Source organism: Onychomys torridus, chromosome 8 (genome assembly GCF_903995425.1).
Source record: "Onychomys torridus chromosome 8, mOncTor1.1, whole genome shotgun sequence".
Lineage (NCBI taxonomy): Eukaryota > Metazoa > Chordata > Mammalia > Rodentia > Cricetidae > Onychomys > Onychomys torridus.
In genome coordinates, this window is record NC_050450.1 from 10,236,881 (window position 1) to 10,308,969 (window position 72,089).

At 40.5% G+C, this 72,089-nt stretch overlaps 2 protein-coding genes across 2 annotated transcripts; both read right to left on the reverse strand.

Annotated features, from left to right (window-relative positions):
- Positions 1-263: 263 nt before the first annotated feature.
- On the reverse strand, positions 264-34,289 carry Atf7ip2 (activating transcription factor 7 interacting protein 2). Its single transcript, XM_036197782.1, has 10 exons — positions 34,136-34,289; positions 30,759-30,877; positions 28,085-28,219; positions 24,481-24,579; positions 20,659-20,819; positions 9,564-9,637; positions 8,183-8,244; positions 7,551-7,617; positions 1,938-2,023; positions 264-1,047 (listed from the first exon to the last, which is right to left on the reverse strand). The coding sequence occupies exons 1-10, from the start codon at positions 34,278-34,280 to the stop codon at positions 637-639; spliced, it is 1,359 nt and encodes a 452-aa protein (XP_036053675.1). The 5' UTR covers positions 34,281-34,289; the 3' UTR covers positions 264-636.
- Positions 34,290-58,574: 24,285 nt separating this feature from the next.
- On the reverse strand, positions 58,575-62,441 carry LOC118588358 (60S ribosomal protein L39-like). Its single transcript, XM_036194624.1, has 2 exons — positions 62,399-62,441; positions 58,575-58,785 (listed from the first exon to the last, which is right to left on the reverse strand). The coding sequence occupies exon 2, from the start codon at positions 58,754-58,756 to the stop codon at positions 58,601-58,603; it is 156 nt and encodes a 51-aa protein (XP_036050517.1). The 5' UTR covers positions 58,757-58,785; positions 62,399-62,441; the 3' UTR covers positions 58,575-58,600.
- Positions 62,442-72,089: the final 9,648 nt, after the last annotated feature.

A 72,089-nucleotide genomic window follows, 5' to 3' on the forward strand; every position in this document is an offset into this window, starting at 1 on the left:
GAAAACAGCCTGTTAAATAGCTCTGGCTAGACTGGAACTTTTATGTAGACCAGTCTGGCTTGAACTAAGAGATCAGCCTGCCTTGAATTCCCTAGTGCTGGGATTAGAGGCTTGTCTCACAATGCCCGAATGACTGACCCAACTAATTTTGGCGTTTAAGCAAAACCTCCAAGTTGTTTCTCTCAAATGACTGCTAGCCAAACAAAAACAAAGAAAGGGGCACAGATCAATAGTTTGCTTTAGAATAAAAACAAAAGGAAGGAATTTCTGTGTACAAGATCATGGCAGGGATACATCCCAGAATTATAGCTGATTGTCAAGAATGGAGAAAGTGGCTGCTTGTACAAGAGGGCTTCTGACATAGCTGCAACTCCATTGCCACCATAGGAACACACAGTGGCAACATGGGTCCATAATAGGGTATTGTGTGAGAACACAGATCACAGAAGTACATACTGAATACAAATTAGAAATACACAAAATTCCAAGACACAATAAATACAGGACTGTCCCCATACAAAGGGTTCACAAACTGAACTGTGCAATGTTACAATGTATAGTGTTAGAGAAATACTGTAAACAAACATTCAAATATGAAAACATGACATGTACACAACATATAATTACTGAGGACCTTTAGGTAAGGTTTTCAGAAAACCCAAGAATAGATTTTATATTACAAAATGGTCCATATCGCCCAAAAATGTCTTTTGACTGAACAGTAAAATAGTATTTGTTGGAAGCTAAAAACTGAGATAAAGTGCAGGCCATTGGGAGTGGCAAAGCTTTAATTTCTGCAATTTTCTTCCAAGTCAAATGATTTGAGTTCTCATAGCACAGGAAGAGGTGGTAGCTATCCACAGGAGCGCACTTGGGGTTGACCTTGGGGATGTTCCAAGTCAGGGCAATGCCTGGCGGCTTCAACACCCACTTCACTCTCAGCTCAGGCTTTTGGGGAGGAAGAGTGTCTTGGATTTTGTCTGCCATCTCAGGGAGTGGTGGTGGTGGCTCTGGGAGAGGTGGCAGGTGTTCAAATGAATCAAAACCCTATAAACACATTTGCAAGAAAGTTCATCGAGATCATTTGGTGAGTACAGACAAAAGTGGTCAAGCTCAGGTGTACAAATCTACTTTTCATTCTTCAATCCTTCATCAAAGCAATAAAAGGTTATTTCAAGAAAAATGAAGCTAGATTGATGTTTTATGTGTATGTGCTAGTGAATCTGTCAGTGTATATATACATGTGGGGAAGTCAAGAGGACAACCTCACATGCTATCCATATTTCTCACTGCATTAGGCTAGTCTGTCTGGACAGCAAACTGCAGGGATCCATTTGTTTCTGCCTTCCTAGCTTGATTTAATTTTTACATGTTGGTTATTGGACCAAACTCAAGTCTTCATGTGTGCAGTGCGCTTTAATGGCTGCGCCATCTCCTGGCCTCTAGATCCAATCTTTTCAAAACAGAAGGTTCGTTGGAGCTTAGATTTGTTTTGAATGATCCTAGAAACTGGACCTAGCACTGTGCACATGCCAGGTAAATGTTCTACCTCTGAGCCACATTCCAAGCTGTCAGAATAATAATTACTTCACTGTGAAGTATTACTAATCCATAATGAAGGAGGTCTCAGGCCTTCAGGAGAGCAAACAATCTCATTTCAACATTGTGCTTCCAAACATCACAGTAGTTTCTCCAATAACCTCATCAACAATGGTTATTAATCATAAAATAAATGAGAAACTGTTTCCATTTCTATAGCTTCTAAAAATTGCTAACTAAATTCTTTTTATTATGTAAGTGGATTCACAAGAGAACTTTATGAAAATTCATTAAGGTGTTTCCTAAGCTGAAATGTGGCTCAGATGTTTCCAGAGTAAAACGGATAAATCCCACTCTGCTGGAATGAACATCTTTTACACAGCATTTCAGATTAGTACCTCAGCTCCATTTTCTGCCACTGGGATTATTTCATTTGATCTTAAAACAGCTTTCGAAGATGACTTCAGGGTGAATGCTGGGCTTTCTGTGAACAAGACAGTATAATTTAGAGCTAAGGGTGTATCTCAGTGATAAAGCACTTGTCTACCATAAGTGAGAAGGCTCCAGCACTACAAGAAAATGAAAATAAGTAAGTAAAATTCACCTGGAACAAATTCCACAGTGTTTAAGCACTTGTACACCTTGGGTAATAAATACAGTTACAAGCTCCAAATTCACATGAAGATATCATTAAGGTGACAAAAATTCCCTCTAAAAGTAAATCCTTTATTATTGCAACTAGGAATTTGGTATTTATACATGGGAGAGGGAGCCAAGAGAACAAAGAGGTAGACTTTTCAGTTAGATCAATAAGGATGCCTACAAACACTAAGTTACTTATAAACACACATGAATATGTAACATACACAAGCTTTGGAATTCAAACAAAAGTCCCATAAGCTAGGAGCACTCTCTCCTGAGGTATGTATTCACATGGAGGGAATTAAAGATATTGGTCATGGGACAGGGGAGAAGAGAAGGGAAGACACAGTAAGAGGAAGAAAAAAGGAGGTGGGGAGGGTGGAGCAGCAGTGGATGGACAGAAGGAAAGGTGAAGAAAGGTTTGTGAATGGTTTTAAACAGCTAGGTGGAGAACACATAGAGAAGATTAAAATGGGTGGATAACACTGGAAAGTATGAGGGCTAGATCAGTAAGCACCATTTGTATTGTTCTTTTGGTATATAAAGATTATTAAGATTTTAGATTTTTTCTTAGTTTATTCTTACAGTTCTTTTTTTTCTGTGTGTGTGTGTGTGTGTGTGTGTATTTGAGAAAAAGTCTCACTATATAGCTCTAGCTGCCTTAGAATGCAGAGATCCACCTGCCTCTGCCTCCTAAGTAATGGGATTAAATGTGCATGCCATCATGGCCAACTATTTTACAGGTATTAAGAAACCTTAGAAGAGGTAATAAATTTTAGGTTTTAATTTTGAGAATCTGTATAGGCTTTTAATCATGCTTTAATTAATCAAAGCTAAGACTGCTAAAATCAAAGTCTTCAGACTAATCATCATATAAAATGATAAACTAGCCTTTAAATTTTCAAGTAAATAATTTAATACAAAGAAAAATCCTAAGAAACGTAATTCCCCAGAAGTAACACTTCAAAGTAATAATCAACAAGTCCTTGCCAAAGTAACATAGGCCCAGAGAGACCCAACTTTGTGGTGGTAAGAGACATGACTTCTGCCAACTGGTGTTGGTATGTGTTATCACTAGTAATGCCAATGTCTTAGCTTTTATCCTTATCTATATATATATAAAAGAGTAACAGTGGTGTTACTGTTTTGTGTTCCCAAAGCAACAGTAGCCAGAACCATGTTATTTTAAGATTCTCATTAAACAGGTGAAAACTGTGGCCCCTAGTTTCTACTTAACCTTTTAATGTTATAGTTTGGAAATGACCTACACAGAGATGCATTTTATACCCAAAAAGATACACCCTTTCTAAGTTTTAACATATACTTTTGAAACCTGAAAACATTACCAAAATAAGATACAAAAAATATTATCACCCCTAAGCTTTCTCTTGTCTGTGCTTGTTCTTTGAGATAAGGTGTCACATAGCCCAGGCTGGCCTTGAATTCCTGATCTTCTCGCTCTACTTCCTGGAATTACAGGCATGCACCATTATGGCCAGTTTATCCACAGAAGTTCTTTAGTATTCTTTTTCAATCAACCAATCTCACTTGAAATCAATTGTTTGTTGTCACTAATGACTATAGATAGGCAGGGCAGTGGTGGCACACACCTTTAATCCCAGCACTTGGGAGACAGACACAGAAGGATCTCTGAGTTAGAGGCCAGCAGTTCTAGGAGAGCCAGGGCTAGAGAAACCTTCTCTCAATAAACCAAAAAGGTTATATTTAGATGAGCTGTATCAGCATGGCCAAGGGATTAATATCTAGCATTGAAAAAGGACTTGCCTTTTCTAGAATCTCACACATATTGAATCATACAAACCCAAGATTATTTTGCCATCATGTGCATTGATACATTGATTGCATGTATAAACATTTTGTTTCTTGTTGTTAAGGTATATAGATAAGTAATCTATATATTCATCAGCTGGTAGGCTTTTAAATAAAGATATTATGAGAAATTACGTTTTTATTGTGTGTAGCTGAATGTGGTGTATACACACCTACAATCCCAGCATTTGGGAAACAGAGGTAAAGCTGCAAGTTAAGGGGCAGATTAGCTACTTAATGAGATCCTGTCAAATTAAGTCTGTATGGATGTGGGTTTTCTTTTCTCGGAGAAATATATGGAAAAGACCGGTCTATTCATACAACAAGACTATAAGTAATATTTTTAAAAACTGTCAAATTAAGTTGTTTAGTCATTTTACATTATTAGTAACAAAGAATCCCAAGTTGATACATGCCCTCAGCAACATATCACACCTTCAGTTCACTTTGGTTATTCTATTGGATATGTTTTAAATCTCATTATGGCTTTACATTCCCTAATGAGAACATTACTTAGGACATGGCTTTACATTCCCTAATGAGAACATTACTTAGGACATCGCTTTTGCTCACTTCTTACTTTCTTATTTATAGCAAAGTAATGGTCTTCCTGCTTTGGCTTTGGCTTTGTTTTGTTGTGGAGTCTCTTGGATGAGTATCTTGAAAACTCCATTTTATTGCCACAACTGGTTTATTCTTCTTCTACTTGAAATATTTATTACCATGTCCATCCTTACTGTACCACAAATAGGTTAACACTTTTTAATATGGACCCATTTTTCAGTTGATATCTTATTTCCTTTAATAAACTTCCTTTACGGTTGGGGAGATGATTCTGTGGCTAACAAGTTTGCTATGCAAGCATGAAGACCAGTATCTGGATCCGCAGCACTGACATGAAAGCTGGGCACAAGTGTCTATAATCCCAGCACAGGGGATATGGAGACAGGTAGATCCACAGGGCTTGCTGGACAGTCAGTCCAGCTGAAATGGAGAGCCCCAGATTTAGTGAGACTGTCTGAAAACTCCTGACATAAATTCCTGGCCTCCATAATATTCAGAGGTGTGCATGTACACACATACCCACACATACAACTTCCTTTAGTTCTGATAGTGGTTAGCTGGCAATAAATTTTACTTACCTGAAAAGGTCTTAATCTTATTTCTATTTTTGTTTTTGAGACAGGGTCTCATGCTATGCCCAGATTGGCATTAACTCCCAATCTTCCTGTCCTCAACTCTCAAGTGCTGGAATCACAGGTGTGCACCATTACTATTTCATTTTTGAAAGAAATATCTACTTGATTAAGAATTCAAGGTTGATAATTTTTTCCCTTGATATTTCTATACTGAACTAATCTTTCCTATGACAGGGAAAAGTTTCTTCCATCTCGTCTCATTTGGAGCCATCTTTGATTTAGCATGAAACTGATCCCTCCTTTTCTAGTCCCACCATGAAAAGCCCTGTGGGAAAGTGTCAAATCCTGTTCTAGAAACTCATGGTTGAAATGCCCCAGATAACGGCATGTGTTTTTTTGGCTTCTGTTAAACTGCTTGCTTGTTCTACCCCACAACTGCTATCTAGGATATAAATTTTTCTATGTTCTTTGCTTAAGTCTGTTCTGTGAGAATTGTTTTTCTCTAGGCAGTCCTGGTCAGCTTAATACAGATGCTCAGTTCAGATGGTTGGTCTTAGGGTCTCTACCCCACAACATTCTCCTTAGACATCGTGCCACCACAGCAGATCAAGTCACCAAAAAATATTTGCTCATCTTGCTTTTTGCAGCAGTGTTGGCCTTTGTAGCGACACCCAACTCCCTTTCATTCTGATCTTACATTCCTTTTGCAGTTTTCTTCAGGTCTCTTTTTGCTTATCTAGGCCATGTCTTCAAAACACCATGAAAATTGGTGTTGGGTTTTTCTTTGCATAATCCAAAGAATCATGAGTTCTGAATCCAAATAAATACAAATATCTGGTGGCTTTGTATATTTTAGCTGCTTTCCCTGAATTTCTGTGTTCAGTCTAGTTGTCTTCCCAGGGTGAAGGACATTTGTTTGCTCTGAAGTAGATGGTTGGTCATGAACTTCCTGGTCCAGATACTCTCATTCATGATGGTGGTGATCTTCCTCCTCCACCTCCAGCCTTAAATGATGTGATTCATTTTCTTTTGGCTTAAATGGTTCTAGCTGAGAATTCTGTGAAACCTTTGTTCTTTCTACTTTTCCTGCATTTTCTTTTTTTAGGTATGGAAACTTCATATATCTGCATACTATCCTTGTACAGAGACCATGCTAATAATCTTTGTATTGATTCAATGCTAACATATGCAATTTTTTCAGTTGTTTTCAAGAAAATGAATTTTATGTATTGATAAGGTATTCTTGGTTTTGATTCTGCTTGAAATTGATTGACTTTCTTGGCTGTGTGTGTAGCATGAACTGTTAGAAAGACTTATTAATAAAATCAAACCTGGAGCCAGGAACTGGGGTGAATGCTGGAAGATCAGAGAAGCAGAACAAGCCACAGCTTCCTCAACTGGCCAGTTCCTCAGCTGATCCTCTTTCCTCAGACTGGAAGCCTCTCAGTCTTCATCCAGAATGAATCTCAGCTGAACTGTGCTGCTCAAACCCTAAAAGCTTAACCAGCCAAATGCTTCTAGTTTCTGGTCTTCATGCCTTATATATCTTTCTGCTTTCTGCCATCACTTCCTGGGATTAAAGGCTCGAGTCACCATGCTTGGCTGTATCCTTGAACACACAGAGATCCAGGTAGATCTCTGCCTCTGGAATACTAGGATTAAAGGCGTGTGCTACCACTGCCTATCCTTTATGTTTAATATTGTGGCTGTTCTGTTCTCTGACCCCAGGTAAGTTTATTAGCATGCACAATATTTTGGGGAACACAATACACCACATGTGGGGATTATACTTCTCAGTCCTCAGAATGAGACTATATGATTGACCTCCAATCCCAGGAAATTATAAATCTTTTGGCTCAGATTGAAGAAATAGGAAACTGGTGCCACTATTCATCATTTTCACATCATGTATGAATAACATTCCTCTATTCCTGATTCTACGTACTTCCTCTCAGGCATTGTTGTTATGGTTAAGAAAAATGTGTGCCACAAGGAGACGAGAGATTCAGAGCAGTCCCAACAATCCAAACGTCCTTCAAAGGGTGAATAGATAAAGAGATTATGATACATCCATACCTAAGCTATTACTTGACCACAAAAAGCAATACATTATTATACAAAACATTAATAACCTGCTAAAGAGCCACATTGAAAGAAGTGAATCTCAGAAAGATGGATATTTATTGCACAATCATACTACAATTACCTAATTACAGAGAATAAAGCATATTAATGGTTGCCACAGCTTAAGGACTGGGGTAGATGGTATGTGTGCCTTTAAAGGGTAGCACAAGGCAGGCTTGCAATGACTAAACAATTCCGTGATTCTGTAATCTTTGGTCCAGTTACACACACCCACATCTATTTTCTTAGAAAGGAAGATGTAAAAGTATCCTTTACCTCTGTTGTAGTTGGGCAGGCCTTCTTTTGTCAAGTCAATAACAAAATCAAGTTTCTTCTCTACAGCCTAAAAAGTTTTGTTAAAAAATTTAAATTTAATAGCAGAAAATGTTTTTAAAATATAAAAGTACATTGTTACTTTTCAGTGCTGAGGACTGAACCTTACCTTGTTCACATTCATGCTTACAAGTATGTCTATCACCCATGAGCTAGCCCCAGCCCCACCTAAAGTTAGATGCTAGCGACTCAACATTCTCTAAACAACTTAGGGTTTAAATTGGCTCTATTATAAGAGACACTCATAAGCTGTTGCAGTGTCTGAAAATAAGGTTAAGAATCTCAGTGAATCGGTAAGTGTCATTCTGAAATGTATGTAGCTGCCTGGTTTTCAGTGTGCAAGTTGGACTAGAATCAAGATATGCAAACTACTCCTCTATTTGTTTGTTACCCCCCTCCAATCCCCAATGGAGGAGGGGCAGTGAAGGGACAATTCACTGGAGACTTTCAGTGTACCTAGACAAAGAATGAATGATAAAACTCATTCCTCACAAAATGCTGTAATGCTGTATGTAGGTGCTATTGCATAAACATTCAGATGAAATAAATATTCAGAGACAACAACTGTTACCTACCCCAACTTCAATTATGGTATTAGGTGAGTTGCTAAATTTCCTTGATGTGCTTTTTCCAATTTCTGGAAGAAAGGGAATAAAAAACATGAATACTTCCAATTAAATTTATTGAACTATTAAACATGGTCTTTGCAATACAAGATACTGAAACACAAATAATGATAGGGATACTAATACACTACATAATAAAAGTAGCTAAATTTATATATCCCTAAAGCCGATAAGCTAGTTTAAAATTTTGATTTGGGATTAAAACATATTTGCTTTCAGTAGCTTTGCAACTATATTAGTAGCTCCTGTTTTTTAAAGTCTGAAACTACTTGAGCATCTGCACTTGTAACATTTTGAGGAGCACTTTCCTGGAATGTAGAGACCCCTACTTCTTTGGGACTCTTTATCACACAAACTGTTGAGATAAATATTCTTGTATGCAGGGTGGGAGGAGTGCAAAGCCTTCTGATGCTAAGATATAAACATTTCAACACAGCAAAACATGACACAAACAAAGGGAATTCTGGGTAATTGTGGGCAAGCAATAGGGCCATTTTTAAATTAGAAAAAAAGTTTTCTACAAAACCAGGTGTCTACATGCTTGTAATGCCAGGAAGAAGGCAGGAAGATCAGAAATTCAAGGTCTTCCTTACCTATACTGAGTTCATATCCTGTAAATAAGATGTCACATTCACAAAAAACAGATACATTTTATGCTGAGCTCTACAAAAACAACCTATCTCATTGAAAAAATTGTTTTTTTTTTAAACAAAGCATTAGACACAAACTTTAAAAGTGAAAGGAATTTAAAAAAATTTAAAAACAGTTAATCAAGAAGAAACTTTAAATCTAAAGTAGGTTATTAACTAACAGACACAAAGACAAATTATCACTGCCACTAACAAAAGATCAGGTCAAACAAAACAGAAATACATGATTTAAGTTGTAAATCACTAGATCAACACATTAAAGAAAAAGCAAAAGGCCTCAAACTGATAAAGATTAAAAGGAATGTCAATTTTATTAATCAATCATCGATTTTAATTAGGTATTAACAATTTGTAACCCTAGATATAAACTAGAAGATTAAGTAAACAATGTTGTACCTTATTAAAAGATAATGGGGCTGGAGAGATGGGTCAGGGGTTAAGGCTACTTCCTGTTCTTCCAGAGGTCCTGAGTTCAGTTCCTAGCACTCACACCAGGGGGCTCACAACTGCCTGCAACTCCAGCTCTAGGGAGATCAATGTCCTCTCTTGCCTCTTTGAGCATTCCCACACAAACACATATTCACATAAATGAAAATAAAAATCTTTTAAAAAGACATCGCTCATTCTTTATTTTAAAGCTTTCTAATTTGATAGAACATATTCTAAACATGTTAAGATACCTGTTGGAGCTGATGTAACTGGAGTTGTCAAATTAGGTTTTTCCACAGAAATTAACATAACATCATCAGTGTTACTAAAATGATAAAAAAAAAAGAAGGAAAAAATTGCAGTTAACAGTCAGAATTCCTCTAATTTATTATTATTTAATAATGCTATTTATCAGAGGACAACTTGGGAGAGTCAGTTTTCTCTTTCTATCATGTGGATCTGGGACACAAACTCAGGCTGGGCAACAAGCACTTTTAGTTGCTGAATTGTACAGCCAGCCCTCATTACATATTTTAGCTGAACAACTATGAGGAAAGAGGAGATAAAATCAAATATTTAACAAAGCCCATGTACTATCAATTCATCTATATGATTCACAAGCACAGGTAGGGCTGGGCAAGATGGCTCAGCAGGTTAAGGCAATCTCTGCAACTCATCTGGTGGAAAGAGAGAACTAACTCCCGGGTGCTGTTCTCTGACCTCCACAAGTAACATAGCACACATCAATACCCACAAAATAAATGGTTTCTTTTTTTTTAAGTGCAGGGAAATCCATTAATTGACAAATAAAACTTAGTAGGGATATAGTCACAATAGTTACAATATAATATACAAATATACCAAATACATAAGCAAATGAAATATACAAATATCACTTTAATGCATATAGTTCTGTTCATTAAAAAAATTATAACTGAAAAAAAGAAATTAAGACCCATAAGAACACTGATTCTTAGGCCGGGCGGTGGTGGCGCACGCTTTTAATCCCAGCACTCGGGAGGCAGAGGCAGGCAGATCTCTGTGAGTTCGAGGCCAGCCTGGGCTACAGAGTGAGTTCCAGCATTGACTCTTAAAAGATACATGACTCTGAGGCTGGGCATGATGTCACAAACCTGTGATCACAACACTCAGGAGGCCAGACTGAAAATAACAAATAATATTAAAAACACAGCTGCCACTATTTTACCACTAATGCTAAGCTCAAAGATCATGTTTGCTGCCATTTCAACCCTCATCATACTTTAATGACCTAGACTTTTTTTTTCTTTTTTGGTTTTTCAAGACAGGATTTCTCTGTGTAGCTTTGCGCTTTTCCTGGAACTCACTCTGTAGCCCAGGCTGGCCTCAAACTCACAGAGATCCGCCTGCCTCTGCCCCCCCTGAGTGCTGGGATTAAAGGTGTGGGCCACCATCGCCCGGCTTTTGACCTAGACTTTTTAATAAGAATTCTGCTAAGAAAATGCACAATCAGAGAGTACAGCCAAACACCACTTTCCACCTCCAGTTATTCCACACGTTTTTTTTAAAAGAAAATTTTTTTCTCTATAAATTATCCTGGCATTTTTCTTACATACCAAGGGACTCCAGAGGTACATGTTAGCTTGCACATTGACCTATACACTCTCCTCTACTGTCCTAATTACTACAGCACTAGCAGGTTCTGAATATAGAAAGTGAGTCTACCAACCTTGTTTCTGTGTTGTAATATCATTACTTATTATTTAGGTCTTTTTATTTTCACAAATTTAAATCAGCTTGCTACTTTCTACAAAGTATATGCCATAGAGTCTTAAGATTACATTAAACATATGTAACCATGAGTGTAAATCAACATCTTAATAATCAGCTTTCCAAGTCATGAATGTGACATCATTTATTTAGGTCTCCTATAATTTGTGGCCTAATTAGGGTTTAGACATATTTTGGTCTACCCCTTGGTACTTTAACAGTATTGTTACAAATTGCAATAGGTTTTTTTTCAGACCAGACATGGTGGTGCTTACTTTTTTTTTTTGGTTTTTCGAGACAGGGTTTCTCTGTGTAGCTTTGTGCCTTTCCTAGATCTCACTCTGTAGTCCAGGCTGGCCTCAAACTCACAAAGGCAGCACTGGGTCTGCCTCCCGAGTGCTGGGATTAAAGGCGTGCTTGACTACCACCACCACCTGGCAGGGCATACTTTTAATCCCAGCACTCGGGCAGAGGCAGCCTGGTCTATATAACAAGTTCCAGCACAGCCAGGGCTATACAGTGAGACTTGTCTAAAAGACCTTGTCCTATCTGCATTATATATAAAACCAAAAATATATTTACCCACACGTGTCTAATTCTGGAAGTCTGTTCTGTTCTACATATATCCATTTCCCCAACCTGCAACCAACCCATATTCTTGTGGACTAAATGGATTAATCATTGTCTATTGGTACAAAGATATAATTCAACAGCAAGAATGGACAAAACATTGCAGCTAAGTAACAGCATCCATGGATTTCGCACCACAAAAGCATCAAAAGACAAATCATTCCTTGAGTACGATCCAACGTGTACAAATTAAAGAACCATGCGAAAGCAGTTCATGGTGCCAGAACACCACCAGTGGTTGTGATCGGCACACAAGGCTTAAGGCAGGTAAGACACCACTATGGTGATAGTTTGTTTGTGCTCTAAATAAATAAAGCTTACCTAGAGATCAGAGTGGGGAGCTAGCCACTAGTTAACCATAGAGGGCCAGCAGTGGTGGCACACTCCTTTAATCCTAGAATTTGGGAGGAGGAAGAAGAACAAGAGTTCAAGGCCACCCTGGACTACACGAGATTGAAGTTTAAAAGAGAAACAGCCAGGTGGTGGTAGCTCACACATTTACTTCCCAGCAATAGGGAGGTAGAGACAGGAAGTGATATGGCTGGGTGGAGACAGGAGCTCAGCCCACTTTTTAGACTAAGGAGTTAGTGAGGTAAGAAGTGGCTATGGCTTGCTCCTTTGTCTTTCTGATCTTTCAGCATTTACTTATATATTTAACTCTGGATTTTTATTATTAAGACCAAATAAAATTCTCACTACACAACACTGACAGATGAAGTAGCCCAGGCTGGCTTGGAGTTACTATGTAGCTATGATTCCTCCTTCCTGCATCCATTTCCTGACTGCAGGCATGTACCATGCCAAGCAACCCCTGGTATTTCTAAACGGTTTACTTTGTGAAAATTCAAAATTCTTGTTAATTTTGCTGGAATTCACTTAATGGGACAGTGAGATGATCAGCAGAGAAAAGCACTTGTCACCAGGCTTAATGACTTTATATCTCCTGGGACACACATGATGGAAGAATAAAACTAATTCCTCAAAGTTGTCCTCTCTGGTGGTTTGAAAGAAAGTGCTCCCCAAAGGGAGTGGCACTAATAGGAGGTGTGGCCTTGTTGGAGCAGGTGTGGTTTTGTTGGAGGAAGTGTGTCACTGTGGAGGCTGGCTTTGAGGTCTCATATATGCTCAACCCACACCAAATGTCTCAGACAACTTCCTGTAACCTATGAGTCAAGATGTAGGGCTCTCAGCTACTTTTCCAGCACCATTTCTGGCTGAATGCTACCATGTCACACCATTATGATAAAGGACTAAACTCTGAAAATGTAAGCCACACCAATCAAATGTTTTCCCTTATACGAGTTCCACAGTCATAGTGTCTCTTCACAGCAATAAAAACCCTAAAACATCTCTGTGTGTGTGTGTTGTGTGTGTCAACCAGCATGACCATCAAATTTAAACTAATTTATACCATTAATACATGCCTTTCCATTTAATGAGATATAACTTGCCAAAAGGGAACCTCCCCAAAGTTAGTCTTGGGGAAAGGTTTTTGTTTTTGACTTTTAGGAGAATGAAGGCTAAGGAATCTGAAATACACTGGACAAATGAGACAACTGAAGAAAAAGGAAAATCATCTAAAAAAAAAAAAAAAAGTACCAAGAAAAAGAGTAACATGGCCTATTGGTATATCATCTATAAAATTTCATAAGTCTTCCTAAATGTTTGTTTCTGCTCTTCTCTAAAGACATTTAACACTATTGGTCTTCTTGTAGTCTCAGTTCACATAAAATTTAAAGCTGGCTTTGGAGTTCGAGAATGGCTCTCTCCTTTAAACCCAAGCATGTTGTTAAAAGGAAAATGGAAACTCCCTGTATCATGCCAGAAGAAAAGGCATCTTCTGATATGGGACAGGAAAAACAAAACAACAACAAAAATTTAATCTCAATTCTTTGATTCTATTCTGATTATTTAAACTTTTGTTAAACTATGAACTTTATACAAAAATTGATAAGACATATATATATATATATATATATATATATATATATATATATAAAACTTTGTTAAGATATTAATGGTCATATAGAGTACTAACTACTTCTAGAAAAAAGGCTTCAATTAGCTGCCTATACATATCTTTGTGTTCCAGTCTCTATCAGTTTTCTGCAGGAAATCATGGCCAGGCCTAATATCAATTTGAAGCCTCCAGGAAGAAGATGGTGCTCCACAACAACAATTCCATGTGGACAATAATAATATCATTAAGCTGACAAACATCACCTACAGATCAGCTGTAGACTACAGACGGCTCAGAGCAATTTTGAGAGGGCTAGCTGAGATGATCCAGTTTCACAGGCTACTTGAATAAGGACTTGAAATAAGCCCTGAACTTTGGCATTATGCACAGACTGGGCAACAAAGTATATAGCTACCTTTCCAAGAAGTTGACAATTGACCAAAAATTTTTCTTTTCAGAATAAAGATACCTTCACCAATGTCCGGCAGGAAGCAATTTTAAGAACACAACACCCACATTCCCAAAGAGGTGGTATGGGACAGGTGGTTTTTTGGTCTTTTAATGGGTTTTGGGTCTGGGATGATTTTCATTGTTTAGGAGGATTGGTTACAAGTTGTTGTTAAGGGTTAGAAAAAGGGCTAAGCAAAGAAAATTAGACTTAGGTTTCTTGTTTAAAAATAAATTAATTAATTAAAAAATTACAAAATTATAGAATAGAGGGTAGATTATTGAATCTACTTGGAAAAATAGAAGATATAGATACAATATGGATAAAAAGATAGATTATTGAATCTACTTTTAAAAGACAATTACTAGTTTTAAATATTTTACAGTAGATTGGATTTTTTTTTTTTTTTTTTGGTTTTTCGAGACAGGGTTTCTCTGTGTAGCTTTGCGCCTTTCCTGGATCTTGCTCTGTAGACCAAGCTGGCCTCAAACTCACAAAGATCCGCCTGGGTCTGCCTCCCAAGTGCTGGGACTAAAGGCATTTGCCACCACTGCCCAGCTTGGATTTTTATAAATTGTATACAAATTATATATATTGAGATTGATATTGTTAGAAAATGCCATACATATATTTCTAATCTTGTTCAAGATATTGTACTTATACCATTCATTTAACAATGTGCTACAATTTGCTGATTCTTGAATGTTATTATTACCAACTATTAGGATATTAAGATATAAAAGTTAGTAGTTAGACATTATAATCAAACTTATAGTCATATTAGGTATGTTTGCAAGATCGAGCAGATATATTTCAGATAGACAGGTCATCTTCAAACCCTTCAGAGATCTACAGAACATGACATTTAAAATGTTTAATAACTGACAAATTTTTTTCTTTTTTTTTTTTCTTTTCTTTTTTTATGACAATGAGACATGTCGGCTCCTGGCAGTACTAATCTACTTCAGAGAAAATATGGGCATTGAAGAGACTGCACATGGAGTTAACTTACATTGTGGCGAAAGTTAGCCACTGGACAACAAAGTATCCTCTAATCGACTGCTGAGAAACAAGACAAAATGGACAGACAAGACACGAAAGAAAGGACTACCAAGACACGAAAGAAAGGACTACCGATTTTTGCCAAGACAAGTGTGGTTGTGGCTTTAACAAAAGGCATCTTCTGAGGCCAGGACAATATGGCACCATCCCTGAAGTGGCCTATGCAATACAGAAAAGGTACAGTGCCTTTCTCTTCGAAGGCAGCTGAACAGGCAGTGGAACAATGGCTTCTTATGTGCAGAACAGCAACTCAAACAGTTATTCTTGAAAGAGTAACTAAGCTGACAGAGTCTAACCTCTCAAGGGTAGACTGGCATTTAATAAAAGAGTTGAAGACACCCACAGGCTGAGAAGAAAGGGATGCGGAGAAGAAGGGGATGCCGAGATGAAGCCACACACACAAGCCAAGAAGAATGGACAGCTGAATTTAAAAAACATCAACAATTTCCAGAATTTAAAATCCTGAATCATGACAGCACACTAGTGGAATTCAGGTGTTTCTCATACATAGACTGCTCTCACCAAATGTGAGGTCGAACTGTTGACCTTGTATACATCCTAGTTCACAAATGAGTCTGTCAGATACGCTAAGCCTATAGGCTGAAGATGATGCCCCAATGTGCAGAGAAACCTCAGGTGACTGTCCAGGCAGCTGGCTGTTTCTGTCAACTCACATTTTTTTTGGAAAGTCACTTGTTTACACTTCTTGTTTTATTAGGTAATATTATTTCCTTCTTGGGTCTCTGAGGGAGTTTTTCTTGTTAAGAATTTCAGAAAAGAAACACTAAAGAGGTGTAAGTGTATTAATTTGAAAGACATTATAAGTTAGTTCTGTTAGTAATATAAGTTAGGATAGAAAATGAATCAGGTACATTTTGGACTTACTAAAATAGGATAGTTAATGGAATTATTTTCTCTGAATTTGTCAACTGCAAATGGACTAGACATTGTTTAGGTATTTATTGCTTGTATATCTTGTATATAGTTATTGTACTTATTATATATAGTTTTTCTAATATTAGTTATAACTTTTTTCTTTTTATTAGAATAGAAAGGGGAAACATGGTAATATTTTATTTGTGCTGAAATGTGATTTTATTTGTATGTTAATAAATAAAGTTGCCTGGGGGTCTGAGCTAATAGCAAGCCATTTAGCAGAAGTCTGGCAGTGGTAGCACACATCCTTAATCCGATCACATGGCAGACAGAATCTCTGTGTGTTCAATGACACAGCCAGCATGGAGACACACACCTTTAATCTCAGTACCAACTATAGAGACCTGGAGGTCTGTATAGACAGGCAGTGATGAGAAGTATGTGGTTGGGTTTACAGCCAATGAGAAGGCAGAACAGAAAGGCAATACAAAATACACACAGGAAGTAGGTCTCTTTCTGAGGTGAACGGCGCCAGCAACTGGTAAGCTAAAGGCTATTCGCTAGTGCTCTGTCCTGTTGGGCTTTTAACTCTTTATTTGGCTCTGCATTTCTTATTTAGTAAGATCGTTTAGAATTACATCGACAGGCCTTAGTTGGAGGGAAACAGTGTAATTCGATGGTTTTCATGGTAGTATGAATGTGTTGAATGTTTTCTATCTACATTTTACCATAGAGAAAAAAAATGGTGTATAAAATTAATAATTTCTCCAGGAACTGTTATTATATGGTAGATAAGAACATCAGTTCTAGAGACTAAATGTCTGGATCTCAATCTTAACTTGCCATTTACTAGTGTACTTTTGTTTCCGTGTCTGTAAAACAGGCACAGATTTTATAGAGATTAAATAAGGGCTGTAGCTGTAGCTAGGTGGTAGGATACTTGGCTAGCATACTTTAGGTCCTTGGTTCCAACCCTTGCAAGATGGGAGGAAGGGAAAGGATGGAGAGAAAGAGAACTGAGTTTAAAATAGTGTTTTTTTTAAGCTCTATAATTAAAAAATTTTTTTTTTTTAGTGTTTGTGTGTTTTGCCTGCATGTATGTGAATGACAGAAGAGTGTGCTGGACCCCCTAAAATTGGATTTATAGATGGTTGTAAGATGTCATGTGTGTTTTAGGATATTTGTTTAACTATGCAAAGATGTGTTGCACTTTTGTTTAATTATGTAAAGATGTGTTGGATTTGTTTTATTATGTAAAGATGTGTTGCTGTTTTACCTTGTCTGACTAAGGCACCGGATTGGTCTAATAAAAAGTGGAACTTGTAGGCAGAGAGAAAGGAAGGGGAGAAATTTAGGCTCAAGAAGAAAAAAAAAGGAGAGAACAGGGAGACACCAGGGGCTAGACAGACAGACATGGAAGAAGCAGGAAAGTAGGAGGTATAGAATGAAAGAAAGGTAAAAAGCCCGGAGGCAAAACACAGATTAATAGAAACAAGTTAAATTAAGTTAAAAGAGCTAGTGGGATAAGCCTAAGCTAAGGCCAAGCATTCATAATTAATAAGTCTCTGTGTCGTTATCTGGGAGGTGGTTGATGGCCCAAAGAAAAATCTTAACTACACATGTGGGTGCTGAAAACTGAATTCAGGTTCTCTGAAAGAATGGCAAATGCTCTTACCTGTTGAACCACTTTTCTAGCCCTAAGCTTTATTATTATTATTCTGTGAGTGTGTGTGTATGCATGTGACTGCCACAGTGTGCATATAGGTCAGAGGGCCAACTCTGTAAAATGGGATCTTTCCTTCTGCCTTTAAGGGGGCTCCAAAAATGAAACTCAGATCATCAGGCTTTAAGGCGAGCCTGTTTTTACTTAAGGAGCCACCACGGACCCCTAAATGTGTACCATTTTGTTTTGTTTTAGAGATAGGATCTCTGTAGCCCTGGCTGGGGTTAAAAGGCAAGTGCCACCACACCTGGCCCTCCAATCCTGTCAATTTTCACAGAAATGTCTGCACATGCATTGTAATCCAAGATTTGCTTCTTTGAGCAACATTAACATTTTGTTAATCAAAAGTAGTAAGGTGCTTTAATATAAAAAAAGAGAGTAATTTGGTCTTGTTTGGGGTTGCCTTAGACCTTTATGATTAATTTTTACCCTAGACATTTGTTATAAATGAATTTATTTATTTTTTCTTTTTTGTTGTTTTGTTTTTTGAGACAGGGTTTCTCTGTATAGTCCTGGCTGTCCTGGAACTTGCTATGTAGACCAGGCTGGCCTTGAATTCACAGAGATCCACCTGCCTCTGCCTCCCGAGTGCGGGGATTATAAAGGTGTGCTCCACCACTGCCCAACCCAAATTTCTTAAAAGTATACACACTTTGATCTATAAGCCTTCTCTGTGAGCTTCTTTAGCTCAGTTATTATTACATTTCCTAGTTTCTTCACATTCTAAACATAAAATGCTTAAAGCTAAATCTAACCATTAAGAGGTATAGAAAAATAGTAACAGAACTAATTTCTCCAATTCTGGATCATCAGAAACAAAAACAATTAGAAACCTCTGGCTTTCTCTAGTGGCAGCATAATACTACGGGACACACATTTCCTTCTGTTTATCTTTAAAAGATAATCTCTTAAATATTTTAAGGAATAAATTGTATTTATACAAAACTAAATATAAATTGGTATGAAGAGTAGCTTATGGTGGGACCTTCATTCAAACAATTAAAAATGCTATATTTAAAAACACTTCAGGCTGGGTGGTGGTGGTGGTGGCGCAGAGCCAGGTGGATCTCTGTGAGTTCAAGGCTAGCCTGGGCTACAGAGTGAGTTCTAGGAAAGGTGAAAAGCTACAGAGAAACCCTGTCTGTTATAAGGACTATAGATAAACTTCTTTCTGCTAAATTTCTGATGCTTGAGTGTTGTATTACTCATCTAATTATCTAAGGCTATATAACAATTTATCTAAGACCAGAATGACCTTTAAACAAAACAAAACAAAAAACATATCCTTATTTCTGTGGGTACAGAAGTAAAGAGTATTATAGTTGAGGGATCCTGGCTCAGGGTCTCTCATTAGAAGGTTAACTCAAGTTGTACTGAACCAAAGGTTTAGCCAGTACTAAGATACAATCAACTTTTACAGACTGTCCTATTTGACCTATTAGAACTTTTTTAAAGATACATGAGTCTATTTTGTGAGTAATTTTTCATATTTACAATATTTTAATATTGATTTTTAGCATTAAATTTCATTTCTCATAAAATGAATTTAATAAGCTTCTTTTTTTTCATACTCTGATAAGAGTTTATTTAATGTTTGTATTATTTCTTCCTTAAATGTTTTATAAAACTCATCTTCTCACATGCCTTTAATCCTAGTACTCCACAGGCAGAGGCAAGAGGTTCTCTGATTTTGAAGCTAGCTCAATTTACATAGCAAGTTCCAGGCTAGCCAGCCTATAGAGCTGTCTCAAAAAACAAACGAAACATAAAAACCATTACGGCCAAGTTGCATGTTTGTTACACTATCTGCACATTTTGGAAAGGATGCTTAACTGCCAGAAACAGCCCCATAAACCACAGGTTGTCTCCGTATATAAAGCGAGTGTCTGCATGAGACAGGATCCACTAGCAAGAGGACACGGTTGCCTATGAGGTGAGGGCACTCAAGCCGGGGCTCCTTGACTTGCGTCATCACCACTTGCTTCCCTCGCTTGTCACTTCAGCGATTTCAGAACAAAGCTGTCAACAGTGGTAGCAGCACACTCACTGACTGAGGACTCCGCCTTCATCAACTAATGCCTTCTTAACAGATTCCCACTTGACACCAAAATGCAGGCCTCTCTACATAATTAGGAATAATAAAAATGCATCTTAAAAACAGGGGCTGGAGAATGGCTCTGAAATGAAGAACACTTGTTATTCTTGCAAAGAACCTGAGTTCAGTTCCTAACACCCATGTTGGATAGCTCACAACTACTTAGAACTCCAGCTCAGACGAGATCTGACACTCTCAGCAGAGCTGCATTTCTGTGCACATAATTACACACAGATACACAAACATACACATGAAAATGCAGGGCTAAACAGCATTGGTTACTAGGGTAGCTCCTCAAGAGTCCAAACTGTATATTAAGTCCCAAATACCCAAACGAGCAAGGGTAACACAGATCCTGTCTCAAAGTCATAAAAACAAAAAGACTTTATCAGTATTTTCCACTACATCCTTTGAAACAGCCAAGCATGCTTCTTTGCTTCTAAAAATACTCTTCCTAACCAAACCCAATCTTTCCAGGCTACAGACCAGTGCTTTATGAAACAATTAGACAAGTAAGTTCATCCCAGGTCAATGTTATCAAGGTAACACTTTCAAAATGGAGGGCACCAAAAGTGATCCACCAATCACTATGACAAAGGTGGGAAGTAGCTCAACAAAACCTGATCACCTGACAATTTAAAACCTGGGTGCTGTTCAACAACAATAGAAGCTCGGAGATCCAATGGAATTCCTTCAGACTGCTGATGTGAAGATGAAGTTTTAAGCTACTTTATGTTTAACTAATAAAAGTATAAACATATATTTAGATAAGTAAATTTATGCATTTTTATAGAAGTGCCTACCTTTCAGAAACAAACTCAACACAAGCTGATGACAAATTAACCCTTCTACTTGCTTTTTCTGAAGAGTTAAAACGATCAGGGTTCACAGAAGGCATTCTTTTACTTCGGCTTTTAACTAACTCTTGGGTCACACTCAAATTCATTGCCTCTGAATCTATAACCTGTTAAATGGATGAGGAAAAGGAAAATGAGTGGAAGGTAAAATTTCACATGGAAGAGTCTTATATATGTAAGTTAAAATATTAAATTGCTGAGAGCTGCTGGTAGCAATGGCTTTACCAGAGGCCACAAGAATATACACCAGATGGCAATGGATAGTTCAGGTATCAACCCAACAGACGAGTAATTCTCTAATGGAGGAACATCATTCAAACAAGGCTTACAGGACCACAGACTCTGAAAACTGGTTGCTTCTGTCTGTAATTTTCTCATGTGCCACTACATTTTTCCCCTAAAAACAGCTGTGGAGTTCTTCCCACAGCCCATTGGTGGGGTTTTGTACTTTTGGGGCACATATATCTGTGGATGGTCAGAAAGATGATTTCTTCTTAAGCTGTATAATTTTGATGAACAGAAATATACTAGAATATGCTTCATAATTAGCTCCACAAGGACTGTTGTGGTGGTATTGTGTTCCCCAAAATATTGTGCACCCTAATAAACTTATCTGGGGTCAGAGAATGGAGCAGCCACTAGATACAGAGGCCAGAAAATAGTGGCACCCACACCTTTAATCCTAGCATTCCAGAAGCAGAAATCCCTCTGGATCTCTGTGAGTTCAAGGCCACACTGGAAACAGCCAAGCATGGTGACACATGCCTTTAATCCCAAGAAGTGAGTCTTTAATCCCAAGGAGTGATGGCAGAAAGCAGAAAGGTATATAAGGCGTGAGGACCAGAAACAAGAAGATTTTGGCAATTAAGCTTTGAGCAGCAGTTCAGCTGAGAGGCATCCAATCTGAGGAAACAGGATCATTTGAGGAACTGGCAAGGTGAGGAAGCTGTGGCTTGTTCTGCTTCTCTGATCTTCCAGCATTCACCCCAATAACTGGCCTTAGGCTTGATTTTATTAATAAGACTCTAAGATTCATGCTACAGACTGTAAAACACTTAAGCCTGTTTTATATCATTAACTCAGCCTGACATAAAGAAGACAGCAATTTCTTCTCAGTTCTAAAACAAGTTACATACAATTAGCTGATTTTAGGTCTCAGAGCAAACTCAAACTCTGTTTCTGTGAATGGCGTTAAGTTAGACCTTTACAGATAATACACAAGGACAAATTCCCAGGTGTCTGACCTGTTCAATCTAGGTTATTAGACACAAAGCAATCTAATTACGATGCCCTGCAAAAATTCCTCAGCAGCGTGTCTCAATGGGCGCTGTCCCCTGGCCTCAGGTTACAGCCTGAAACTTGCAGCTGAGCATTGTCATGGTTATTCACTCCCCTCAGATGTAACTTTTTATTGGTTTCCACAGAATGTATGAAGGGGAAGGAAGAAGAGGAAAGTGAGAAGTGTGAGAAAATAAAGAAAACTATCTATCAGTATGTGTGTGAGTCTTAGTCCCTCAGATAAATAAGAACTATTCCTAATTCCTGCTACTCTGAAGACATTCTCTTTACAACCCTAGAACAGTTCTGGGAGTTGGTCTCTCAGACTGCAATATTAAATGTTTTGTAGTTCAATGACTGATGACCAAAAAGGTGATTTCTATGCCAAAATGAGTCAAAGGAAATTAACATTACAAACCTAGACTGTGAAAACAGGACAAACAAATACTGAGATACTTAGACATCATATATTTTCTAGTAATCTAAGTTTTAAAAACTAAAATAAAAAAAGTGATTTCTAACTTCAAGTTGTTAATTTATTTAAACCTTGGACTCCATGCCTCAATTGAGAATGAACATGGCATTTTGTAAGGGGCAGCATGAAAAATAAGGTAGACACACTAAGGCAGAACTCTGAAGTGCTATTATACTAAGTAAATTGATTTTATATGTGAATACAATCACGCACCCTTAGAAAGCAAAGAGGAACAGTCCATTCACTTACAGGACAAGGTAACATAGATTCACTTTCTCCCTCTCCACTCTTATCTACAACATTATAGGCATGTAAATAATAATTCAATGGGTAATCATAAAGCAACTGAAAAAATATTTTCGTTGTTTTTTGTTTTTAGAGACAGGGTTTTTCTGTAGCTCTTGGAGCCTATCCTGGAATAGCACTGTAGACCAGGCTATCCTCAAACTCACAGAGATCCACCTGCCTCTGCCTCCCGAGTGCTAGGATTACAGGTGTGCGCCACCTGGCACAACTGAAAATTTTAATGACGGGAGACTGGCTACAGACTTCATGACCACAGTGAGCATATGCTATACATTATACTAGATTATAAGGACAACAGACATCTCTCCATCAGTCATTCCAAATATGTAGTAGTGGTTGGTGGTGATTCAATCCCAATACTAGAAGAATCAAAGGTTCCATTTCATAAAACACAGTAGCAGCTGGGTGAACACTGGGGGCAAAGTAAGTCTAAATGGCTGCAGCAACAATAGGAAGCAAAGCCTAACCAAGGACCAATCCCCAGAACCCCATCCCAGAAAAGCAGCCAGCCAAATCTACTTCAAGGCTATATTGCCCTCTTCCCACATGCAAGCCAGCAGCAGGGCATAGACTAGCAACAGTACTCAGCTCTACACCAGAGAGAACCAGCAGTCTCAAAGCACTCTGTGACTAAGAGCATAGATCAACAGCAGTGGGGATATAGTCGGTACCTGCAGGAACCAACAGATAACCAAGAGGAGCCCAAAGAATGAAGCCAAGCAAAAGAGCACACAAAAGCCATGAAAGTAAATTGTTATTGAAACTACAGCTCTGAAGAAGCCAGGTTGTACATACTAAGCCTAAGTAGAGTACCCATAAAGGGAGTAATGGGGCAAATACTCTGACTTTTTGGTCCTTCCAAAGGTGGTAGCTGTATGTATCCTTGTACCCCAGAGCTGTTTTTCTGACCATGAACCTAATTTCTTTTCTTTTTTTTTTTTTTTGGTTTTTCAAGACAGGGTTTCTCTGTGTAGATTTGAGCCTTTCCTGGAACTCGCTTTGTGGACCAGGCTGGCCTCGAACTCACAGAAATCCGCCTGCCTCTGCCTCCCGAGTGCTGGGATTAAAGGTGTGCTCCACCACCGCCTGGCTTTTTATTTATGCATTTTGTTTGTTTGTTTGTTTTTGTTTTTCAAGACAGGGTTTCTCTGTAGCTTTGGAGCCTGTCCTGGACTAGCTCTGAAGACCAGGCTGGCCTCAAACTCACAGAGATCGACCTATCTCTGCCTCCAGAGTGCTGGGATTACAGACGTGCGCCGCCACCGCCGCCCGGCTCCATGAACCAAATTTTAGAGCTGTATTCTGGATATGCGGAGAATTTCAAGTCCTGGTACCTGTTCGTAACAATCCCTCCTTCAGTGTCACTTCTCTGCTTTTCACATTTAACTCTAAAAAACAAGAACCTGGGCAGGAGAGATGGCTCAGAGGTTAAGAGCACTGACTGTTCTTCCAGAGGTCCTGAGTTCAATTCCCAGCAACCACATGGTGGCTCACAACCACCTGTCATGAGATCTGGTGCCCTCTTCTGGCCTGCAGTCATACATACTGCATACATAATAAACAAACAAACAAACAAACAGTCTATCTTAAACAAACAAACAAACAAAACAAGAACCCAACATTGTTATCTAAGTTTTCTGTCCTTGTTTAGAAGTATATTCACACCCAACAAGCCAAGCAGATTAAAGCTTCTGTGTATTTATACGAACCTCACAGACTGTATTATTGGGTACTGTGTTTGGTTTCAAACAATTTCCTTGGGATGATAACACTGTTTTAATACGTCTTTGAAGTCTTCTGATTTTTATCTGGAAGAAAGAACACTTAGGTGTCAATCATACCAGGGTACTAAATACAAAAGAAGAATGAAAATGATTTTACCAAGTAGTCTTGTGAAATGTAGGCATCTACTCAAATAAATGAAAAGATCTTCTTTCCTTTATTTCTTTTTCATCATAATTCCAGGCCCCAATGACTCCCAGAAGGGAATACCTTCTATTCTTTCCCTTAGCTAGCATCTTTACTTTTTAAATTTACTTATTTATTTATACACGTGGTCTGATATATTTCAAGCTGGCCTTGAACCCCTATGTAGCTAAGGATGTCCTTGAATTTGTAGCTGTCCTGCCTCTATCTCTGGGTAGTGGAGCTGTACATGCTGCATGAAGATGGGCTCAAAATAGCTAGGTCATCTACCCCAGTGAAAAACTGCTGGTGGCCGTGTCAGAGGGGCAGCAGGCGGCAATTGAAGTTCAAGGTGCCAGCCCACCAGGAGGAAACTCCCTGATGGGTCAATCTCGGACAGGCAAGGCCCCGAGACCACAGACTCTGGAATGTCTTTTGCTTCTGCTGTGCCTTTACGTGTTTGCTGATGCTGCCTTTCTCTGGTATCTGGCATGGTGTGATTGGGTGTGGGGACTTCCTCACTGCCTGTAAAGTAGTGTGTTTATCTCATGGAAACACATCGTTCTACTGGGCACTTTGATCTGTGGATTGTTATAAAGATGATCCCTCCCTAAGCTGTACTGTCTAATTGATAACAATAATAGCTTATACAGAGTTTTGATGAATAAAAATTACAAACAAGGAAATGTCAGACAGCTAGGGCCTACAAGTTTTACCTAAGAAGCTGCATAGATTGCAGTTCAGGTTAATGATTTAGGAAAACAATTGAGTCCTCAGGAGCCAGGCTGGCTCTACTTCTCTTACTGCTGAATGATGCAGACACAGTTTTCAATATGCATCCTTAGCTAAAACGAAACCTTAAAATAACTTCAGGTTAGATCAGATGAAAACAATCTTAAGTTCACAAGGATACATAGCTGAGTTATAGATTCATTAGGTTAAGGTAAAAAATACAAAGCAGCCCAATTGTCACCAGCTAATGTATTTTCCTTGCTAGGTTTGGTTGGTGATCAAAGGTGATGATTAATTCCTTGTGTGCATTTTTGCCCCCAATCTCCTGATATAAGAAACTATTAATGGCCTTTAATCCCAGCACTTGGGAGGCAGAGGCAGGTGGATCTCTATGAGTTTGAGCCGAGCCTGGTCTACACAGTGAGTTCCAGGAAAAGCACCAAAACTACACGGAGAAACCCTGTCTCAAAAAACTGCTAAATAAATAAGAAAAAAAAAAAAAAAAAAAAAAAAAAAAAAAAAAAGAAACTATTAATGAGTGGGTATGCACACCAAAGATTTAAAGTAGAGCTGACTAATTCTTCTTCATATATAAAAGTTTAGGTTTGTGATTCCTATAAGATTACTTTACAAGGTAAGTAATAAAGCAATTGGTCCTTTCTTTGCAACTGCAAAACTATAGCCTGCCAATAAAAGACCTAACTGAGAAGAACATCTTGCTTGCCCACACAGTTAATCTATAACAAGTTACTTGGGTATGAATATATGTGAGTTCTTGGGAAAATTTGTTTTTCACTTGTAATACATAAAAGGTTTAATCATGTAAGGGATATGGAAAACATGTTTTTAACTGTTTGTTTTGTATTCATTGTAATCATTCACTTGAAAAACAGAATGTAACCACACTGTAATTTTTATATTGCCTGCAAGTTTTTGCTGGGGAATATAAGCTGTAAGGGAAAGAATAGAGATAGAGTTAGAGTTAAAATGAGTTAGAAGGAAAACAAGAATGAGAGAGTTAAAATGAGTTAGAAGGAAAACATCAAGAATAAAGACAGAAAGAAAACATCAAGAATGAGAGAAGAAAAATCACCAGGAAAATAAAGAATAGAGAATCAAAGAATAAAGAAAAGGTCTGAAGGAAACCATCAAGAAAGAGTCAGATAAAAAAGTCATAGTGCTGGGCTGGGCGGTGGTAGTGGTGGCGGTGGAGGCGAAACATGCCTTTAGTCCCAGCAATCGGGAGGCAGAGCCAGAAAGATCTTTGTGAGTTCGAGGCTAGCCTGGTCTATAGAGCAAGGTCCAGGAAAGGTGCATAGCTACACACAGAAATCCAGTCTTGGGGGGAAAAAAAAAAAGTCATAGCGTGTGCCTACACTGTGGATTTCCCTTTGAGTCTGGAGGCTGGCCCCCCAGGTATCGATAATAAATTCGAACACAGTCAACATTTGCTATCCAAATAGGAACGGTTCCAGGTCCTATAGATACAAAAATATGCCCATTAAAACCATACACACAATCTCTTGTGCACTTTAAATTGTCTTTAGATTACTTACAAGGTCTAATACAATGGGAATACTATTACATAGCTGTTACAATGTACTGTTCAGGGAATAATGACCCGACAAAAAGATGGTACACATTCAATAGAAACACTTTTTCCCTGAATATTTTCAGTCTGTCTGTGGTGGCACATGCCTTTAATTTCAGCATTTAGGAGGCAGTGGCAGCAGGCCTCTGGGATTGTGAGACCTTCCTAATCTGTATAATGAATTCCAGGACAGTCAGGTAGTTGAGGCTATATAATGAGACCCCAAATCAACAACAAAAGAAAAAAAAATCAGTCTGCAATTAAATATAGACACAGAACTCAAAATGTGGAAAACTGATAAGGCAGTCAGCTACTTAAGATGGTTAAGAATGGAAGGGGCTTGTTCGGATGGTTCATGCTTCTAATTCCAAAATCAAGAGGATTTTAAAGGAGAAGGATATAGAGTTCAAAACAAACGTAGACTACATATACCTAGATCCAACCTCAAAAAAGAAAAGAATGAAAGATAAAAACAGGAAACTTAATCTGTCTGCAATAAAACTGATGTTGGTAAAAACAAACAAACAAACAAAAAACCCCCACCAGATCGTAACCCTAGAAAAATAAAAAAATAAAAATAAGAAAAAGAAAGGTAGACAGTTTAAAAGATCTTAAAACAGATTATACATTATTTATAATATTTATAATTATATTATTATATATAATTCTATTGCTATTTATTAATAATAATATTATTTATTAAGAGTTTACACAAACTCTAATAAAGCACATACCAGACTGGAAAGAAAAATGCCCACGAACTACAGATAACCATCAACAGACACAAAATGCCTACTAGGACTAAGATTAAACTAGTAGGTCTTTTATTGTAGTGGTTGTCAACCTGGGGTTGTATCTCATATCCTGCATATCTGATATTTACATTACGATTCATAACAGTAACAAAATTACAGTTATGAGGTAGCAACAAAAGTAATCTTATGGTTGGGGGTCAGCACAACATGAGGAATTGTATTAAAGGGTCACAGCATTGGCAATGTTGAGAACCACTGGTTTAGCCCAACCTACAGAATATGACCACACTCCACATATAACAAAAGGAAGAAATAAAACTAGAAACTTACAAAGAGTTCACCAGCTATTGCTTCATGCTTATTCTTACACTGGGTCTTCCCAATGCGTTCATTCAGTTCACTCAGTTTTTTATCGAATAGATTACAATTTATCATGTAGATTTCCTGTCGGATCCAATGTTTAACCTAGATTTTAAAATAAAAGCCAAAACATGCCAGTTTCAAATTTCAAAACAATTTTACTTCCTGCTTTTTATTTTTATGTGTTTTGCCTGAATGTATGTATGTGTACTATGCACAGGGGCCAGAAGAGGACATCAGAACTCCTGGAAAAGGAGTTATAGATAGTTACGAGATAGCATGTGGGTTCTGGGACTTGAACCAGGGTCCTTTAGAAGAAGAGACATTGTTCTTAAAATCTGAGCCATATCTCCAGTCCACTCCTACTTTTTTTGAGACAGTATTTTTCACTATGTAGCCTCAGCTAGTCTGTAGTAGACCAGACTATCCTCAGCTTCAAAGAGATGCACATGACTTTGCACCCCAGGTGCTGGATTAAAGGTGTGTACCTACAAGCCCAGCTTTTTTTCTACTGCTTAAAAATTGCTTTACTCTTTCTTAATTTTTTTGTCTGTTTGTTTGTTTTTGAGACAGGGTTTCTCTGTGTAACAGCCCTGGCTGTCCTAGAACTCACTTTGTAGACTATGCTGGCCTCCAACTCACAGGGATCTACCTGCCTCTGCCTCAGAAGTGCTGGGATAAAAGGCATATACCACCACCACCCAGCCTTCCTGATGTTTTATAATGACAAACTGCTACATATTATTATACCAGTAAGTATTATAAAACTGAACATTAAATTTTGCACAGTATGTCTAATATTTAAAGTGAAAATAAACATGTTAAGATTAAGTTCATCCTCAAAATAACTATAATTCATATAGTTCCAGTTGACTACTGTTTTCATAATGTATATTAAGCACAGTGTATACCAATTGAATAACACAATAACCATAATGAATTACAATCAGAACCATCAAAACAACAGAGTTGCCAGGCGGTGGTGGTGCACACCTTTAATCCCAGCACTCGGGAGGCAGAGCCAGGTGGATCTCTGTGAGTTCAAGGCTCGTCTACAGAGTGAGTTCCAGGAAAGGCGCAAAGATACACAGAGAAACCCTGTCTCGAAAAACCAAAAAAACAAAACAAAACAAAAAAATAATAAAAAAAAAACAAAAAACAACAGAGTACAGCTATTCTACTAGAACTGAAGATTATATTTCTTCCCTTTTTTGTTTGTCTTCTGTTTTGTTTCTTTGAAATAGGGTTTCTCTGTATAGTCCTGCATGGCTGTCTTGGAACTCACTCTAGAAACCAGGCTGGCCTCAAACTGAGATCTGCCTGCCTCCGCCTCTCCCAAGTGCTGGGATTAAAGGCATGTACCACCTAGCCTGGAAGATTATATTTCAATTCCTAGTTGATCAAACAGATGGACCATGAAGAAACAAATAATTGGACAAAAATGAAAGCAATAAGTATATTTAATAGTGTTATAAAAAGCAGTATACCTAGGTTAGTTTGGAAGAGGAGGTATGTAACTTGACTCGAAAATGAGTCTATGAAATAGTAACTGTGATTCGATAAACAGTTATTGCCAGTGACCAAGAAACCCCATGACCAATACAAAATGTTGGATTGTCAAGTAAAGCTCAAGGTCATCTCATGGTTGACTTAGACATCTGGCAACTTATTGATTAAAAAAAAAATCTATTTCTTTCTACAAGACTTCTACAGATATGTAATTCTGTAGATCACTTGGTCTAGAATCACTCCAGAAAACAGAAACATATTGGCAATATAAATAATTTAAATCTTAATGTTTCTGCTTACATTATGACCTAGTTAGTTTATGTCAACTTGAAACAAGCTACCTAGAATCTCTCAAGTGAGAAAATGTCTTCATAAATGGAGTTGTAGGGAAGCAACCCTGAATGGGATTTTCTTAACTGGTGATCCACAGAGAAGAGACCAGTCCATTATGGATTAGGGCAGCCCTCAATTGGTGGTCCTGGGTACTATAAGAAAGGGGCTGCCGGGTGATGGTGGCACACACCTTTAATCCCAGCACTCAGAGGCAGAGAGGCGGGTGGGTCTCTGTGAGTTCGAGGCCAGCCTGGTCTATAGACTGAGTTCCAGGACAGCCAAGGATATTCAGAGAAACCCCAACTGGAAACCTGCCCCACCCCCCAAACCCCCGGGGGGGGGGGGGGGAAGAAAAGAAAGAAAGAAGGCTAAGTAAGCCATGTGAAGCAAGCCAGTACACAGTACCACTCCATGGTCTCTGCATCAGCCTCTGCCTCCAGGTTCCTGCCCTGACTACTTTCCTGGATGATAAACTATGATATCAAAGTATAAGCCCAAGAAACTCTTTCCTCCCAAGTTGCTTTTGATCATGGTGTTTCATCATAATAATAACCCTAACTAAGACATACTGTAAAGGTGTGTGTGTGTGTGTGTGTTTTGAGGTATGTTCCATGGAAGCAAGAGGTGTCAGATCCCCCAAGCTGGAGTTATAGGTTATGAGCCACCAGAAGTGGGTGCTTGGAACTGAACTCAACTTTGCAAGTGCTCTTAACTCCCCGCCCCCACTCTCTTGCCCTTTCAACATTTTTTACTAATCAGAAGTGTTAAGTTCCTAAAGAAAGTATTTTAAGCCCAACATTACCTGTTCTAGCAGTGCTGTATGCCTTTCCAGAACTACACAACCATTTTCATTAATTTGCTCTGAAGCTTTCATGAGTTTAACATTTTCTTTGTTTTCTGAAAACATCTTCTGGTTATATCCTAGAGGAGATAGAAAGATTACAGGTAAAAGTATTTTTCTTTCTTTCTTTAATCATTCATTCATTCATTTATTATGTATACAGTATTCTGCCTGCATGTATCCTTGCAGGCCACCCCAGATCTCATTACAGATAGTTATGAGCCACTATGTGGTTGCTGGGAATTGAATTCAGGACCTCTGGAAGAGCAGTCAGTGCTCATAACCTCTGAGCCATCTCTCCAGCACCCGAAGTATTCCTTAAGAAGAAGATAGACACAATAAAATAGGACAACAGTAGTACTCAAAAAATTTTAATTAATAAATTTTTTTAGCTGGGCATGGTAGTGTATGACTTTAATCCCAGCACTCAGGAGGTAGGGTCAGGTAGAACTCTGTGGGTTCAGTACTATATAAGCAGACCCTATCTTAAAGAAATATATATTTAAAGTAAATGCAACTGCATAAAAACATTTTCATATAATGTTCTTTAAAAAAGAAATCTTAGGTAGGATTCTGGTCTCAGATATAAACCCTTTTCAATCTTGTTTCACAGGGATAACCACTGGGCAAGGAGGCAAATAGTTCAAATTATAGCATTTGGAAGGTGGTAAGAGAATCAAGAATTCAAGGCCAGACTTATGCTATATAGTGAGTGAGACCCTGTCTCATCAAAACAAAAACATGAAAAAACAACAAAGCCTTCCAAACACATAATACAAACAAACAAAACCCAAAACGAAACCCTAAGTAAATTGTATAATGTAAGCTTCTCTATATATAGTCACTTAAGGAATCCATTACTTTGATGAAGTTATTCAGCAATTTAAATTAACTTTAAAATTATTATGTAGTCTGAACATGAATAAAAGATTCTCTATAGTGTGGGCATGTGTACATTGTACATAATGTGTGTGTGTGTGTGTGTGTGTGTGTGTGTGTGTGTGTGTGTGTGAATGCCGTGACACTGAGAGTGGAGGTCAGAGGACCTCTTTGTGAAGTCATTTCTCTCCTTCCACCTTTATGTGGGTTCTAGGCACCAAGCTTTGAAGACAGCACCTTTATCTGTTGACCCATCTTGCTGGTCCAAATCAACATTTTAATCAACCAACGGAAAAATCCTACTTCTAATGATATTTATTTTGTTATTTAATAATTTTATAACTCCAGCTCTTCCTCTTTTAATTACCTGGTTTCTCTCTAAGTAGCTCTCTGTAGTTGGGCATATGAATGAACTGCGTCTACCTCTTATTTACATATGATCTATAAATCTATTCTATGCAAATAAATAGATCCACCAACAACTTAATGTACCTGTTCTCTAGGGGGACTTACAAAGCTCCTCCTCCCAAGGAGCTATCGGTAGTTAATGTTTAATTTACTGGTGTATCCACTAGTAAGATACCCATGTTCCTTTAATCAACAGTAATTAAACTCACTGGGTCACAACAAGCAAACACCCATGAAGGTAGAAGAGAGATTACTTGGTTTTGGTTAATCCTTTCCCTCTTTTGCTGTGCTGAGATTCACATAAGAGATGGTAATGGGGTAGAAGGCAAATATGATCTAAATACTTTATGCACATATGAAAATCTCATAATGAAACCCATTATGTATAATTAATAAATATTAATAAAAATCTACAATCTAATAAACAAAACTTAAAAATAGCAAGAGATATAGTTAAAATGAATCATTTTCCATAAACTTCTTTTTGAGATTTTCTGTTCTCACATGGGAAAGTGATTTCCTTTTTTGGGTAATATTTCAACTTTCCTTTTGATATTAGATAGCATTGAATTGAATGAAGTTTGACCTAAGCCTCCTTGCACACTTATTTGTAGTTTGGCTTGAATGTCTTTCTGTATGTGGTAAACTGTAATTTTAACTTGATGTGTAAACAATCTGTGGCTTACTTTTTTTTGGCCTGACTGTATTGTGTACATGACTGATGCCCTGGGAGGCCTGAAAAGGGCATCTGATCTTCTAAAACTGGAGTTATAGATGGTTGTGAGCCAATATGTAGTGCTGGGAATCAAATCTGGGTTCTCCAAAGAGCAACCAGTGCTCTTAACCACTAAGCCCCTGTAACATACTTCTATGGAAATAAACTTCCAAAACTCAGAGGTATTTAAATGACCAAGTAAAACAGACACACTAACCAATCAGGCTGCCGCTTCTCTGTATCTCACTTCCTATAATTTTAATCTGCCAACATGAAAGGAAGGTTTGTTGTTATTTAGATACAGGGTCTCATGTAGCCTAGTCTGGCCTCAAATTTGCTTTGTAGCTGAGGATGACCTTGAACTTATGATCCTTCTGTCTCTACCTCTTTAGTACTCCAGATCACAGGCATGCATGCACCACAATGCCCAGTTTTATGTGGTGCTGGGGACTGAACCCAGAGCTTTTTCCACACTACCAATTGAGTTACATATACCCCCAGCCTCAGAAAAGAGCTCTTTTGAACAATATTTGGTCCTGCCTGTTGCCTAATTCTAGCACTGCAAATAAAGCCAGCAATTAGTGATTAGCTATAATTTTCTCCTTTAACAATGTATCTTTCCATCTCAGAATCAAGAATAATTTACAAACAAAACAACTTAAAACATAGCCATCATTTACTTTTTGTCTTATCTATATGTAGTCTACTTTTTTGTATGTTTGAGACCTTCAAATACCCCTAAGGAAAGTGCTATTTGAATTTCTCCAGAAGACACAGAGGCATAAATTGACTGTTACTACTACTAAGGCCAAGGTAATGCCTACCCCTTGAGTGTGCACCTCCACAACTTAACAGGTGAGAGTGAGAGGTCCCATTGCACTCTTCCGTTTTCTTAAGGGCATCAGCACAATTACTAGAGCAGACTGAATTCACCAGGTTAGGTGCTTCCTCAAGAGACACAAAACAGGAGTCTGAATTTAAAAAAACCTGAGTTTGACCTTTAGACTCTGAAGTAAAGTTTGCTTCTAAACTGAAAGCTATCTTGTTGATTATTCTGGGTTACAGCACTTAAATTTACCAGATAGCCACCAACTTTTTAGTATAAAGTTACTGTAATTCTCTTCATGTTCAGAAAATGATCTTGATACATTTAACTCCTTTTTAAAATGAGTTTCAGAAGTGTTCTACATTTCTTCTACTGCTTTAATTAAATTCTGGAAGAATGCTATACTTTCCTGTGAGAATACTGAATTACCACTAGAGTCAAATGAGGCATCAACATTTCCATAATGTGTACACTTGCTAGCTATAAGCTCAGGACTTAAGCTCAGATTACCATTTGAAATATTAGTTCCAACTGTTGATTTTGAAGCTTCAACATTCTTTGACTTGTTCAGGATCTCCAACTGCTTCCGGCAACTTGTAGGCATTGTTTTTTTGGCCTTTAAAACTTTCTGTCTTTTCCTGTCTGGACTTTCCATATTTTGTATCCTAGAATTTAAGATATATTCAACATGATACTTTGCCTCAAAAAACAGATTTAAATGCATTTCCTCAGTTAAATAGTTATAATAACATTAAACTAATACCAAGACTATCTTTCCATATTAATTATATCTATTTGGAAGTTATATTCTAAACAGAAATAATTAGAGCCAAGATTTTAAATAGGTCAGACTATAATGAAGACAAAGGTACCAATAGGACAGGCTTGAAACCGGAAAGAGCTTCACATACAACTATTTAACTTGTCTTAAAAGTATTATCTGGACAAAGGAGAAAAAGACTGGTATTATATAGGATTATATAGGATTCAAGTTTACTAGATAGGTATATGTGGAAAAAGCATACTTTACTCTTTACCTCACTTTCATCTTAAAATCAGTTCCAAAATAGGTAACAGAAGCAATAGCAAGCCAGGCGGTGGTGGCGCACACCTTTAATCCTAGCACTCGGGAGGCACAGGCAGGCGGATCTCTGTGAGTTCGAGGCCAGCCTGGTCTACAGAGTGAGTTCCAGGAAAGGCACAAAGCTACAAAAAACCAAAAACAACAACAACAACAACAACAAAAAAAACACGCAGAAACAATAGCAAAGTAACACTAGATGGGTCACATGAATAAACATGAATGGTTAAAGTTTTGGGAAGAAAATCAGACCTTTTTGAAGCAGGCAAATCTTATTCCTGTAGAAAGCTCTAAAGCATAATAAATAAATATAATAATAAAAGTATGTCCACTAAAAATCAAGTGCATGGAGAAAGTTGATGTAGAAAAGTAGCAAACAATGTACATATCTAACCTAGCTCCCCAGTAAGGAAGAAATCTCAGACACAGAACAGGTAGACATGCTGACACCAGAATGGCAATCTTAGCTGCAAGAGAAATCCACAGGATAGACTGGCTGAGAGAATCAGAATCCTCCAGTCTCTCTCTTCTTCATTCCTGGATTACAAGCATGCACCACCACACCCATCGTTTTAACATGGGAGCTGGGGAAATAAGGCGGTAACTGAGCCATTCCTCCTGCCTTATACTTTTTTTTGATATTATTGTATACGAGCTCTTTTCTTAACAGCTTTTTTGGACTCTTCATTTAAAGTCCTGATGTTCCAAGATGAATGGGGTTATAGCCCAATAAATTCAAGTTGAAATGAACTTAAAACCCCAAATAAGCTCACATTTAAAGCTGCCCCAATTTTTTTTCATTTCTTAACTCTTTGAGACAGAGACTGATGTAGTCAGACTGGTCTTAAACTTACTATGGAGCTAACTGTTGATGTTCCTACCTCTATCTCCTCAATTCTGAGACTCCAGATATTTACTAGATAGAGGCCTAGTTTTAGGAGGTGCCAGGAATCAAACTCAGGGTTTCATGTGTGCTACTATACTGGATTAAAGCTGGAAAACTTAAGTCCAACAAACCCAGTGTAAATTTTAAAAAGATTAAAGTTCAATCACTATAGACTGAAGGATATTTCTATATGCTAATCTTTTATCTTTTAACTTTGATGATCTTGATTTGATCTTTCATTTTTATGGACTTCTTACAATTTTGTACTTGCTAGTACTTATTTTTAAAAGACTAAAAGTTTTTCATTCTTTCTAATCTCTATACTTTTAGTTTACTTTCATATCTAACTATCTACACAAGATCCTTTGGTACAATATTGAATAAAAGAGGCAAGAGGAATTCCTTGTTCCTAATTTAGAAGGGAAAACTTCAGCTCATCACAAAGTATGATGTTATCTGTGGATTTATCACAGATGCTTTTTAACAGATTAAATTATCAGGGACTATGGGGGTCCAGGAAGAATCTACAACCAGCTGATAATTAATCTTTGATGAAAAGAAATGAATCTATATACACGGAACTCCTTAGTCCATACACTTCATTATTCTGTGATAGTTCTCTCTCTACACAGCTCTATTCTATTCTGCTCTCATGTCTAGCTCATTTCTTGCCTGATTTCTCTCTATATTTAACTATTGTCCCCTCTAGATTCTATCTTAATTCCTTCATCTAGTTCTGTCCCTTCTAGGTTCTCATCCAGCTAGTTCTTTCCCCTAATCAGCTCCTCTCCCATCTCCTTCTCTCTCATCTGGCTCTTCCTCATGTTGTTCTTCCCCATCTTGCTCTTCCTCATCTTCCATCTCATTCCTCTAGTTCTCTCTTCTAGCCCTTCAATCTAGTTCTTCCCCATCTAAGTTTGTTCAAGTTCTTATCCATCTAGTTCTTCCATTCTCTTTTTTCTTCTCTGTCCCATGCCCTGGGAGTCCCATTATAAAAAAAGGGAGGGCCTGAGCTAAATTGTGTAAAGCTATTACTTAATGTCCATCTGACCTAGGTGGTGTCTCCTTGTGGAATTTATGTTAAGTCAGGAGACTTAATGTGGGCTGTTATCATAGTTAGTCCTCAGAAGTTGGGAGCCCCCCTGGGCGGTGTTTCCTGTATTCCTTGAAAGTGGCTAAGGGAGATATCTGATTCCAGAGAAAGCCTTTCCTGAGGCTGTTCTCCAAATCCCTGGAATGTGTATGTCCAGAGAGTGATCAATCCACATTGTTAGCCCTTCTAAGGGAAAAGTAAATTGGGAAAACTATGAAGGCACCCATGATTTTCATAACAGAATACAGCTGATATATAACAAGCCAAGTAACACCAAAAACTCCTTGGGATTTGGCTTCCTCTGGAGGAATTCCTTGATCCCTCCAGGTAGTGACTTTGCCATAACCAGCCAAGTTCTTATGATATATTCTTGTAGCCCGTAGCATTAAATAAGACTCAAGTGATTAACTCATCTAGTGGTGTTGCACTGCTGGTCATAAAACACAGTTTGTAGAATGCTTGCCTATTATGTACACAGCTTCAACTTTAACCCCCAGTACTGCATAAAATCCAAGCATGGTGACTCAACAGGCCTGTAATTCCAACATTCAGGAACAAATGAAGGCAAAATGATCAGGACTTTGTTATCCTTGGATACATAGCCAGTGTGAAGTCAACAAGGGCTCCATGACCCAAGGTGGGCTGGAGAGATGGCTCAGAGGTTAAGAGTGTTGGCTGCTCTTCCATAAGACCTGAGTTCAATTCCCAGCAACCACATGGTTGCTCATATCCATCTGTAAAGGGATCTAATGCCCTTTTCTGGCATGCAGACTTAAATGCAGAAAGAGTATTCATTTTAAAAGGTTAAAAAAAAAAAAAAAGGTGGGGCTGGAAGGATGGTTTAGTGGTTAAGAGCACCGACTGTTCTTCCAGAGGTCCTGAGTTCAATTCCCAGCAACCACATGCAAGAGATCTGGCGCCCTCTTCTGGCATGCAGGGACAAATGCAGACAGAATACTGTATGCATAATAAATAAATAAATCTTTAAAAAAAAAAAAAAGAAGGAATGTGGTGGTATTGTGTTTCCCCACAATATTGTGCACCCTAATAAATTTATCTGGGGACAGAGAACAGACAGCCACTAGAACAAAGCCAAAAATGGTGGCTAAAAAATGGGTCAGAGCAAGCCATAGCCGAAGTTGGGCTGTGATGGTGCATGCCTTTAATCCCAGCACTTGGGAGGCAGAGCTAGCCGGATCTCTGAGTTCAAGGCCACTTTAGAAACAGCTAGGCATGGTGACACAGCCTTTAATCCCAGAAATCCAGCCTTTAATCCCAGGCAGTGATAGCAGAAAGGTATATAAGGCATGAGGACCAGGAACTAAGTTAAGCATTTGGCTGGTTTATCATTCAGGCTTTGGAGCAGCACAGTTCAGCTGAGAGCCATTGGGATGAGGACTCAGAAGCTTCCAGCCTGAGGAAACAGGATCACCTGAGGAACTAGCAAAGTGAGATAGCTGTGGCTTGCTCTGATTCTCTGATCTTACAGCATTCACCCCAATAACTGGCCTCAGGTTTGATCTTATTGATAAGACCTGTTAAGATTCCTACTCAAAGGGGAAAAAAAAGCAGCAAAAACAAAACACCTGAGTGTTTGAATACTTGGTCCCCAGTTAGTGGAAAGGTTTGGGATTATGTGTAGGTTTATTGGAGGAGATGTGTCACTGGGTATGGGCTTAAAGGTTCCAAAAGTCCAAAACATTCCCAGTTAGCCCTCTCTGCCTCTTCCAGTACAATTCCTGCCTATAGGCTCGAATGCTTTCCCACCATGATGGTCATGGACTCTAAATCTCTGAAACTGTAAGCCCCAAATAAACACTTTCTTTTACTAAGCTGCTTTGGTTATTATTTCTTATCATAGCAATAGAGAAGTAACTAAGAAAAATTGGTACTAGGAGTGGGGTATTGAAAATCAATAATTATATTGATCATGCTACTCTTTGAAAGACTATGGACCAAGAATGAAGGTGAATGCTGTCAGTATGGCTTAACAGACTATCCTACTAGGATCTTGGAAGACAGTAGTGCTGAGACCAAAGTAGACTACTGGAGGTTCAGATGATGAGGTTTGAGAGGGGAACAATATTAGCAACTGGACCAGAGACCACTCTTGTGATACTTGGGCAAAAACTGTGGCTACTTTTTGTCCATGTCCTAAGAATCTGCCTGAAGCCAATCTGAAAAGCTCTGGACTAATTTCCTTGGCAGAACAGATTCCATGACAGCTTAATATTAACTGTTGGGATACAAAAACATTGGAATAACCTCCTGTATCTTATTGGACCACCATGCCTTAAAGTTAGATTTCAACAAAACAAAAATTATAGAAAGCCTACAATCTCATGGAAACTGAATAATGCCCACCTGAAATGAAACACCAATGGGTCAAGGAAGAAATAAAAAAAGAAATTAAAGATTTTCTAGAATTCAATGAAAATGAAAGTACAACATACCCAGACTTATGGGACTCTATGAAAGCAGTGCTAAGAGGAAAATTCATAGCACTAAATGCACACATAAAGAAGATGGATAAATCTCATTCCAATGACTTAACAGCACAACTGAAAGCTCTAGAACAAAAAGAAACAAACTCACCCAGGAGGAATTGACACCAGGAAATAATCAAATTGAGGGCTGAAATCAATGAAACAGAAACCAAGAGAAAAATACAAGAATCAATGAAACAATTTGTTCTTTGAAAAAAAGCAGTAAGATAGACAAACCCCTAGCCAAATAACCAAAAGGCAAAGAGACAGCACCCAAATTAACAAAATCAGAAATGAAAAGGGAGAAATAACAACAGACAACGAGAAAATCCAGAGTATCATCAGGTCATACTTCAAAAACCTGTACTCCACAAAATTGGAAAATCTAGAAGAAATGGACAATTTTCTGGATAGATATCATATACCAAAGTTAAATCAAGACCAGATAAACTATTTAAATAGACCAATAACCCTTAAAGAAATAGAAACAGTCATCAAAAGTCTCCCAACCAAAAAAAAGCCCAGGACCAGATGGATTCAGTGCAGAATTCTACCAGATTTTCAAAGAACTAATTCCAATACTCTTCAAATTGTTCCACACAATAGAACAGAAGGAACATTACCAAACTCTTTTTATGAGGCTACAATTACCCTGATACCCAAACCACACAAAGATGCAACAAAGAAAGAGAATTACAGACCAATCTCCCTCATGAACATTGATACAAAAATATTCAACAAAATATTGGCAAACCAAATGCAAGAACACATCAAAAAAATTATTCACTATGACCAAGTAGGTTTCATGCCAGGGATGCAAGGATGGTTCAACATACACTATATAAACAAACTGAAAGAAAAAAAAAAACACATGATCATCTCATTAGGTGCTGAAAAAGCCTTTGACAAAATCCAACACCCTTTCGTGATAAAGGTCTTAGAGAGATCAGGAATACAAGGAACATTACTGAACATAATAAAGGCAATTTACAGCAAGCCAACAGCAACCATCAAATTAAATGGAGAGAAACTCAAAGCAATTCCACTAAAATCAGGAACAAGAAATACAAGGCTGTCCACTCTGCCCATATTTATTCAATATAGTACTTGAAGTTCTAGCTAGAGCAATAAGACAACAAAAGAAAATCAAAGGAAGAAGTCAAACTTTCACTATTTGCAGATGATATGATAGTATACATAAGTGACCCCCAAAATTCTACCAGGGAACTCCTACAGCTGATCAACTCCTTCAGTAAAGTGGCAGGATACAAGATCAACTCAAAAAAATCAGTAGCCCTCCTATACACAAATGATAAAAGGGCTGAGAAAGAAGTCAGAGAAACATCATCCTTTACAATAGCCACAAATAATATAAAATACCTTGGGATAACACTAACTAAACAAGTGAAGGACCTTTTGATAAGAACTTTAAATTTCTAAAGGAAAATTGAAAAAGATATCAGAAAATGGAAGGATCTCCCATGCTCATAGATAGGTAGGATTAACATAGTAAAAATGGCAATCTTACCAAAAGCAATCTACAGATTCAATGCAATCCCCATCAAAATCCCAACACAATTCTTCACAGACTTAGAAAGAACAATACTCAACTTCATATGGAAAAACAAAAGGCACAGGATAGCTAAAAGAATCCTGTATAATAAAGCAACCTCTAGAGGCCTCACCATCCCTGACCTTAAGTTCTACTACAGTAATAAAAACAGCTTGGTACTGGTATAAAAACCGACATACAGACCAATGGAATCGAATTGAAGACCCTGACATTAATCCATGCATATATGACCTGATTTTTGACAAAGAAGCCAAAACTATACAATGGAAAAAGAAAAGTATCTTCAACAAATGGTACTGGCATAACTGGATGTCAATATTGTAAAAGATTACAAATAGATCCATATTTTTCACCATGCACAAAACTCAAGTCCAAGTGGATCAAAGACCTCAACATAAATCCAGTTACACTAAACTTAATAGAATAGAAAGTAGGAAGTACACTTGAACACATTGGCACAGGAGATCACTTCCTAAATATAACACCAGCAGCATAGAAACTGAGCACAACAGTTAATAAATGGGACCTCTTGAAACTGAGAAGCTTTTGTAGGGCAAAAGACATGGTCAATAAGACAAAAAGACAGCCTACAGAATGGGAAAAGACCTTCACCAACCACATATCTCACGGAGGACTGATCTCCAAAGTATATAAAGAACTCAAGAAACTAGACATCAAAATACTGAACAATCCAATTAAAAAATGGGCTAAAGAGCTAAACAGAGAATTCTCAAAAGAAGAATCACAAATGGCTGAAAGACATTTAAAGAAATGCTCAACATCCTTAATCATCATAGAAATGCAAATCAAAACAACTCTGAGATACCACCTTACACCTCTCAGAATGGCTAAGATCAAAACCACCAAGGACAGCTTATGTCGGAGAGGATGAGAGTAAAGGAAACACTCCTCCACTGTTGGTGGGAATGCAAACTTATACAACCACTGTGGTAATCAGTATGGTGGTTTCTCAGAAAATTGGGAATCGATCCCAGCCATACCACTCTTGGGCATATACCCAAGGAATGCTCAATCATACCACAAAGATACATGCTCAACTATGTTCATAGCAGCATTATTTGTAATAGCCAGAACCTGAAAACAACATAGATGCCCATCAACTGAAGAATGGATTAAGAAAATGTGGTACATATACACAATGGAGTACTACTCAGCAGAGAAAAACAATGACAGCAAGAAATTTGCAGGCAAATGGATGGAACTAGAAAATATCATCCTGAGTGAGGCAACCCAAACCCAGAAGGACAAAAGTGGTATGTACTCACTCATAAGTAAATTCTAGATATAAAGCAAAGAACAATCAGACTGCAACCTACAGAACCAGGGAGGATATATAGCAGGGGGGACCCTAGGAAGACTGTGGCTTATAATAAGTTTTGGTTTTGCTCAATCACTGGGCATGCTTTAGTGAAACATTTCACTATTAGGATAAGAATTTATAGTGTATCAAGCTGATAATAGAAAAATAAATAAATAAAAATGAAAAGAAAATTAACTGTTGGGTGGTTATTAGTAATCACCCTTACAGGTTTACAATGAAAAAGCAAACAGGGGCTGGAGAGATGGCTCAGAGGTTAAGAGCACAGGTTTACAATGAAAAAGCAAACAGGGGCTGGAGAGATGGCTCAGAGGTTAAGAGCACCGACTGCTCTACCAGAGGTCCTGAGTTCAATTCCCAGCACCCACATGGTGGCTCACAACCATCTATAATAAGATCTGGCACCCCCTTCTATATACTAAATAAATAAATATTTTTAAAAAAGAAAAGAAAAAGCAAACAGTAAAAAGAAATAAAAAATGTACAGTATGAATAAAAAAGCACCAGGAAATTCAATTCTGGAGCCAAGGCTTGGCTGAAAGATATAAGGCCTGCTGTGAAATGGAATAAAGGGAATGTGCCCTCTTCAGGATAAAAACTATCTAATCTTACAACTTGTAAAAGGAAAAGGCCTGAGGTTTTTTCTGCTCCTAAAAAGCAACAACAAACTTCTGGAAATGTCTTTCTGTGTGTTGTGAATGTGTTGTTCTGATTGATTGATAAATAAAATGCTGGTTGGCCAGTAGCCAGACAGGAAGTATAATATAGGTGGGATAAGCAGGGAGGAGGATGCTAGGAAGTAGAAGGCTGAGTCAGGATACACTGCCAGCTGCTGCCACCATGAGAAGCAAGATATAAGGCTACCGGTAAGCCACGAGCCACATGGCAAGGTATAGATTTATAGAAATAGGTTAATTTAAGATATAAGAACTAGATAGCAAGTTCATGCCCATACAGTTTATAAGTAATATAAGTCTCTGTGTGTTTACTTGGATCTGAGCAGCTGCAGGGCCCAGGCAGGACTGGAGAAATCTCCAGTTACAATAAACCAAAGCTTATGCAAAGTAATTCAAGGAGGGGGCAATGATTCACCTCAAGCAGGCAGCCGAACTTGGCGTCTTGGCCATGTGGTTCTGACTTTAGAGTCATGAAGGAAACAGGAGATAGGGAGTGTAGAAGTTTGAAAGAAAACGGCTCCCACAGGCCCACAGGGAATGGCACACTAAGGTGTGGCTAACGTGTCACTAAGGGGTGGGATTTGAGGTCTCAAAAGCTCAAGTAAGGCCTAGTGGCATTCTCTTCCTGCTGCCTATGTTAGAACTCTCTGCTTCTCCAGTACCATGTCTGCCAGAATGCCACCATGCTTCCCGCCACGACAATAACAGAATAAACCTCCAACTGTAAGCCAGCCACAAGTAAATGTTCTCATGTATAAGAGTTGCCATGGTCATGGTGTGTCTATACAGCAATAAAACCCTAACTAAGACAAGAAGGTTGTGGTATCTTCCTTTGCTGTAAGGAGAAACACTGAGACCAAGTATGTGGCAGAGGAGTCCCTACATGGAAGCCGTGAGGGGCCATTTCATGAAGCTGTCAAAGGGAAGCCTGGTGTACTAGAGACCCCAGGATATTAAAGCACCAGAGCCATGAGACCATCTGCTAAGGAAAGCTACACACAGGGAGTGGAACCTGCACAAGGGAATTATGGGTGTAACTAAGACACCTTGCAAATAAATATCACACACCTAAATTGAACTGAAGTCTATACAACTTAATGACCTTATATACAGTTTAGACCTCTTCTTTAGCAAAAGAAAAAGGTATAGTACATTTTTTCAATGAAAGCATTTGACTTGGGGCCTTTTCTCCTAACTCAAGCTCATCCATTGTTAGACCCCTACACAAGTTTTCTTGTTTTTCAATTTTAGTAATTTGTATAGTGGGGATTTTTATATTTCATGTAATAGCATAGCACACAGCTGTATTGTTCTGTAGTATTTCACTGTAATATTTTAAATTTTTAAATTTTATGTGCATGAGGGTTCTGCCATCATGCCCCCTCAAGCTCCTGCCTCACTGGGTAGTGAGTCTGAATTAGTTACTTTTCTGTTGCGTGATCAGAGCCTGACAAGAAACAAATTAAGGGAGGAAAGGGCTATTTTGGCGTGCAGTTTCAGGGGATGCAGCAGATTGCAGCAAAGACAAAGACGACATGGAGGTAGGAAGATATGATCACTGGTCTTACTGGTCCACATTTAGGAAACACAGAGCAGATAGGAAGTTGAGTTGGGCTATGAACCACAAGGTTCATTCACAGAGATTCTGATTAATCCTGCAAGACTCTTGTCTGCTAAAAGATCCACAGCCCTCCAAAATAGGGCCAGTGGCTGAGGACCAAGTGTTCAAACACATGATCCTATAAAACAGTGTTTTCCAACCTGTGGGTCAAGACCCATTTGGGAGTCAAACAATATTTTCACAGGGTGTCCTAAGACCATCAGAAAACACAGGTGTTTACATTAGGATTCAAAACAGTAGCAAAATTACAGTTTGGTTGGGGTCACTATAACATGAGGAACTATATTAAAGAGTCACAGCATTATGAAGGTTGAGAACCACTGCTAAAAGGGACATTTCACATTGCAAATGACAACATTCATCCCCTGACCCATAAGTTTATGGCCATTTCATAATGCAAAATGTACTTTAAAGTCTCATAGTCTTTAACAGTCCAAACACTGTTGCAAAGTCCGAATCTCTTCTGAGACAGAAGCCAATTGGTCTTTTGTTTGAGACAGGCCTGACTGATGTGAAACTCACAGTAGACCAGGCTGGCCTTGAACTCAGAGGTCCGTCTGCCTCTGCCGTACCACCATGCCCAGCTCCAGTCAATCTCTTAATTGTAGATTCCTGCGAAACAACAAAAAAGAACAAACATGGGGCTGGAGAAATGGCTCAGAAGTCCTGAGTCCAATTCTCAGCAACCACATAGTTCACAACTATCCACAATGAGATCTGGTGCCTTCTTCTGGCCTGCAAGCACACATGCAGGCAGAACACTGTATATATAATAAATAAATAAATCTTTAAAAAAAAAAAAAGTTACTTTCTGTAAACCTTGCCACATGACCCCATGACCCAACACTCTTCCTTCCTCTATGCCTGCAAAACCAATGCCATTTGGGCAACACTGTCACATTCGGCTACCACTTTGAAATGTAAAGTTCCTCGGTACTAAATCTAGTTGCCCCAGTATTCTTTGATATCACAATCTGAAGAAATATTTCCCTAGTAGGTTTTTTTCAAGTATGAAACCCTTCAACAGCATTCAAGTTAGGCTCTCCTTGAAATGTATGGGGACATTTCAAATGCAAACCACCTCAATCGGTCAGGTGGTGGTGGCCTACGCCTTTAATTCCAGCACTTGGGAGGCAGAGGCAGGCAGATCTCTGAAAATTCAAGGCCAGCCTGGTCTACAGAGTGAGACCCAGAACAGCCAGAACTAAACAGTGAAACCCTGTCATGAAAAACAAAAGCAAAACAATTACAACAAAAAACAATTTGTACACCAGGATGGCCTCAGAGATATGCCTGCCTCTGCATCCCAAATGCTGAGTAAGTATGCCACCATGTCCTTGATTTTTTTTTTTTTTTGAATTAGCATCTCCTGTAGGACTGGCATACAACTGTTTACTGGAACTCAATCATTCTCCTATGTGGTAGTTAGTACACAGCATTTATGCTCAATTTTTGTGCAAGATACTACCAATAAATACTTTCTAAAGCTATGATGTGGTGTTGTGTAAGTTTCCTCACAGATGGAAACACTCCATCCTGAAGTAGTAAACAACTGCCTAAGAAGTAGCAACTCAAAATCACTTTAGGGAGTCCCTGCAACTGCCCAGATCACTAGGATCTTCCTGCCAGAAAAAGCAATAAAAGCTGGGAATCCCTCTGGGACTAGGCAAAGGGAGCTGCAAATAAGATTCTAAGACCAGACTAGCTTCCTGGAATAAACAAAAACCAGGTGAGTTGCCTAGAAGAGGTTTAGACCAACTATGACCGCTGGAAATGCCACTTTTCAACTTCAGGATATACAGTGTGCACCAGGTTCCCAGCTTTGTGAGCTGTTACCTATGCTCAGGTAGACTTTGGTGATGCAGCTGTCTTTGAATCATTTCTACAATATGTAATCCATCACCCACATTCCTTTAACTACAATAAAACTCAATGCTTCACCAAACTGGACTCTGGTGCTATCCAGTTTGGTCTGTCATGGGTTCCCTGGGTGGAGTGGACATGTGCATTGTCCCTCCAGGAAAGGTTTTTGTTGGAACCACCAGTTCCGTCTGCATGCTCTGAGAAGCCCAAGCTCTCTCTCTCTCCAAACACCACCCTCTCAGAGAATCTCCAACAAAGAAAAGGTGCCAAAGAGACCAGTTTAGCATTCTTAGCAGCTGCCGCAGCTCCTCACCTAAAGCTGCCAGCAGCCCAATTCCCCACCTACAGTGTTCAGTTTTTGACCATACTTGGACACAAACCTAGCTTGTGGCATACACATCATCACTCCTTGCCTACAGGCTACATAATCTCCCTGCTTTTCAGTTCAGGTATGTGACTTCTCCTGCCTCTATTTCTGGGACTGGAGAACTTACCCTGGAAGTGTTTTGCTCAAATAAACCTGTTTGGGTTTTTTTTTTTTTTTAATCTATTTATTTATTACGTACACAGAAGAGGGTGCCAGATCTCATTACAGATGGTGAGCCACCATGTGGGTGCTGGGAATTGAACTCAGGACCTCTGGAAGAGCAGTCAGTGCTCTTAACCGCTAAGCCATCTCTCCAGCCCTTAAACCTGTTCTTTTACTTTTTCAATTCAGCTCCCTCTGGCTTACTGCATCTGTGGAGAAACCTATTAGTTTTGTCTTACATTATGTGGTAAATGTACATATATATATATATATATATATATATATATATATATCCCAATGAGATCAATTTTCTTAACTGTTTTATTCATGAACTTCTACCTTTTCATATCACAATTTAAATATTTTGTGTGTGCCTGGGTGTATGTATGTATACTATGTGTATGTAGTGACAGTAGACCAGAAGAGAGCGTTAGAACCCTTAAACTAGACAACAGATAAAAAAAACATGTGGATGCTGGAAACCAAACCCAGATGTGCAAAAGCATTGAGTACTCTTAACTGCCAAGCCATCTCTCCAGCTCTGAAAATTATTTATTTTACTTACTTATTTAGTATGTATGCCATGCCATGAGTGTGTGTGTATGTGTGTACACGCGCATGTTGCTGTAAGTACATCTTGTAGCAGCTGGTACCCTCCTTCTATTATGTGGAACCTAGGAATCAAACTCAGATAGTCAGGCTTGGTGGCAAGCATTCCTACATGCTAAGTCATCTTCAAATGTATTTTTTAAATTTTACTATTAAATAGTATTGATATTAAAACAGTAAATCTTGGTGGGCAGTGGTGGTGCATGCCTTTAATCTCAGCACTCAGGAGGCAGAGCCAGGTGGGATATCTGTGAGTTAGAGGCCAGCCTATTCTACAGAGTAAGATCCAGGACAGACACAGAGAAACCCTGTTTCGAAAAACAAGTAACTCTTTACTATTCAGTCTCATTTTTGAAAAGTAAAAACTTTAAGATGTCAGCGAAGCTAATCGTGTTGAAGCCTCATTCATTGTTTAAAGTCAAAGTCTTAAAACTACTGGCTATTACAACAGAAAGTATTATTGAGGGCCGGGCAGTGGTTGCGCACGCCTTTAATCCCAGCACTCGGGAGGCAGAGCCAGGTGGATCTCTGAGTTCAAGGCCAGCCTGGCCTACAGAGTGAGTTCCAGGAAAGGTGCAAAGCTACACAGAGAAACCCTGTCTTGAAAAAGCCAAAAAAAAAAAAAAAAAACTTTAGCAGGCATAAAATTGTCAACAAGATAGCAAAAGCTCTTCTCAGAAAGCAAGAGCAAGTACTGGTCGGTAACCTTATGAACATGAACTGTTCCTTCTAAGAAGTCTGGTCCATGGACTGGCATATGGCATCAGGACCATGTGAGCACTAGCATACCTTTGCCTTCACTTTTACATTCATCAATGTCAGAGTATGAAATGAATATAAAATGTTCATTCATATAAAGCTGGGCAGTGGTGGCACAGGCCTTTAATCCCAGCACTTGGGAGGCTGAGGCAGGTGGATCTCAGTGAGTTGGAGGCCAGGCTTGTCTATAAAGTAACTGCCAGGACAGCAAGAACTGTTAAACAGAGAAATCATGTCTCAAAAAACAAAAACAAACAAACAGTTCATATAAAATAAGTCATTTTGGGGAGGCAGAGGCAGGTGGATCTCTGTGAGTTCAAGGCCAGCCTGGTCTCTAAAGCGAGTCCCTCAGCTCTGAAAAACTAAAAAACAACAAAATAAGTCACTTTCCAGCACTCCACTCCTTAATGTCTGGTGACAATCATTTAAACTAATCTTAATTTTAAAATCTGTTTAGGGTCAAGAATGGTGGTTCAGACCTTTAGTCCAGCACCTAGGAAGCTGAGATAGGCAGATCTCTGTGAGTTAGAGGTCAGCCTGGTCTCCTTACCAAGTTCCAGGGAGATTTTGTCTGATAAATGAGGGGGTTACACATGCCCTAGTGTTGGAGGGGCAGGGAGTGTCAGAAGACAACTTGTTGGAGTTGGTCTTCAACCAGGTAGATCCAGGGGATGGAACTCAGGAGTCAAGGCTGAGCAGCAAGTACCCAAGGTGCTATTTTGCCAGCCTTGTTTTTTTTTTTTCTTCTTTTTTTTAACCTTTGAGCATCTTCCTGTATCTCTCCATTGTAGATATTAAGGCAAGGTCTCTCAATGAATTCAGAGCTCACAATTTGGCTAGTTTTACTTGCCAGCTTGCTTGAGGAATCTCATCTAAACCTCCCGAGTGCTAGGATTACAGGAGTATGGCATAATACTGGGCTGACATGCACTGGTGCTGGAGCTCTAACTTCAGTTCTTCACGCCTGTAAGTGCTTCACCCACCGAATCACCAACTCACCCTCTAAAGCTGTACTTTATTTATTTATTGGCTTTTCGAGGCAGGGTTTTTCTATCTAGTCCTACCTGTCCTGGAACTAGCTGTGTAGATCAGATGGGCCTGGAACTCAGACATTCACCAGCCTCTGCCTCCCAAGTGTTGGGCATGTGAACCACCCTTTACTATCTTATTTACTTAGACAACCCCGGCTGGCCTTGAAGTCAGAGATGTAACTGCCTCTACCTCCCTGGTGCTGTGACTAAAGATGAATGTCCCTACAACTGGCCAATGAATCTGTAATTTTTTAGTTTTTTCTGGTTTATTGAAAACACACAGTGGGAGCTGGAGAGATGGCTCAGAGGTTAAGAGCACTGACTGCTCTTCCAGAAGTCCTGAGTTCAATTCCCAGCATCCACATGGTGGTTCACAACCATCTACAATGAGATCTGGTGCCCTCTTCTGGCAGGCAGGAATACATGGAGACAGAACACTGTATATATTATAAATTTAAAAAGAAAAAAGAAAACACAGTGTTTCTCTGTGTATAACTCTGTCCTGGAACTCACTCTGCAGACCAGGCTGGCCTCAAACTCAAGAGATCCACCTGCCTCTGCCTCCTGAGTGCTGGGATTCACCACCACTGCCCTGCAAATTTTAAGCACATTGTCATTCACATTTCCTGAGCTACAATTTCAGCTATATTTACTTAATTTCTCATATACCAGTAGGTTTCACATCAATATCCTTCCTAGTAAAGAGTTTGGTGTACAAATAAGACTGTATCTCCAAGGGAGCTGACCTGCAATCCCAACACTCAGAAAACAGAGGTAGAAAAATAGAATACAATACTTCTAAGTATCATGGAGACGCGCTCATTTGTTGTTTTGTTCCTGCATCTTGTATTTTTTGAGACAAGATTTCATATATGCCAGACTATCCTAGAACTTTGTGGCAGTCCTGCTACAACCACCTAAGTCCGGTATTACAAGCACGAGTCACCACTCATGAGGCAATCATAATATTTGGGGGTTGTTTTCTTTTTTTCTTTCTTCTTCTTTTTTTTTTAAAGACATGTACCCCTGGCTGGCCTGGAACACGACATGTAGACCAGGCCAGTTTGTAACTAGGAGTTATTATCTGCCTCTGCCTCCCAAGTGCTGGGATTAAGTGTACACCACCACACCAGACAGAAGTCAGTTTTCTTTTCTTTTAGATTTATTTACTTATTATGTATACAGTGTTCTGCTTGCATGTGTGCTTGCCAGCCTCATTACAGATGGTTGTGAGCCACAATGTGGTTGCTGGGAATTAACTCAGGACCTCTAGAAGAACAGCTGTCTATCTAGCCCCCAGAAGTCAGTTGTTTTTTTTTTTTCTTTTTGGTTTTTTGAGACAGGGTTTCTCTGTGTAGTTTTGCACCTTTTCCTGGAACTCACTTTATAGACCAGGCTGGCCTCGAACTCACAGAGATGAGCCTGGCTCTGCTTCCGAGTGCTGGGATTAAAGACTTGTGCCACCACCGCCCAGCTCAGTTTTCTTAAGAATTTTAAGTAGAGGGGCCATTGTTGTTTCCTTTGTTGAGATATTCTTTGCCAAAACTGGAAATAAATGAGGAAGAATAAGAAATAGTTCATTTTTTTTTTTCAGGCTCCACAAAACTCAAACCTCTACCTGAATGGAGTTCAGCATTGGTCATGGCATCCCATTTGTAGTAGGCTACTGAACTCTATAGTTATGACATCTCGTGAAAGTATTCTTTATTTATTATGTATACATTATTCTGCCTGCACGTGTCCCTGCAGGCCAGAAGAGGGCACCAGATCTCATTACAAGTGGTTGTGAGCCACCATGTGGTTGCTGGGAATTGAACTCCGGACCTCTGGAAGTTGGTGCTCTTAACCACTGAGCCATTTTAACTTTGAGTTAAAATTATCTTGGGCAAACTGAATACTGGTCATATAGACCAACCATAAATTTCTATACAATGTGTCCTGACCTTAAGGTTATGAGAACAGCCTGAGGGCTTAGCTGTTTTCCATTCTGCAAACAATCCCAGCAGATAGCCACAGCTGCCTTTCTGAATTGTGATAGACTAATGTGCTCTTTACCTGTAAAATTTTTAAAGAAACTGAAGGTGAGGGCTGCTCCCCTACTACTCTGCCTGGGACAGCCCTGCGGGTGGTGAATAAAGGCTCCACATAATCAGAGTTAGTCGGGACGGGGGAGAGGGGGTGGTCTCTCCTCAGTACTCCATAACGTAACACCACAAAGCAGCAAGCCCAAGGCGACGTAGGCTTGCTCCAGGTGCCAGTCTCTTTTAGCACACTGGTCCAAAGATGCTAGCTAGTCTCCCTGCGCTGTCTGTCCGTCTACACAGGTCAGGACCGACCACAGGGCACGCTCCAGGTGCCCTGCCTTTTTCAGATCAAACCCACCGCATCAGCTCACCTGGCGTCCGCAGAGTGCACAGCGACCAGCAGCAGCCATTGCGCCGCCGCGACCCCCACCCCCCCCCCCACCCCGCGTCGCGCCGCCGCCAGCCCGCGCTTCCGGCCCCCCGCCCCCGGCCGCCCTGGCTCCTCAGGGCCGGTCCCGTCCAGGTCGGGTCGGGCCCCGGGTGCACACTCCGTCCGGCCTCCGAGGGGCGAGCGCCGCCATGAAGGCGGCCGCCCCCAACCGCCGCCCGCACGGAGCCGCCGCCGCCCGCCACCTACCTGGCGCGGCCCCTCTCCGGCCGCCGCCACCCAGAAGCGAGCGGCCACCTCAGGCGAAATGACCCGCGGAGGGGCAGCGGCCAAACCAAATCTCCCTCCCTCCGCCCCCGGCCGCGGCCAGCCAATGACAGCGCGCAGGGCCGAGAGCCCAGCCAATCAGGGCGGCGGTGGGCGGGGAGCGGCGCGGCTGACGGGAAGGCAAACTGACCCGGAGCTTCAGGGGGTCCCCGGATCCCAGCGCGGCCCCGAGGGAGGGGGGAGGGGCGCCTTGGGCAAAGATTTGGATAGTGTTTCGGAAATTATTACTAAGGAAACTTTGTTCCCCCAAAACAAGCCCCGGAGAAAAGGGGTTATAGATCAATTGTGAAAATCCCGCTGGGTTAGACCCCGGGATGGCGATCCGCCAGTGACCTGCGGCTACAAGGGATACAAAAGGAGCCTTTGCTGGCCCTGTGTGGAGCCTGAGAGAAGGGGCTGAGAAACCGTGAAGAACAGTCTTTCTCATCACTATCACCAGACGTGCTCTGGAGACAGGTCTCAAGGCCAATAGCGGCGGTTTGCAAAATGTCCTTGAGCGGCTAAGCTGCCTTGCGGAGATGGGGGAGGAGTATCTTGCCCCATTCCTCCTTCACACACAGCTCACAGCCTGACAGTGTGACAAAGTCTGTTATTTGCGTGCTTCACGTGGTGGTTCACTGCTTTTATCCCCGCAAGCCTGAGGCCCATGCTGGCTGATATATGTGGGTTAAAGGCAAACCTGAATGAACTCCAGGCCTGCCAGTCTCAAAATAAATGAATAAATACCGCATTACAGTAACATGGATCCTCATTACTGAGTTTTCAGATGTCAGCCCCTTAAAGTTTGCTATGCCGAGTGGCCCTGTGGGCAGAAGAGACAGCTCAGTGGCTTAGAGCATGTGCCCTCACACAGAGGATTTGGTGCCCAGCATCCTGTATCAGACAGCTCACAACTGCCTGTAATTCCATTTTCAAGGGACCCAACACCCTTTGGCTTCTGAGGAGGTCACCTGCATTAAATTGTGGTTCACATAAATTCATGGAGGGACACTCACACATTTAAATATATGTATTTTTGAAAATATGGTCTGGCTATAAAGATCTTAGTGATCGTTGTGTGTGCTGCAACAAGCCAGGTTTGGCACTCATCCTCAATAAGCCAACGAAGGAAGCCAAATATTCATAGGAAAATGTTTATTGGCTATACCTTATCAGGAGGAGGAACAGACAGCTCCTGAGACTCCCTGAAGCCAGTCACTAGGGTATAATGGGGTGTGGCTGTTAGCTCAGTTTGTTCTGTGGGACAGAAAGAAATGGGCTGTCTTGGAGAAACACTAAACCAATATATAGGAAAGCTAGAAGAATGATCTCCTGTCAGGATGAGAGAGGTTTGAAACCCCAAGTTGGGAGTCTGCCTAGGGGATTCTGGGTCCTCATATTTTTATTATTATCTCCCACAGGTGCTTGATGCTGAGCAGGCCCTTACTTCTCACTGCCTCCCCTGAGAAAAACCTTAGGAAGCCTGTCCCAGTCCATCTTGTAAATTCACCCCTCTCCGCATCTGTCTGCCTAACTCCTAGTCTCTCAAGAGTTTAAACGGAAACAGTGTCTGCCCATTGCAGTCCCCAGTCTCTCCTGCAAGGGCATCTGACAGCTGTTTCTTCAGGAGACAAGTTCCTCTTCTGGAAGGCCCAGAACTTCAGTCATTTCTCTCCCAGCACATTCCTGAGGTAATTCTAATTCCTTGGTCTCCATTCTTTCAAGTGGTGGGACAACTGAAGACTGTAGCTTAAGTGTCTCTGTAAAATCCATTTGCTCCTGCGGCACAGGCCGCCCCCAGCCCTAGCACCCTTACCTTTTACTTAAGCTCTCTACATTGTCCCAAATATCTGCCATTCTCGGTGGAGTCAGATCTGGTGAAACCTGGTGCTTAACAATGTCCTCTTGGGGAAGGACATGCCCTTATGGCCTACTGCCATGTTGTTGTAGAAGAGTTTCCTCCAATATTGAAAGATTGCATCATGTAGAGAAGCAAACAGGAAGGCAAACAAATTAAAATAGTTTCAGGAATTCCCTGAAACCGACCCTCCCTGCCGGAATAAGCAATAAAAGCTGAGACTTCCTCAGAGACTAGCTGAACATAACTGCAAAGACTCAAAACAGCCAAGCTGCAGTTCATTTATTACAAATATAATTATTACCACAGTCCTCTCACAGCCGCACCTGTTTCCACTGTCCCCTACAGAACTGATGCTCAGTAAAAGTTCTATGGCCCTTCCAAAGGACAGGAGTCTAGTTCAAAGCACCATGTACAGGCTGACTGACTGACTGAATTCAACATTAAATGATACAACAGAAACAAAGTGTGGTGGCTCGAATAAGATTGGCCCTGATAGGCTCATATAGTGGAATGTTTAGTCACCAGGGAGTGGAACTCTTTGGTAGGATTGGAAGGATTAGTAGGTGTGGCCTTATTGAAGGCAGTGTGTCACTGGGGTTTCAAAAGCCCATGCCAGACCCAGGTTATCTGTCTGCCTGTGGATCAGGATGTAAGGTCTCAGTTACTGCTCAGTGCCATGTCTGTCTTCCTGCCATGATGATCATGAACTAACCCTCTGAAACTGTAAACAAGCCCTCAATTAAATGCTTCTGAGGGGACCTTGATAGGACTGCAGGCATTTTAGAGAAGGGTCAGACAGGGGACAGCAGGCCCTTGTACTAACAATTCCAGGAAAAACCACCAGAGGATGTATTATCTCCACCCCTAGATAATTAGGAACTGTGCAAAACAAGTTCTAGATGTTTCCTGCCAAACTGCTAAAGGATATGATATAGATAAAATACCATAACCGCCAGAATAAACAAGCTCCAGATATGTCCTGCAGGATGTTTTCTGCTGATATAGATAGCATACTATAACCATCAGAGGATATGAGTTTCCTGCTGATAAAAATGGGATGTCATGGGCTGGAGAGATGGCTCAGAGGCTAAGAGCACTGGCTACTCTTCCAGAGGTCCTGGGTTCAATTCCCAGCACCCACATGGCAGCTCACAACTGTCTGTAACTCCAGTTCCAGGGGATCTGATATCCTCACACAGACATGCAGGCAAAACACCAACACATATAAAATAAAAATAAATCATTTGAAAAAAAAAAAAGGATTGTCATAATTGTCAAAGGATGTGAGTCCCCTGCTGATACGGACGAAATGGCATTAATTGCTAGAGGACATGACAATTTCCTCGCAGCTACAACCCTCCAATTCGCTTGAGCCAAGCATCTCTGGCCCGAGTAAGCACCAATCCCGAGCCTGTAACTGTATGGATTTTGGAAACCCCCTAGCCCTGCCCTAACCACGATAACTATCCGGCCCTGCTACTGCTGCAGGTCCCCTGCTCCACCGCTGCATTGGATGGACTGGGGTTCCAACTGGCAAATAAAGACACTTTGCTTTTGCATTTTGATTCTGTCTCTTTCTGGTCTCTGGGGATTCTGGACTTTGGGTAAGGCACTTTAAGAGTTGTGTTGGTCATGGTGTCTTTTCACAGTAATAGAACAGTGAGTAAGACAATGTATGATTATCATGGTAATTTTATGTTCCAGCACTCATCTTGCCAGCTTACAATGGTCTGTACGAATAATACATTAAATGATAGAGTAGAATGTAGAAAGTAGAATAAAGTATGATTATTGTTATGTTCACTAGATTATAGTGTCTAGATATTACTATGGATGTACTATATAGATTTACAATCTATGGACATTATCTCTTCTGACTTCAAGAAGATGATCATCAGTAATGTGAGCCTCAACCAACCAATTCAAGGCCTTAAGAAACAGTTTCCCCAGAGTAGTGAGACTTTTGCTTCTATATTTTGCTGAGTTTACAAGTTGCTAAACTGCCATACAAAGTTCAAAAGACCACAGCATCCTTTTTTTTTTTTTTTAAAGTCAGGGTCTCCACAGTGTAGCTCAAACTGTCCTGGAACTCACTTTGTAGACCAGGCTGGCCTCAAATTCACAGCAATCTGCCTGCCTCTGCCTCCCAAATGCAGCATCCATTTGTTTAAATCTGTAGATTGCTCTCAACATTTCAAAGTTGACAGCCCCTAACAACCCTGAGCCAAGTACTTTTAAATCTCTTCATATATGAGTACATAATACATACTATATTTAATAGTTTATATAAATATGTCCTGTTCTGCTTTTGTAGGTAACTTTTATTTTTATTTATTTTATGTATTCATTCATTCATTTATTTTGTGGTAGTGAGAGGAGGTGGACACATGTGTCATGATACATGTTCTGGGTCAGAGAATGATTTTATGGAGTAGATTATAGAGATCAAATTCAGGTCACCAGGCTTTTAAAGCGTCTTTACTCACTAACAAGTCTCTGGGGAATACTGACAGAATTCTAAACAGCTAAATGTAAAGGGAACTGTCATTTTATACATGACTATTGCAGGTTAAGGGCTAAGACTGATCTGAACCCTTACGCTAGATAAATCCAGGTATATCCAGAAATACAAGCCTCTATTTACTATCTTGCCAGTATGAATTTCTGTAATATAGTGTAATTGTTAATGTTTTTACTATATTGTATACTGTACTCCAGTATATGACATAGCTGTTACCATGGAGAAAATCTGCACACAGACTGGGCCTGTTAACATTATATCTTCAAGTGGGGGCAAATTCACAAGGCCACACTCCTTCTCAAGATACAGTTGACAGTTGCTAGGGGAAGAGGCCCCTCCCCTTCTTGAAGATATATGGCAGTTAATTAACAGTTAGTGGGGGCGGGGCTTACAAGTCCCACTCCACTGTAAGGATCTTGACAGTTGACAGTTGCTGGGAGAGGTAGTTTTTTTTTTTTTTTTTAGTGGTTGAGATGCCCAGAAGTCACACGTGCTTCTGTAAGTAACTCCAATTAAACTAACTGGTTCACTATGTAGATGGGGGCGTTTGTTTCATTGCTGGTGTCCTATGTGAAGTGAGATGATGTTTGTTTACATCTCCTTGGGAAAAGCTCCTAATACATATCAAACAGATAGCAACTGACTGTTAGAATTGCTTGTTATAGAAATGCTTGATAGGCAATATTTATACCAAAGGACACAATTTAGTTAGTATTGACAAGAAGGAATAAAAGATTGGTAAGGACTTCCATGTATGGAAAATACGGTCCAGGGCTGAACACCTATTTCAGCAAACAAAAGTTTTATATAACAGAGCATGCTTACTGGTACATATTAGATTGATGGAGGTGATTTGGAAATAGAAGACAGGCATCTGCAGAAACAGAATCACTCCTTTAATTAGAACAACTGAAGAGTTGCAGTCACCCCATAGAAGAGGCATAAGGTTCTTGGGGTCATATAGTGTAGGGGTTACTGAATTATAATTACAGTGTCTTGTCAAAGCATTCTTTAGAAAAACTAAAATTATCTTGTGTAAATTGGTTCCTGGTCATGTAGACTAGTCATAAATGACTATACAATGTATCCCTGACCTAAAGGTTTTAAGAACTGTCATTGTTCTGCTTCTGTAAACAATGCTTGCTTGTTGCAAATATCCACAGCTGCCTTTCTGCGTACATCACAAAATTGAGGTTTTTGCCTTTAACAGCTTAAATTGGAAAGTCCATATCATTTGGCTTACTCAGGTCTCTCAGTGGTCTCATAATAGGACAGAAAAGAGGAACCTGTGGGAAAGGATGAGGGCTGCAGGTCAGTGCCCCTGCAGTCTGCAATGGTAGCTACCAGGTTTGGTATGTGGCTCCCTCCATCAGAAGCTTCCATAGGTGTTGTCAGTCAACTTGTTTGTCCAGTTTCTCAGCCCAGGGCTTTTAAGTCATTAAACCTTAAATACACAGACAATCTGCAACTGTGTAACAGAGGCCATACATAGGTGCTAGAAAGCCTTCTAAGAAAAAGTAGCCCAAACACTGTAAAGCACTGTGAGCCAGTGGCAACACTCTGGAAAAACTGACAATCACTAAGGTATTGAGGAACACCACAAGTGGTGGCGAACATTTACAGAGAAGTCATGAATGTGCCAAAGGATTTAAAGTCTTTTTTTTTTTTTGAAGACAGTCTCATAGTAGCCCTGGCTGGCCTAGACCTGGCTTTGTGGACCACGCTAGCCTTGAACTCACTGAGATCCACCTGCCTCTGCCTCCTGTGTGCTGAGAATAAAGGTGTGGCAACAGCCACTTTTCATCATTTGTTAAATCCGTTACACTAAGGACCAGAGAGCAATTACTAGTTGAAAAAGATCATCTAATTTCAGCAGTCACGTGAAATGACCGACACACTGGGACTTGACAAAGAAGCTTCTTTTCACAACTCTGTCATCTAGGCTGGCTGGAGTCCTTAAAACATTCAGGAGGCTGCACAAGGAGGATCAGGAGTCTGAGGGCAGCCTGGACATGTCTCAACTCCCCAAACAAGAACCAGAGATGTGCTCACAAGTAAAATAGTCATCTATTTGCAAAAGGTCCTGGTTTTACCTCCAGAACCACAAAACACACGAAATAAGTTCTAACACACAGAAGCAAACATTTTTCTTCCAAACTAAAGGTTTCACATATTTATTAGAGGACTACTGAATGAACCTACAAGAACATAGAAACAAAAAACCTCATATTCCAATAAACACACTCTGCTGTCCAGACAACAGTAATGCCTTAAACTTGATACAGTAAGTTTAATGGTGACCCTCAAACAGCGTAAAATATGGGGTTCTTATAGACCCAGTTTGGTTCGTCTCCAGTGTCTTCTCTTGGAGTTGTACATGATTTTATTGCCAGTTTTCATCTGAATCCATTGTGGAATGGGACGATTTTGCTTTTGTTTCTTAGCCAGGAATCGCTTGATCCTGAATGTCTTGTGAGAAGCCATGGTGAAGAACAAAGGCAGATAGGCACACACTGTGTGAGAAAGGAGAAAGGCAAAAACGTCTAGTTATTTAAAAAAAAAAAAAAAAAGGTACCTGGGCATTGTAGCTGGAGAGTTCTTCTCCAGCTCCCGCCAAGCCCCACAGTCCCACAGTTCACTTATAAAGTAAACACACAGAGTCTTATATTGCTTACAAACTGTATGGCTGTGGCAGGCTTCTTGCTAACTGTTCTTATATCTTAATCTATACCTTGCCACATGGCTTGTGGCTTACCAGCACCTTATTATATCTTGCTTGTCATGGCAGCAGCTGGCAGTATCTCCCTGCCTCAGCCTTCTACTTCCCAGAATTCTCTTCTCTGCTTGTCCCACCTATATATACTTCCTGCCTGACTACTGGCCAATCAGTGTTTTATTTATTAATCAATCAGAGCAACACATCTGACATACAGAACATCCCACAGCAGGGCATGATGGCGCACATCTTTAATCCCAGCACTCTGGAGGCAGAGGCAGGCAGATCTCTGTGAGTTTGAGGCCAGCCTGGTCTACAGAGTGAGTTCCAGGACAGCCAGGAATGTCACACAGAGAAACCCTGTCTGGAAACAAAACAGAAACTGATGATGAAAGAGGCTCTCAAAAGGAAAAGCAAGTGAAGCAACCACAGCAGCTGATGCAGAAACGGGGGTTAGCCACCAAGAGACTCCACCAAGAATCCAGCAAATAACTGAATATACAGTCCCAAGGTCAACCTGAGCTGTATGTGACCCTGTCTAAACAAAACAAACAAACAAACACAAGAGTGTGGGGAGGGGAAAGCTGCTGCTCAACTGGTCAATTCATTCCAGAAGATTTGATAATTGGGAAAAGGTTTTCTCTAAGTATTTTTCTTCATGGATCAAACAGTTGGCAGACATATATTGTGTTAAGAATGACCTAGGTTAGCTGGGTGGTGGTGGCGCACGCCTTTAATCCCAGCACTCGGGAGGCAGAGCCAGGCGGATCTCTGTGAGTACGAGGCCAGCCTGGGCTACAGAGTGAGTTCCAGGAAAGGTGCAAAGTTACACAGAGAAACCCTGTCTCGAAAAAAACAAACAAAAAAGAACGACTTAGATAATAGTCTCATGCCTCATGGGTTAAAGTTTTGTAACCTCATTCTTATGACATGGTGTTCCAAGGGATCTGGTGCTCTCTTCTAACCTGTGTGAGGACCAGGCACATACATAAATAAAAAATAGATCTAGAAACAAAAATTTGAGGGAGAGGAGCTGAAATTCTTCTCCATCACAGAGGTACCTTCATCCAAATAACTTTTTCCCATACACTGAACTGAAGACCTACTTCATCTCTGAAAACTTGTATGCATTTCTTAGCTTTTGTCACTGAGGAAAATAGATAAATAAACGACTGATACCCTGACCACAGACTCCCCTAATGTGCCATCTATAGCGGTATGACTAAGAATGCCCCCCACAGGCTTATCTAACTGAATGTTTAGTCATCAGGAAGTGGCACTATTTTGAAAAGGCTTAGGAAGTATGATCTTGTTGGATAAGTGTCACTGGGGGTGGAGACCCAGTGTCTGTCTATCTGCCTATGGATCAGGTTGTAGCTTTCAACTGCTTCTCCAGTGTCTGCTTGCACACTACCATGCTCCCGCCATGATAACAGACTAAGCCTTTGAAACTGTAAGGAAACCCCCAATTAAATGCTTTCTTTTATAACAGTTGCCTTGGTCATGGTGTCTCTTTATAGCAATGGAATAGTGGCTAAATATTATTTAAATATTAAGCCATCTAAATATTATTTCCTAGACTGACTTGCTGTCTCAGGTCTATAATCCCAACACTTGGAATGTCAGAAGATCAGGAGCTCCAGGTCAGGCTAAGCTATATAAGACCTGGGGTGGGGAAAAGCCAAAAGGATTAAGTGTAATTTATAGATTGGTATATTGGTGCCTATATATACTCATAGCCCTGAGGAGGTAGAGGTAATTAAGAGACAGAGAGAGAGACTGAGACTTACTATGTAGCACTGGCTGGTCTGGAACTTGCTATGTAGAGCAGCTAGCATTGAATTCACAGAGATCTGTTTATCTTCTGATTGATAGATGGGATTAAAATCACATGCCATCATGCCTGGTTTATGGGTATATTTTGAATCCAACATAAATTTAGTCATTGTATTGTTTTATTGTTTATGACTGCTTTTGAGAGGGTCTCATTCACATAGCTGGTGTGACCTCAAATTCTCCAAGTAGGTAAAGCTGGCCTTTAACTATGGGTCCTCCTGCCTCTCTGTGGAAATCAGCTTGTATGGTGTTGTGTTACTCCATTTCATGTAAAACAGTGACTTTCAGCATGTTCCTTGCCTTGAGTGATTCCATTTGAGTGCAACCTCAGAGGCATCTCCTTTGTACACAAAGATACCACCTACCAAGATGCTCAAACTGATGAACTATTCAAAAGGAACAAAGTACATTGGGACACGTGGGCACAAGGCATAACTTTTTCAAAAACAAAGCAAACAAACAAAAAACAAATCCCAAACATACTGAACATACCAGACAAACAAAAGCCTCAACACCTTCAACTAGATCCCAATAAAAAGACTTTAACACTGCCATGGAGACAGTACCACCGATATGTCATCTGACCACCAAGCACGTAGGTCTGACAGGGACCTTCCAGGCTTGTTTTCCATCTCACCTTAAAGGTCCTATGCCTCTGTGGCTTAGATCAGCTCACCTTGAAGCTCAGCTCTCTAAGCTCCTAGCAGGTCTCTAAATGTGTTCCTTAATATTTTATTTGACCAACAGCAATGACTGTTTGCATCTGTATCTGCCACCCGATTGATCCTACTATGTATCAAAAACTATGAAAAGTTGTCATCTCTGCCTTCATTTTGTATCTGTTTCTTTTACTGTGGGCCAGACTCCTGCTTGATTCCCAAAGGCATGGTAATCACTCAGAGTGTCCATCTTCCTGTATCGCACCTTTCAAAGCTGGTGCTGGCAACTAGTTACGTATTAACAAACTTTGGAGTCACAACCTCCACACATAACCAACCCCGTGTAAAGCCAAGGACTGAAACTGCAGTGCTCTTTAATTACTAGACACAGGGGTAGGACCGGAGTCACATCTCTGGCCCTGTGAAAAGAACTGTGCAGATCTCTAAATCAGGTTCAAAGCCCCAAACAATGTAACTATCAAAGACGAGACTTTCTAATAAAGAACAAGAGGTTATCAGTTTCCATCGGTAAACTCTATCCAAATGGGGCTGCAGAGCTGGAGAGTGGTATTGTTGAATGGTATACATGAAACCCTAGGTTCAATCCCGCATTGTCTAAACCAGCCGTGATTAGCACTTGTGACTCTGGCATCGCAGAAGTGGAGGCGATTAGTCTTTCTCCTCTACATAGTGAAAGTGAGGGGCTCAAGAGGAGGAACACTGGTAATGTCTGAAAGAAAAACGGGGCGGCAGCGGGGGGGGGGGGGGGCACATGGGAGAGGACTACAACCTGAACTCAGGAAATAAAAGCACAATCATGTTAATTCAAACCTATTTATCTAACGGAATAAGTTACAGTGAGCTAAAGGAAGTTGTTGGCTTTTTAAACAACTGAGAAATAGTGTTTCCTCTTACCTCTGCTGAGTGCACAGGTTGGGGAAACAACAAATTGTGAGTCCAACTCCGCTAGGTTTCCTAGAAAAAAAGGGGGGGCGACAAAAAGATTTTTCTCAGGAGCAGGGAGGCACAGGCCTTGAGCCACACAGTGGCGCAGGCGAGGCCAAGCGACATCACACAGCAGCCCGAGGTCCACCCCACCCACCTGCAAGCGCTGCACAGGGAGCCCTGGACCAAACGCAGATGTGGCGCCCAAAGGGATCCGGCTTGGCAGTTACAATAATGGCAGCCACCGGAAATCCGGTCAGGCCTCGTGGCCAGGAAGAGGCACAGGATGTTGTAAGTACGCAGGCGCAGAATACTCAAATCCTACCGCGTCAGCTTCAGGCCGAGGAGAACCCAGGGCTGGGGTGAGGTAACTTTTGGTGTCTATCAGATGCGCAACAGACTGCCATGCGCTCGCTAGTCTGCCCAGGATGACAGAATTCTTTTTTTTTTTATTAGCTAATTAATTAACTTTTTAGGTTTTTGAGACAGGATTTCTCTCTGTAGTTTTGGTGCCTGTCCTGGATCTCGCTCTGTAGACCAGGCTGGCCTCAAACTCACAGAGCTCCGCCTGGCTCTGCCTCCCGAGTGCTGGGATTAAAGGCGTGCGCTACCAGCACCGGGCCCAGTTAGAACTCTTAATGTGGCTGGAGCTCGGAATGGAGAAACTGCACATATTGTTATACAGGAGGGAGTGTTACGGGAACGTCATTCTGCACCCCTAAGTCTCGACATTTTTACTAGTGTGGATCATCAGCAGATAGAGAGGTTGCAGACATGAAAAGGACTAGGAAATAACGTCTTGTGCCATGGTGACTCTTGTCCATTATCCGAACATTTGTGAGGTAGAGATAGAAAAAAAGAAGTTCAAGCTCACCTATGGCCACATAGCAAGTTCTGGGACACTTGAGACCCTGCTTCAAAAAGTAAAATCACACATCAAAGCCAGGTGTACAGCCCATGCCTGTAACTAGTCCTAGCAACACAGCGGAGTGAAGGCTGGTGAAGAATTGGCCAAGGCTTCTGACCTCAAGCCTATATTTATTCAGAATTCACACAAAAGTGGCCTTCTTCCAGGAGTAGTTCTATAGCAGATTAGACCCTAATGATCTGGGGCCTCTGGACATGTAGTATCATACATTTAGTGCTGCTTTGTATTCCTCCTGCGTCCAGTATCAGCCATATTTTAGCTGACTCACACCAGATAGCCCTATCAGCACTGTGTTGTCTAAAGATAAACTAGCCCTTATTAAAGGGTAAAAAAATCTCTGTCTGGCAATTCCTAACATGACAGCTTCCCACACTCAAGGATACCTGCTAGCGCAGATGGTTCCTATCTGAAAGCATCACCCCTGTGCTCAAATATCTTTCAGCAAAAATGATCTGAAACTTCAGGGTGGACCCAAAGCCAATACATTTTCCACTCACCCTACCCTGGTAGGCACTTCTGCTTTCAAATTCTACAAAGGCTTCCCCACCTCCCTACCCCCCTACCCCTCACTCCCCCACCTCCCATCCCACACCCCACCCCCCTACCCCTGTGACAGAGTGTACATCCATCTTCCATTCCCTTGGATAGCTTGTTGCTCTTCATTGTCTCTGTTAAAGGACACCCTGTTTCTGCTGATGCTGGAATTGTGTGCATTTCTTTTTCACATTGTCACAGCTCATTCCCATCTAACACTTAATGGCCTTAGGTTCCCAATAGTTACAAACACCCTTTGTGGGGGGTATCCACCAGAGAAGACTGCTTGGACAGAGATTTAGGCCAATAGAGTGTCTATATTAGCCAGCTGGCAACTATGCTGGGTGGTATAGGTTCCATTGCAGCCCTAAGCCTTTCTCAGGGTGAGCTTTTAAGCATAAAATCCATGTATTCTGGGTTGACATATTTCAGTTAACAAGAACAGTTAGCCAGAAGCAGAACAACAGAAGCCAAAAAGCAAAGTTAACACTCTTAATATTCTGACTTGCCCCTTGGAAACTAATGTTAGTTATCTGACCTGCCCCTTGGCGCTGCCCTGAGTCCTGACATAAAGCATCATTTTGAGGAGAGGCTTCTCCCCTTCCTCTCTCTTCTGCTTTTCCTCACCTCATCTTCTCTTTCATTCTCCTGTCTCCCTCTTTCCTACCTTGCTCTTTATCTTTCTATTATAATAAACCATTTCCGTGAGGAAGCAGTGTCTGGGTCATGAATAACTGGCTGCTGCCACCCTTCTGCCATGCCCACACACTGCCAGCCTGCTCCTGCATCTGCCTAGCATGCCAGCATGTTTTCCTGCACACACGGGATATCCCCAGGGTCCCCGCCCCCCGCAATATATCATAACTAGTACATTTCTCTTCTGGTTTTTTGTTTGTTTGGTTTTGGTTTTTTGTTTGTTTTTCAAGACAGGGTTTCTCTATAGCTTTGGAGCCTGTCCTAGACTAGCTCTGTAGACCAGGTTGGCCTCGAACTCACAGAGATCCTGAGTGCTGGGATTAAAGGTGTGTGCCACCACTGCCTGGCTAACAAGAACATTTCTAAAGACTGTAGTTATGGATTAGGTCTTTGGTTTTGTTTTAGCAGATGGTGCAGTCTAGGTGCTGAGATTTATAGTATGAATGCTGTTTCCATCATGAAGTGAATTGTGCTAATGTATGGGAGCCTGTTATACCCGCTTCTTGTACTGATGTACTTAGCAGCCTATTTCCTTAACATGTAGGACCTACAGACACATACACCCCTCTCCAAACAATGCACCTAGCAACCTACTCCCATTTCTGAACAATGGTATAAACTTCCCAACCCCTGTAATGATCAAATTTAGTTAATTTCTATTCATGTATACTCTCAGGATATCTGAGTATACAGAATAGTTTTAGGTCCAAATTGGGCCCCCAAATGGCAATGCTGGTGTCAATGTCCTAAACAGGACTCTGACTTTTAATAGAAGGATTGTTAAACCTCTAAAACTGTAAGCCAGTCCCAATCAAATGTTTTTCTTTATAAGAGTTATCATGGTCAGGGTGTCTCCTCACAGCAATGAAAACCTAAGGCAGAAATTGGTACCATGGATTAGGGTATTGCTGTGACAGGCCTGACCATGTTTTTGGTATTTTGAGTTAGTAAAGTAGTGGAATGCTTGAAGTGCTGCTTAATGGGCCATTCTAGTAGGAGCATGGAAGACAGTCATACTGAGGGTGATTTGAACGGGGGGGGGGGGGGAATGACTCAAGAAGTTTCAGAAGAGAAAGATTTTAGTATGTTGCCTAGAGATTGTTTTTGTGACATTTTGGTGAAGAATGTGGCTGCTTTTTGCCCTTGTCTGGAGAGTCTGCTTGAGTCTAAAGTGAAGAGTTTGGGATAATTCTGTTGGCAGAGGAAATCTCAAAATAGCCTAGTGTAGACTATGTTATGTGGTTATTAGTGGTAACCCTGATGAAGATTTATAATGAAAAGCAGCAAGCTGAGTAGGTAAAAATATAAAGTGTACAGATCTAGGAGAAAGGGGTCACCAGGAAGTGGAATGGAACTAAGTTCTGTGTTCTAGGAGATAAACAGATGAAGAAATGAAATAAAGAGAGTGGTGACCTCAGGGCAAGACCACACGCAGCTTAGTTTTTAAATTGTGAAAAGGAAAGTTTAGCTCCAGGTGTGCATGCCTTTGGTGGTATTGTGTCCCCTAATATATTGTACACCTTAATAAACTTATCTGGGGTCAGAGAACAGAGCAGCCACTAGATAGACATAGAGGCCAGAAAATGGTGGCACTCACACCTTTAATCCTATCATTTGGGAGGCAGAGATCAATCTGGATCTCTGAGTTCAAAGCTACACTGGAAACAGCCAGACATGGTGACACATGCCTTTAATCCCAGGAAGTGATGGCAGGGAGAAGAAAGGTATATAAGGCATGAAAACCAGAAACTAGAGCTGATTAAGCTTTTAGGCTTTTAGCAGCAGTTCAGCTGAGATCCATTTCAATGAGGACTCAGAGGCTGCCAGTCTGAGGAAACAGGATCAGCTGAGGAATTGGCGAGGTGAGGTGGCTGTGGCTTGTTCTGTTTCCCTCATCATTCAGCATTCACCCCAATACCTGGCTCTGGGTTTGTTTTTATTAGTAAGACCCTTTAAGATTCGTGTTACCAATCCACAGAACCAGGGAGGCTATATAGAAGGGGGGACCCTAGGATGACTGTGGCTTATAATACGTTTTGGTTTTAATCAATTACTGGGCAAGCCTCAATGAAACATTTCACTACTAGGATAAGAATTTGTACTGTATCAAGCTGATAATAGAAAATTAAGTAAATTAAGTAAATAAATAAATAAATAAATAAATATGAAAAAAGTAAGAGCCCTACTCCCCCCCCCAAAAAAAATACCTTTCTTCCTTCTCAACTGAAAAAACAAAAAGATTTGTGTTATACATGCCTTTAATGACATCACTCAGAAGACAGAGACTGGCAGATTTCTAAATTCAAATCTATCCCAGTCTGTAGAGCGAGTTCCAGGACAGGCAGGCTTAGGCAGTAAAGGAAACCATCAAAAGCAGAAAGCTGGTGAAGATGTAATTGGAGGAGTAGGCCACGTTCCAGCCCCAGCAAGCAGCAGAACTTGGTAGCTTTGGCCACATGGTTCTGCCTTTAGAGTCAAGGATAGAAGAAAGGGGTCATATGATCTTCAGTGGCTACAGATAACTGCTGAGGCCAGGTGAGTGGCAGGGGTGTCCCTGCATGGAGGCCCAGAGAGGCCATTGTGTGAAGCTGTGAAGGGGAAGCCTGGATTGCCTTGGAGAACCCAAGATGCTGAAGATGCCAGTGTCATGGGATACCTGCTGAGGAGAGCTGCTAACAGGGAGAGGAACCAGCCTAAGAGAAAGAGGTGTGCTGCAGTCAGCAAAAGCTGAAAGGGGTTGCAGATCTGAAGAGCATTTTGACATCAGACATGGAGATGCAGAGTTTGGAGTTTGTCCAGCAGGTTTTTGGTCTTGCTTTGGTTCTGTATTTCCTTACTACATTCTCTTCTCTATCATTTGGAATGGTATTTTATATCCTGTGTATAGTAGTTTGAAATAAAATGATCCCTAAAAGGAGTGGCTCTATTAGGAAGTGTGGCTTTATGGAGTAGATGTGGTCTTGTTGGAGGAAGTGTGCCACTGTGGAGGCAGCCATTGAGGTCTTATGTATTCTCAAGATATCAGTGAAATGACCATTTCCTTTTGCCCATAAGATGTAGGACACTCAGCTACTTCTTCAGCACCATGTCTGCCTGCATGCCGCCATGTTTCCTTCTATGATGATAATGGACTATATCTCTGAAACTGTAAGCCAGCCCCAATTAATGTTTTCCTTTATAAGCATTGTCTTAGACAGGGGCTGGAGAGATGTCTCAGTGGTTCAGAGAACTGGCTGCTCTTCCAAAGGACCCAGGTTCATTTCCCAGCCCCACATGGCAGCTCACAGCTGTCTGTGACTCAAGTTCCTGGGGACCTGACACCCTCACCCAGACATACATGCAGACAAAACACCAATACATATATTTTTTTTTAAAGTTGTGGTCATGGTGTCTCTTTACAGCAATTAAAACCCTAACTAAGCCACCACCCCAATGGTCAACTATCTTGGGCAAGGGTGTAAGGATTATGTCCTAAATTACTTCACCACCCTGCGATGGCATCTCAGCCTAAAAAGTGGGCATGCCCTCCGTGTGTTCTTTTTTTTCCGTACCCTCTTCATCCATTCTCTTCCCTCTGCATGGTATCTCTGTTTCTCCCTCTCTCCCTCTTTCCTCCTCTCTCTCCCAAAAAAGCTCTAGAAAGGTAACCATGGATCATGATTTTCCTCCAGCACTCTCCTCAGTTGGCATAGCCGCCACAGGTGGCAGCCAGCCACAAACACCGCCACTTAAACAACATTTGGTGCCATGACTTGGATACACCACCAAGGACCTGCTTTGACTGCTGCCGCTTGCTGCCTCCTCCACCATCCAGCGAGACCTCAAGATAGGGAGACCGTGAGCACCTCCACTGAACCCCCACACAACTACCACTACTGATACCACCATGATTCTTCACAGTGAGTCTTCCATTCTCATGGCCGTAGTCTGAGCTATATTCTTTGTGACAGACACCCCGGGGGTTGTCTTTGGGCTGTGCTGGCAGCGGCAGGCACATTTTTGCTCCTGACGAGGGGGTAAATGCTGTCTTGGGTCCACCGTGGACCAACTCCAGCACAAGCTGTAGCCCTTCCCATCCCTTGATGAAGAGGGAGGGAACTTGAGCTGATTCTTAGATCTCTCTCCACTCTTTGGGGATGCCCAACATTGGAGTCTGATCCTGGTTTGTTATTTTAATTTTTTATTTTTCTCTCAGCTACAGCCATGGGACAACGGGGCATATACATTTACCACTTACACTGGTGGATAGGGGCAGGCACGGGTAAACCTGGCCACATAACAGAGTTGCGGGAACTTCTGCCAGCCAATTGTCAAATAAAAGAGTTACTTTATCTCCAAGCTTTTTGCTAAAAAGCTCTAAACCCTTCTCCCTCCCCACTTCCACATCTGCCACGTGCAACCTTTTCTGTCTGACTTCTGCCGGCAGTGGGTGGGCTCAAATGGGCAGGTTTGGGCAGCTTCTACTGACTCTAGCCCTAACTCACCTTAACTCTACCCACTCATTCTCAAACTGCCTTGAGAGACACAGACAGATCTGGAAGCATACAAATAAGTTTTCAAAAAGGATCAGTTTATAGTCTGCCTCCTGGCAGATCTTCTAAAAGCTGTCCTTAAGCCACCAATCATCAGGAAAAAAAATTCAGGACACAGAGTAAAATCTGTCTCTTGTTCCCCAGACCTCCCTGACTAAAACTTAAGCATCTGGAGAGCAAGGCTCCTAACCCCACAGGCAAGAGAGTCATTTGTGGTATTTAAGGTGTGCCAGGGAAGAGATAAAAGCCCGAAAACAAAATTGTCAAGTGCTGGTACTCACTGACTCTCAAAAGCTGTTGGGTCCCCATTTTAAGTGTGGAAAAGGCCACGGGCTAGCAAATGCCCTGCCAGGCCATCAACAGCCTTGTTAAAAGTGCCACCTAGAAAGACAACCAGTCAGCTGACTGCCCCAGGTGCCAAGATTCATGGGTACACCAAACTAAGACCTCCAACAGACCTAGGCTTGGCTACAGACATGACAGGGAACCCAGAATCTCATTCAGAGATTCACCTGTCTGACCATGAATATAGTTTGACAAAGAAGAGGCTTTTATTCCAATACTAGTGTCAGGGCTACACCCTGAACTAGGGATCCAAAATATAATGAAGAGCCACATTTATCAGGGGTTTATAAAGGTAAGGAACATAACATCACATTGTGTTTATGCACAAACACACATTGTATAATCAGAAGGTTATATTCTGTTTTGCAAACAGATGTTTTGCAGGTGTCCTGGTTATCTCCAGCAAAACAAGCTCTTGTTTACTCACAGAAGCAGAAACAAACAGTGGTTAACCATGTGACCCTATTACTTTGCATAAACAATAGTTGTTTTTGTTAAAGTTGTACAAGGTCAGACCATTAGAAAGGCAACCCTTACATTTGGGAGTCTAATTTTGCTGTGTAGTTCTCTTAAGCACAGTAATTTTTAAACTTTTAAATATAAAGTTATTCATCAACATAATGTTAGCCATCACAAAGCCACCTCCAAGTAATGGTGCTGGAAAAACTGGATGTCTACGTGTAGAATGAAATTATATGTGTATCTATCATTTTGCACAAAAACTAAATGGATCAAAAACCTCAGTGTAAAATCTTGAACACTGTAACTGCTAGCAGAAAAGATAGTATGCCAGCATGACATAGGTGAAGGCAAGCCTTTTTTGAATAAAGCTCCATTTGCCTAGACATCAAAGTCAACAATTGACAAGTTGGGCCTTATAAACCTAAAAAGGTCCTGCAGAGCTAAAGAAACTATCCAGTAAAGAGTCATTCCTTGCCTGTCTCTCTGTGTCTGCTAATATCCTATGAATTATAGGCCATAAAAACCTCTTGGGATATGTTAAACAACCCAAAGGGCTGTGTATCATTTGATGACATGTCAGGTCTACAGCTGAGATTTGCTCATTTTGTTGTGATCCACCTTCTTAATGTTTGTTGATTTCTCATTCTCCTTGTCTGTCTCTACAAAAACTTCATCAGTGTCACCACACTGGAACATGGAATGAGGGCTGACCTAAATCTGTTGAGGTGAACCCTGAGTTGGCATTTGTGTTAATTGAATAAAATCAACCTTGGGTCAGGAGCTGGAGCTAGCAACTAGTTGACAGAAAGTAGTCACAGAGAGTCAGAGGGAGTCTGGAAGACAGATAAAGAGATGCACAGGAAGTAGTAGGGAGGGACTTTGAGTGTAGCAGTCTTTTTTGGTTTGGCAGAGCAGAAGGAAGCTCTCTTTCTGAGATGCAGATGAAGAGGGGAGGTCAGCTAGTTGCTCCTCAGCCTCTCTGAGCTAGCACACTTTCACCCCAGCCCCTGAGTCTTATTGATAAATAGAACTATAGAGATTTTGTTAAAAACTACATTCGGTGGCAGCAGCAGGAGATGGATTCCTGGGGAAGTAAAAGTCCCACTGCCTGTGAAGTGGGCCACTAACTGCAGATCTACAATTACTGGCTGAAAAACAGCAGTAGATTGATTATAGTGTCCTGGAACTCCCAAGTTGGGTGTCTGCCGCCCTGCTTGCCTGACCTTGACCTTGATGTCCTCCCTATGCTGATTCCCTGCCGGTCTCCACCCTCCTGAATGCTTGTTTGTGTATCCTGCATTTGGTGTAAACAGCTTAGATGCAAGAATGTAGAACATTCAGTAGCGAACTTCTGCCCTCCGGGGTTCCTCCATTGTGCTGTAAGCCTGTATTTAAGGTTCCCTCCCTTCTTCAATAAATGACATTCAGCATCCCCTGGCACAAATGACCCGCTGTCTTTTTTCTCTGTTTTTCAATCCACAGCCCCTCACTGGGACATTGGTAAACGGGTGGTGGTATCGCGGGCGCTACCACAACAATTCATGTGCAGCCATGGTGCCAATGGAAAAAAACAACAATGATCACTCACATTTACCTTCAAAATGAAGCATCTCTTATTCCCTTTTAGGTGAGAGTTGCATTTTTGTGTTGATACATGTCAGTGCCCCAAGTTCTCAGCACACCGGAGATTTATTTGCCCCAGAGGACAAAGGACAGGAAAAGAGACAAAGACAGAAGACAGAAGATGAGGGAGAAGGGAAAAGGAACAAAAGAAACAGGGATAGGATATTTGTCCTGAAGGAACAAAGGACTGCCTCTAGATAGAGAGGAGGCAGACATGTCCCATTAGTCAATGGCAGTTTTAAAAGGAAAGGGGAACCCTGTATTAAGGTGAGTTGGTTTGTTTTGATTGGGCATGTTAATTAGGTGAGCCAAAAAAAGGGCTTTTGATTGCTAGACCTTGCTAGTCAGCCTCAGGAGGAGGAAATGGCCAATAAGGAAATAGATCTTGGTGGCTAGTGTTAAGGAAGAAATCTATGGTCTAGCAAGGAGGAAGAATGGGGGAGGGCAAGACCTGTCACAGCCATATTTGCTGTGCTTGGGCCTGTGTTTGTCATACTCAGGCCTGCTAGATTGACCATGTCGTTAATGTTCCTGTTGTACT

Bases quoted from the DNA above. Each gene is read 5' to 3' on its own strand.
- LOC118588358 (XM_036194624.1), bottom strand. From the start codon at position 58,756: ATGGCTTCTCACAAGACATTCAGGATCAAGCGATTCCTGGCTAAGAAA.
- Atf7ip2 (XM_036197782.1), bottom strand. From the start codon at position 34,280: ATGGAAAGTCCAGACAGGAAAAGACAGAAAGTTTTAAAGGCCAAAAAA. The intron at 30,878-34,135 runs GTAATCTGAGCT...TATCTCCTCTAG, and splicing joins TGGAACTAATATTTCAAATG to GATATAACCAGAAGATGTTT. The intron at 20,820-24,480 runs GTTCGTATAAAT...TCCATTTAACAG, and splicing joins CCAATAATACAGTCTGTGAG to GTTATAGATTCAGAGGCAAT.